At 48.8% G+C, this 63,887-nt stretch overlaps 1 protein-coding gene across 2 annotated transcripts; it reads left to right on the top strand.

Moving 5' to 3' along the window:
- Nucleotides 1–5,775: 5,775 nt before the first annotated feature.
- On the top strand, nt 5,776–59,057 carry PHF2 (PHD finger protein 2). Of its 2 annotated transcripts, XM_066558221.1 has the most exons (22): nt 5,776–6,281; nt 28,445–28,530; nt 34,599–34,713; nt 37,046–37,206; nt 37,715–37,856; nt 40,179–40,365; nt 40,940–41,102; nt 41,954–42,041; nt 42,568–42,674; nt 42,970–43,061; nt 43,465–43,554; nt 44,316–44,678; nt 45,468–45,587; nt 46,185–46,303; nt 46,633–46,811; nt 47,012–47,085; nt 48,170–48,327; nt 52,615–52,892; nt 53,864–53,959; nt 54,864–54,973; nt 56,127–56,388; nt 57,966–59,057. In XM_066558221.1, the coding sequence occupies exons 1-22, from the start codon at nt 6,184–6,186 to the stop codon at nt 58,052–58,054; spliced, it is 3,177 nt and encodes a 1,058-aa protein (XP_066414318.1). In that variant the 5' UTR covers nt 5,776–6,183; the 3' UTR covers nt 58,055–59,057. The 2 variants fall into 2 exon arrangements, with proteins under 2 accessions (XP_066414318.1, XP_066414319.1); XM_066558222.1 differs by lacking the exon at nt 56,127–56,388.
- Nucleotides 59,058–63,887: the final 4,830 nt, after the last annotated feature.

Genomic DNA, 63,887 nt, shown 5'->3' with positions numbered 1-63,887 from the left:
GGGGTGGCACTGGATGGGCATTAAGGTCCTTCCAACCCAAACCATTCTGGGATTCTGTGATTCGCTCGCTGCTTGGGGACACCACACCTGGTTGGAGTCATGCCCTGTCTTGCTGGTATGTGCAGCTCCTTTAGATGTCACCTTTAAATGTCAGATGGGTGAAGAGATGCAAATAAGGCAGAAATAATGGGGCAGTTGTTTAAAGAAAAAGAACTGCAGGTGCTCACAGAGATTGTTGGGGGTGGGCAGTGAGAGAGTGGTGGGCAATGCCTCTACAGAGCTGGGATCCAATGAGTCTGTTACACAAGATCCAACTGACAGAACACGAGGAGCTGCAGATTTACACCTTGGTGTAAACTGGGGGGCTTTCTCCCCTACCGTGCCTGTCTGCTCGCTGTGTTAGCTACAGCCTGGGGTGAGCAGTGGGCACAGCTCCCTCTGCCCTGCCCCGAAGCACAGCTATGCTTTTCCACAAGGGACAGCAATCAGTCTCTCCTTCCCGAGACAGATCCCCCTGCAGCAGCCAGAGGAGTTGTGTCCCTGCTCTCCCTGTTCAGTGCAGTGTGACTCCCCCCATGCCAGCGCTTCTCTGCTCTGACAGTATTCCCACTTCTGGTTCTCATGCAGCTGCAGGACAGCCCTTGTCCCATTGCCCAGCAGGTTTCCTTTTCAAGTCCAAACTGGGAGCTGGCATAGAATAACCAGCATCAGTAAACCCAAGGTGCGTGGCCGTGGTCCCGTGTGGCAGTGCCAGTCCCCAGTGTGGGTGCACTGGGAATGGGCTGGGACGGGTGGACTGCGAGAGCCCAGCAATGTTCTGTGACCCTGCACCCCTCGGGACGAGCACAGCGCTGCCTGCCTGCTGTCCCAAGCAGCTTCCTGTAGGACAGGCACATTTAGCACAGACACAGTCCTCTCAGAGAGAGCTAAACTGACTCCAGGATCGGTGATCCTATGGAATGACTGGCTACTGCCTGGGCTTGCTCCTGAAGAACATCTTTGACACCTGAATTTATGAATAGAATAGAATAGAATAGAATAGAATAGAATAGAATAGAATAGAATAGAATAGAATATGGGATATTTCAGTTGAAAGTGATCCACAAGGATCATTGAGTTGAACTGCATGATCCCTTCAAGGCTGACCAAAAATTTAAGCTCATTTTTAAGGACACGATCCAAATGCCCCTTGAACACTGACAATTTGGGGCACTGACCCCATTCTCCAGGACCATGATCTAGGGTCTGACCACCTTCTCGGTAAGGAAAGCCCCGGTGTGACCAATATCTCATTAGCCAGCTCCAACACAAAGAGTAAAACTGGGAGAATCCACTCTTTGGGTGGGACGTGGGGCCACTGTCCGTTCTGTGCCTTCAGCGACAGCATCGGGGCTCTTTCCTCACAACCTGTGTTAACGAGCAGCGATGCTCGGCGTGTGCCGCAGCCGGTCCCCGGCGGTGCGGGCTGTCCCCCGGCCTTCCCCATGTCCCAGGCAGGGCAGAGCTGGGCAGCGGCAGCGGGGAAGGTCTCGGGTCGGGGCATTCCTAGCGCAGCGCCCCGGCCCACTTTTGTTCTGGGCTCCCGCCTGCGAGGCGTGTCCGGGCCGCGGGGAGGGCAGCAGGGCGGCCCCGGGGCAGGAAGGCCTTGCCATCACCACCGCCATCGCCTCGGCCACCGCCACCGCCATGGCCATGCCACTGCGACCGCCATCGCCACCGCCATGGCCATGGCCATCGCCACCGCCACGGCCATCGCCACGGCCACCGCCACGGCCACCGCCACGGCCACCGCCACGGCCACGGCCACCGCCACCGCCATCGCCGCTCCGCCTCTTCCTGCCCGGGGCCGGCCGGCGGGGCGGGGCCGGGCCGGGGAGCGCCGCTGCCGCCCGGGCTGTTCCCGGTGCGAGCTTGAGCTGCCGGAGGGGTGGGGGGCGGGTTACAGGGGGCTGGGAGAAGCCCTGCCCGCGGCTGGGGCCGTTCTCCCTCTCAGTGAGCAGCTCTGGGGATCGCCGGACGGAGCCCCAGTGCCTGGTGCAGCCAGGAGGGGGAATGGGGAATGGGGAATGGGAACGGGGATGGGACGTGCAGCCATCGCTTCTGCGCTGAGACGAGATGAGGATGAGGCCATGGCACGTCTTTCAGTGCTGCCGGTGCCCAGGAGTACCGTGATCCAGCCCCGCAATGATCCAGCCCCACGGCAGATGGCAGTACCGGCGGCGGTGAGAGTCTGTGTGATCCTTTAGATCGCGCCCAAAGCCTGTAAAGTGAATCCAGCCCGGTCGCACTGACCCGCCAAGTACAGGCGGGTCCCACCCATTGGACAGAGATGGGATGAAGTGTAGGATCGCAGAAGATAAGGGACTAGTAATGTGTGTGTCTCAAGCACTGATAGCTGGAATAGCTGTGGAGCCAGCCAAGGATTGTTGGTAATAACACCCCATTGGAAAAGAACAAGATATGGCTGGAGAAGGGGTGATGCAGAGGGAAAGCAGCACTTTCCTGGAACAAACATGCTTGTTCCAGTCTCTGGAGATAAGCACAACACAGTCCACTGCAGGCACAGGACTGAGGCTGAGGAGTGAGCATTGGCTGTAGGAGGTGATCAAAACCACCCATGTCTCTCGAAGCCCTCTGAACCATTTCCAGAAAGATCTGAAAGAATGGACTGCATGGGATGGGATGGGATGGGATGGGATGGGATGGGATGGGATGGGATGGGATGGGATGGGATGGGATGGGATGGGATGGGATGGGATGGGATGGGATGGGAGAAGAGGACTCATCTAACAATTATTTATTCCTCTGTTATCTTACTCCAGTTTCTTGTTCTTGACAGCTCTCAGCAAATAGAAAAGGTTCTTAACACTTGAAAGTCTGTTTTACCTGGGAAATTCCTGGGTGCTTTGAATTTGGGAAACATGAACGTTCTGATGCCTCAGGAAGTGTCCTGATCCCTAGCGAGAGATGAAATAAGTGGGGATCAGCCTGAGGCAGTGATGGACTTGTGTGTCTCCCTCTTCTGTGGAGTTTTGGGCTAGAGAATGCTCATGGCCCTGCACAGCAACACTGTGAGGGTCACTGCCCTCTGTTTGGGCCTGTGCCACTTTTTTCCAATCAGTTTAAATATACATATTAAAACGCACTTCAAGATTTCAAACAGTCAACTCTGATCAAATGGTGTTTTGCTGAGGCACCTGGATACAGCTCCATGGCTCCCCCTCCCCTCCCAAGGGCAGCTAGGCACCTTCTGGATTCAAATGCTCATGATGAGCTCAGGACAGTGGGACAACCGCACCCATAAGTCTCTTAATTCACTAATCCCTGTTAAAACAATGAGTAAGATGCCTGAGCTGCCAGAACAGAGCTTCTGCATTTCCATGCAGTGTCAGCTCCAGCATCCTCCAGCACAATTACAGATGGCCCAACTGCCTGTGGCACTTGGCAGTATCCATAAAAACATGGACACTATAAAAACAGGAGTAAAACCACAGACACACCACTCTGCTGCTAGGTATGGCATCACCTGAGGGCCAGCAATGGACAATGGAGAGCTGGATATGATTCCAGCCCCTAGGAGCTCCTGGCTGCACTCAGGCATGGCCCTGCTGCCCTCTGTAGGGAGCACCAAACCCCCAGGGCATCCAGAGGTTTGGCTCACGCACTGCAGCAGCTGGGACATGATAACACTGGAATTCGGGTGGTGCCTTGGAAATAAAGCTGTTTGCATGGAGATGCTCATGGGACTAAGGAAAGGGGATGAGAAAAATTCCTCACAGCTGATATGGGCTGGGTAGGCAAAGCCCATAAACAACTGAGAGGGGGAACATGGGCACAGAAAGTGGTGTGGAGGAGCTGCTTCAGGGAGTAGTCCTTTTGCTTGGAAAAGGCCTCAAAGATCATGGATCTGCCCTCTGCTTCCATGCTCTGTAACATGACAACACTGGTTCCAGGAAGAGAGGGAGGCCCTTCAGGTTGCAGCTGCTGGTGTGTAGGGTGTGCAGAGGCACAAAGCCCATCCTGTACCAAAGGACATCCCAGTCTCTAGAGGCTCATTTACACCCTGAGCTGAGTGGTGCTGGGAGATGTCCTTGGCATCGAGGAACGCTGTAAAGGTGTCTGAAGCTCTGTGATGGCTCTCAAGCCGTTCAGCCCCGTCCTGCTGTACTTCCAGGACTTGATCTTCTACTTTCTACTACTCTTCTACTTCCTGGCTGAAGTTCTGAACCATTAAAGCCATGACCAATAGATTTAAACTTAAAAGAGGGGTGGTTTTAGGGGGCAGGTTCTTACATGGTGCATTGTGATAAAGGAAACAGGTCCCTTGGTACACTTTGAGAGACTCAAAAGCACCAAGTGACAGTTTAGGACGCACACCTGGGGCCTCCCACCATGTCACTGCACTTCCAGCTGTGTCAGAGGTCACCTGTGGCAGGGCTAAGTGTGTCAATCACACACAGCCCTGTGTGTGACAGTCCTGCCTGCAGCATATACATGCAGTGGGCAGGGGCAATGACCTGACAGCCCCTCTTCAGCCATTCAACAACAGCTGCCTCTCTGTAGACAAACTTGAAGCTGAAGTTTTTTGGCTTCATTAATCACTCTTTTCCTCCACAGGTGATTCTGAGGATTTTTGCAGAGACATGAAGAAAGTCTGAGAAATGTCAGTTTTAGTTTTTTGCTCAAAGACAAATCCCCTGCCACACCACCAAATGTAATGGATTCAAAATGCTGAATCCACCGTAAGAGAGTTAAAATCCCACCTTGGTTGGAAGGCCCTTTGTGAGCACTCTGTAGGAAGATCTTGCTCCTCAGGGAAAAGTGCCACTGGCCTTTGAACACTCTGGGAAGAGAAGTAATTCCAAAAGCCCCCAGCCTGTTTGTTTAACCCCTGTCAGAGCCTGGGCATGGCAGGGCAGCAAGGTTCTCCATCCTCAGCCCCAGCTCACACTCTTTGTGTGTTCCTCTTTGGCCTCTGCACGGGAGGAGGTCAGTGGGGCTGTGCAGTGTTGGGGTTCGTGGTCATTCAGGGCCTCAGTGTCCCCCCACAGCCCATATGCTGCTGTGATCTGGTTCTTGGTGGGCACAAAGTGTTCATTACCATCCCCTTGGAGTCACAGCAGCGAAAGGGCTGCTGTGAGCAGAGCTGGTGACTTTAGAAGCAGAAATTATACAAATAGAGAATCACAGGGTGCTTTGAGCTGGAGGTGACCTTTAAGATCATCTCGTTCCACACCCCAGTAAATGCCCCAGGTGGTTAAACCCCCACTAAGATCATGTTACTGAAGAGAAAGAAGCTCGTTCTTTTGGGTACTTTAGATGTGGACCAGCCGCGCTGTGTATCTGGCTGCCCCCCTCCGCACGCCCAGCCAGGCGTTGTTCCCGCGGGTCACACCGCACTTGCGGCCACTTCTCCGGGCTTCCTCGCCCTTGGGGCGGCCCGGAGCCCCCCGCTCCCGCCGACACCCCGCTCCTTGCTCGGGCTCTGCCCGCTGTCGCAGACAGACACCCCCGGCCGCCCCGAGCGGGGTCTCCCCCTTCGCACAGCCCCCGAGCGCTCCGCGCTCCCGGTGCCCCCGCACCGCCCCCCAGGCCCCCCCGGCGGGGCGGGCGGGGGCGCTCGGGCTGGGGGCAGCTCCCTCCCGGCAGGCGGGGGTTAACAAAAACACGCGTTTTCCGCCGAGCCCCCGCCGCGCCCCGGCCCCGACCGGGGAGCCCCGCTCCGCCGCGCTCCGCTCCGCCCGGCCCGGCCCCGCTCGGCCCCGCTCCCTCCGGGCTGACGCAAGGCCGGGCCCGCCGGGGAGGCCGCGCCGGGCTGTCACCAGGGGGCACCGCCGCGATCGCCGAGCACCGGGAATCACCATCCTGGAGGGACAACAACAACAACAACAACAGAGAGCCCCGGCCCGCGGCGCCGGCGGGCGGCGGGACCTGGCCATGGCCCCCGGCTCCGGGCAGAGCTTCCCTGTCCTCCGGCACCGCTCGCCCGCCCCTCTGGAGCCCTAAATCCACTATCGCGGTTTTATAGCGTTTTTTATTATTTTGTATTATTTCTGGTTTTCCGCTCTCCCCTTCCTCCCCCGTGCCACCCCCCTCGGCGCCTCGGCCCCGCCGCGCTCCGCTCCGCTCGGCCGGGCGGGCGGGCGGCCGCGAGCGGAGCGGATCGGCGCGGTCGGCGCGAACATGGCGACGGTGCCCGTCTATTGCATCTGCCGGCTGCCCTACGACGTGACCCGCTTCATGATCGAGTGCGACGCCTGCAAGGACTGGTTCCACGGCAGGTAACGCACCGCGCCCGGCACCCCGAGCCCGGCCCCGGCCCCGCCGCCCCCGGTGCTCCCGCCGCCGCGCTCCCTCCCGCAGGCCTTCCCGGAGCGGGGAAGGAGGAGCCGCGCTTCCCAGCGCCGCTCCCGCGCTCCCCGCGCGCTGGTTTTGTGTGTTTTGTGGGTTTGGGGCCGGATTCCCGACACAAAGCTGCTCCCCCCGCGGTGACACCGGAGCCCCGGGGTGGCGGGGGCCATTGTGCGCGCCCGGGGAGGGGATGGGGCCGCCCTGCGCCGCCCGCCCGCGGCTCCGCGCCGCGTCCCTCCCGGAGCCGGGCCCGGGGCGGGGAGCGAGGGGCCGCGGCGGCGGCGGCGGCTGCGGGGCTCGGCCGCGCTGTCAGCGGGCTCGGCCCCCGCGCCTCGGCCTCGGCAGGACTCGGGCACCTTGGCCGCGGCTCCCGCAGGGTGTTCCCCGGTGGCAGGGCGGCCACGGCCGGGGAGGGCCGGGGGCTGCGGGGAGCGCCCGCCCTGGCAGCCCCTCGGCGCCGGGGCCGGGCGGGGCGGTGGGAGCGGGCGGGGGAGTCCTCGCTGGCGCAGCGCCCGCCCCGCGGCCCCGCCGGGCAGCGCCCCCGCCCCCGGGGACCCCCGCGCACCCCCGGCCCTGCCCGAAACCGGGGCCTGCCGCGGGGGGAGGCCGCGGGCAGGGGAGCGGCGGGGAGGCCGGGCGGGGCGGAGGACTCGGCTTTTCGGCTCGTTTCTCCCCAAAGCGCCTCCCGGCGCGCAGACAATGGGCGGCCGCGGCGGAGTTGCGGCGGGCGGCGGAACTTCGGTGGCGCCTGGTGTGATGAGGGCGAGGGCGGCGACTGGGGACCGAGAGCCTCAAGAGCCACCGCACCGCCCGGGCAGCCGTGCCGGCGAAGGGGGTCACTGGGCGAGAGGGGGTACACGCGGGGACAGCCCCCCGACAGGACCCCTCGCTCCCTTCGGATGTGGAGGAGGAGGAGGATGGAGTGTCAGCGGCATCGCAGCAATTCCCCAGGAATGATTGAAGTGTAAAAAGTGCAATTAAAATCAGGTAAATCACCTGGATGAGCGCTTTTTACGACAGGGGTCCAGTCAGGTTAGGCTGTCGCTCTTTCATCGCAAGCAGCGCCCGGCAGAGTCTCCTCACAGCTGGCGGACGAGGCGGAGGCGAGAGGCTCTGCCTGGTGCGGCTCACGGATGCTCGAGCGGGCACTGGGGCATCCGCGGATCTTCCGTGCGCAGAATAAAGGACTCCAGACGCTTTGCTGTGACATTAGGAATGATGTTCTACCGTTTATTTTAGAAGCTGTGTAGAAACAGGAAGGGAAATACAGAAATAGACAGCCCTAGTGGCAGTGCTGGCGGAAGGGTGCTCCGCACGTGTGGTCCGGGACAGGAGCTCGCACGAATCGCGCTGGCCCGTGCCACTGAGGACTCGGGCACAGATGCTGAGGTGAGGCTGGAGAGAAGCCTCAAGCATGTGCACTTGAAACTTAGACACTTTAAAGACATGAAAATAGTAAGATTTTCAGGCAGAGTAACGGCAGAGTGAATTGCTGAAGAGTAAACAGCGACAGGAGGTAAGCTGCCTGCACAGGATGGTGAATTCCCATTGCAACTGACAAAGAGAGGTTGCTTGAGGCTGATCAACCAAATGATCATGTTGTGGGCAGCTCAGGGTCAACAGCAAGAGAAAAGGTGTTTAATTTTGTGGCATAAGGGACAGAAATGATTTGTAGTGCTGCTGGGGATGGGGTGTTGTACTCTTTTTCCTTAGTTTATAGTAGTGCCCAGAGATTGATTTTTAGAGATAAAAAATGAGGAGGAGTTCACTTCTCAAAGTGTCAAAGCCTGAGATAGTTGTATCAGAGAAGTTCATGGAGTATTAGGAGCAAGCAGCTTATCTATGACACTGTTTGCTTTACTTGGTAATATATAAGTAAATAAATAGGAAAAAAAATCAGGATTTAATTGTATGAAATCGTGTCTGTCCCGGACACTCAAAGCACTGATGTTAATGTTTATACAAAACTGCAACAAAAATATTCAATGTTATATAGTACTGCAACAAAAAATACAATGTTACATAGGTTCGGCAACCAAACATGAGCCAGTGTGCCCAGCTGCACAGTGCTCAGGAGGATTGCCTAATGTTTTAATCATACTTCTGTTTCTTTTTAACATGATGTACAGTGTGCAATTCAGAAAAAAAAATGTGTCATTTCTGGTTTGGTTTTGTCAAAGCAGATGAGGTGTTTTCATGTTTCCCTTCTGACAGGAGTTCCCAAATACCTAAAAGAAATATTTTTCATGGGTTATCCCTGCAGCAGTGGCAGTCTCCCTTTCATCTAAGGCTGGGTAATGTGTCTGTGGCAACTTCAGCAGTTCTGATGGCAAATTGATATTTTGAAAGTACCTAAAGTGTGTTAAGCTTATGCAATGTAGTTTAGAAGTTGGACACATGGCAATGGAGCCCTCTCCACTTCTGGGACAAATGCACTGGGGACTCTTGGACACTGCTGAAGTGTGCTGAGCCATGGAGCTGTTGGTGTGTTCACAGAACCCTGTGACTTCTTGTGAAACTGAGGTTTGATGATTCCCGTTCTCTCTGTTTGCCTGAGCTGCTCCAGACAAGCAGCTTCCAGCTGTCTGGAAAGGCCAGAGATGATCTTAGAGGCAAAGGACACTAATGCCAAAGCGGGCACAGGGCTGTTTGTCTCCTGTCCATGTGCAGGTGTTTTCTGGTGTAGCTGTTTGGACTGGTGAAGTCTCACACACCTCAGTGCTCTGCTCTGAGCACCCAGTCTGGTGCTCTGTGATTTCCTGGCCCCTCCATCGCCTGTGCTGGCTCCTCTCCCCTTGGGTCCCATCCTGAGGAGGAGTCCTGGTGTTGTTCTGCCTGGTAGCAGGTCTGCAGGCAGCAGGGACAGCCAGGGTGCCCGACTGGTTGGCATGGGAACTGGCTCTTTGAAGACCAGGAAAGGAGGAGGAAGAGGGAGTGGTCTTGATGAGTGAAGAAGCTGACACTCAGCAGTTGCCATGGGTCACTCTGCTGCCTCAAGGGTCGGCCTGGCTGGATGGAAGGATTGGTGCCAGCTGTGCCACGGGCTGTGGGCCAGGGTCCCTGGGCAGCTGCTCGGGCACAGGGGATGCAGGACAGGGTCGCTCAGCTGTGTGCTGTGAGGAGCTCTGCCTTCTCCTCAGCTTGCAGGTGATGCTGCTGGCTGTCCGTGCCCAGTGACCCTGTGCAGGGACACCCTCCATTCCCCCTCCCGGGGAGCAGCTTGCTGGGGCTGGGAAAAGCTGTACATGATGACAGGTCTCCAAGTGTCTCATCTGCAATGGAAACTTTGTTACAAGGTTACAGAACCTTGTATCCAAGACAAGGCAAGTCTTTTTGTACCGGTTTGTTCAACTAGAAATCTGTACGGGGTTACTCATTACAGCTGTAGGTTAGGGGAGGTAAATTATTCATTTTCTCTGCAGTATTTTGTTACCTGTTCTTATAACCCACACCTGGTGCTGTAGGATGGGATCGTGCTCACTAAATGAAATAACAAGTATTGATTTTATTACCCCGTGTATATTTAAACTTTGAACCTTCTTGCTCCAGGCCTAGCAGTGGTCAATAACTTAGTAAAAGGTTTAGTTACCAAAAAGCAGCTCGTGCAGTTATCAGAGCAGCCTAAAGTGATGGTGGGAGTTACTCAGGATGCCCTGGCACCCAGAGTAAACGTGGCTGGGTTAAGAAAAACACTTCTCTGCTACACTGCAAAGCTAAATTCTGTGTGTGGGCAGATTTTATGCTCATAACAGAGCATTCAGCATTTTCCCTTTCAAAAACAGGTCTGGTTTTACACGGCAGCATCTAATTCCACTCTTTTACCCAGGCTTATCACTAGCTATGGGCAAATTTGGAAATTTGGGTAAAATTTGAAGATGAGGATATCCTAAAACTAGAATGCTATTTGCTTTGGTTTTGTCACAGCAGAGGGAATCCCTGAGGTTAATCAAGCTGTGCCCAGAATGATTTCCTTTCATGTGCTGAGTTCAGATAGGACCAAAGTGTGTAAGTTTTTCAAATAACTAAAAATCTCAGCTTATTTCAATTTTTCCTGAAGAGTTAGTTGGCATGAATGACAGGCTCAGTTTTTCTGGGAGCCTGCCCACAACAGGTATCATGAACGAACCATGCTAATACCTATACTAGAATGCTTTTGAAAATCCGAGTCTAAGTAATACCAAGAGTGGACAGTAGTGTGGAAAGGCCTACATGAACCTCCTGGTACCTGAGAGCCAGTACAGATCAGAGAAGATTTTTGTATATAAAGATTCTTCTAATTCTAGAAGTTCTTACCCAGCTTTTACCTCTGAAAGGATAAAATGTTAGAAATATTAAACACAATTCATGTTTAATTTAAAAAAAAAGACAAAATACTGTGGTTTAATGAGTACTCTCCAGCAGCCCAAGCCTTCAGCTGCACTGTTTTGTGAGCAGCCCTGTGGGCACCTAGCTACCTGTTGAGCTCAGTATTAGTGGGATGGCAGCGTTATCAGCCATGTCACAACAGGGAAATGAGTTCTGCAAGCAAACGGGAACTTTTTCCTTAGTGCTGAATAGCTCCATAATAAAGGAAATGGGTAAAGATGTCTTGACAAAAATTATCAAAGGAATGTAACTTCATATGGGGAGATACTGGAGAAGAGAAAAAGTATTATACAATCACTATAAGGCTTTCCAAAACTCAGAGGCCACCATCTTTAATATTACCTTAATGTATTGCCTTCTTTCTGACCAATACAAATTTTGTAGTAGCACTGTAATATATTTACACTGAAAATAGAGTGTGTTCTCCTTGCCCAGATAGCCCTCTCTTGTATGGCAGTCTGTTGGTCTACAGTTCTGAAAATATTTTATTAAAACATGGTTTGTGGCTTTAGGGGTGTCTTATAAAGGTGCTCTGAAGCAGTGCTGGAGGTTTGTTTGGGCTACAGGTGAGCTGATGCTTTGGAATCACGTGGGTTTTTCATAGTGACCATGTCATGCATCTTATCAGTGACTGATAACTCTGTAATGTGGGTGTACATTATCAAATCTTACACTGGCTGATGGATACAAATAGTAAGTCCTTTCCAGGGTTTTACCTGAAAAAAATTGGCCTATTCACAGTCCATTTTACGACTTTATGCATGGCTATTTTTAGATGTTACTTGGCTGTTACATCCAAGTACCTCTGGTATACAATATAATGGCAATAATGTGTTTGGCCAATCTCACTAGGTCTCTCATGTAGATTTTTCCTGGGATGTTGGTCCCCCACCCTGTGTGAAGGCTGAGCATCTCCCCCCACCCCCAGAAGGGCACTCTCTGTGGGACAGGGGTGTCCTGGGGACCATGGTCTCCAGCAGTGTGGTGTGATCAGGCTGCAACATCTTGAGGCAAATGTGCCAGGGGAAGCTTCGATTGGATATTGGGGAAATTTCTGCATCAAAGGGGTTTTCATCCCTGGCACAGACTGTCCAGGGCAGTGGTGCAGTCACCATCCCTGGATGGATTTAAGAGAGGTGTAGACTGGGGACATGGTTAGTGCTGCACTTGGCTGTGCTGGGGGGATGGCTGGACCTGATGATTTTAGGGTCTTTTCCAACCCAAACAATTCCATGATTCCATGACCTCCTACTTTGTTCTGGTTCCGTGACCTTCTGCTTACTCTTCAGCCCTGGGACCCCAGCCCAGGACATCCAGGGATTAATATTTTCTCTCGGCCTTGGAGAGTGCAAGTCCCTCCTTGTTGCACTCTCCTAGGCCTTTGGAAGAGCTGTTGGAAGAGGCTGACAGCCTGTGCACGGCTCCCAGCCAGCAGCCCATGGAGGAGTTCCTTCTTTTCCTCTCAGGCACATCCCCAAAAACTGATGGCTGCTGCTTCTCCAGGTGAGGCCAGGGCTTAGTCCTGTTCTTACAGGCAGAGGAGGAGTGAGGGTGCTGAGTTTCCCTGGGTGTAATTGTGCCTAGCTTCCCAGCTAACCAGGGTAGACTTCTCCTGGGATATTCAGCAATTTTTAGTGCTTCATCCATTTGTTTTAGCAAGTAGTCAAGACAAGCAGAAAGTTAAGCAATAGTATATTTTGACAGGAAAAAATAAACCAGAATTGCAGAAACAAAGATATTTTTAAATTTCCTGTTTGCAATTGTCAACCCAGTAATATGGAACTATGTGAGAGCTGCCTTATTGTTTTTATTTAATTGCTCATGGATTTCATCGTGTTTTCCTCTTTTTGCAAAATACACAGTACATTTACTCTCAGAAACAGCATTTTGCCTCATCTGGCAGACTGGAAGGATGTAACAAGTAAAAAAAGAAGTGAAATATTTCTGCTAGATATCAGTAGCTGTGATTTTTTATTAAACCTCCATTTTTGCTGTTAACATCTCAATGGAAGGGAATGGAAATGTGAAAATTGACTGGAATGCTGTTCCTGTGCCATATGTGCTGTGTCCCTTGTGGCAGCAGCACACAGAACAGCCAAGGATCATTGTGCAGGAGCACAGTCCCCACAGCCAGGTTATAAGTGAGATTTAATGTCTTTATGGAGCATCTCAGCAAAGCCTCTCGGTTAGGGCAGGTGGGAGAAGCAAAAGGACTTGCAGTGCTGTTGCTGCTGGGCTTATGTGTTAACAGGGACAGTGTCTCCTGTATCACCATCCTATCCACTTGGGATTTCCTCTCCATTTGTGATCACTAAAAACCCTTAAATAGATTGCAGCAGTTACTAAGGAATGTGGAGGGTATCTGGTGTACTCTCCTCCTTTAGAGGAGCAGTTTATTGGCCAGGAGCAGGCAGGACCACTGGAACCCCTAGCTCCTTACAGGCCATGGGGACAGCATATGAACAGCATATATGAGCTCCTTCACACCCCAGAAATGTTTCCCAGGGAATTAAAGAAAGAAAAAAAGGAATTTTAAAAAAGCTGTCTTCCTGATACCTGAATGAGGACTCATTGAGTAAAGAATGGTAAACACATGGGGCTGCTAAGTGTTTTGTTCCATGGTCACTTCAGAAATCTGAGTCACAGAGGTGCCATCAGAAGCCACAAGAGAGCCCAGGTGCCGAGGCTGGGAGTGCAGGAGCCCCTTCTGACAGCCTCTTCTCTCTCATCCCTGCTCTTGCCTATGGAACACTGAGGTGCTACTCTGCAGCTGGTTGCTGATAAGGGATTCATCATTCCAAAGACTTGACTAATTCCTGCTCTGGCATTGTCTCTCAATGAAACTTCCACTGAAAGGTGAAAAGGTGGGTAGAGGGTTGGAAAAGGTGAGGATGCTATTTCCTTACAGGCGAATGTGGGGCTTGTTCTAAAAGAGGTGGATTTGCTCTTGTTGAGATGGCTGAGGAGGTCTTAAAACACTCAGATGTGTTCTGAGAAGATCCTATGAATTCACAGCTTTTACTGCCAAAGTGGTTCTTGGCAGTATTTGGAACTCTTATCCACCAACTCTTTTGCATCAGGACAAACACATTGGCCAAAGCTGTTCTTGAGGGAAAGGCAACACATCCACTTATGATTTGTCCCAATGTTTATTAGTTTATTAGTCTAAGAAATTTTTAGACTATTGCATGAGACTGTGACAAAGTTCATCCCAGTGGAATCACAAGGCGCCTGCGGTGGCTGCACAGCAGCTCCTGCTGAGGGATGCCTGCCCGCAGCTCTGTCCTTCCAGCACTCATGGGAAAGGCTCCACTCTCAGCCCAGGCAGCAGCACGCTGTTCCCCGAGCCCTCACTCCCAGCCTCCCCAGCACAGCCTCTCACCCTCTGCTCAGCTGGCACTGCTGCACCCCCACAGCCCCAGCTCCCGGTGCTGCAGAAGGAATGGGTGTCTGTCCATGGATGCAGCAATGTGCTTAGAAATCAAGCATTGCTGGAAGGTGTGGGAGTAAAACTGCAGGGGACTATGAGCAATACCAGGGGGGTGAAATGCAGCTGTGGGTGAGAAACTGTTACTATTCCTGATGCTGCTTGTAAATCACAGACTGGAGCACAGAGTCAGTGCGAGGCAGAGGCACAGTGTGTCAGGACGCTTTGCTCGAAATGGATGGAGAGGGCTCACAAGGACTCGGGTACATTATTTCCCTTCATTCTTTGGACACAGACTTGCACAGGACTGTTTGGAACTGAGCAAATGCTTTCAGAGACACCCCAGCCCCGCTCCTGGGCCCCGCCAGGCTTTGCAGGACCATTCTTCCACAGCACTGTCAGTGCCTGTGGCATTTTCCAGTTTTATCAAGTTTTACCCTCTTTTTGACATTGCACCAGATTGGCCAGAGAACAGGACAATTGTGCCCAAACACCTCCTGTAAAAGGCAGAGTGCTGAGGTTGGCTGCACAGTGGTGATTCCTGCTCAGCCCCACGGAGGAACACCTTAAATCTCAGGTACCTCGGAGGTTTGGGTGTAATCAGCTGTATGTGAGGTTTGGGTGTGATCAGCTGTGTGCTCCTCCTGCACTGCTCCTGCTCTCCATGAGCAGTTCACAGGGAATGTGGGGACATTCCTTTGCTTTGCAGGCAGGACACAGCCCACTGCCTCTGTGGGATGCTCTGGGTTACTGAAAAGTGGGAGTTCATGTTTCACATTCACTTGTGATGTTTGCAGACTGCATGGAGAGGGGAGCAGGTCAGGAAATGTGTGCTGTGAGTGACACCAGCAGGGAGGAGATGGTGTGAAGAGCAGTCCTGAACCCAGGGTGGTACTGGGCAGAGCCTTCTGCTCCCAGGTACCATCTGGGGCTGCCCTCAACTGGTGTTGGCTGCTACCTAAGTCCCATATACAGTTAAGTCCCTTTTTACCATACTGCTAAATTTTTCCATTTAAAAAATGTTGAACTGAAGTAGGTGCTGGAATTCAGTCCTACTTGAAAAATACCCAAAGGGCTGGAATGAGGTGGAGCTGGGGTTGTTCCCTCATGCTTCCAAAGCAAGGGGCTGTAGGGAATGATCTATACAACGTCACTTGCAGTCAGAACTGCTGTTGCCTGTAGTGTTCAACAATGAGCCAAGCCTTAATGTTTTTAAGTTCTCAGACCTAAGCTTTTTCCCAGGAGGATTTCTGCAGGGAGGGTGGGCACGTTTTGTTGTTTAGTTGGGGGTTTTTTGGTTGCTTGGGACTTTTTATTTAGAACAAGAAAAACTGTTGTTTTATGCTTTGGCGCAAGGAAGTTTTTCAGATACAAAGCACTCACAAATGTTCTTCAGAATAATTATTTCTGCTTTTTTGTGGTGTGAGAGTTGGTGAATGGTTTGAGGAAGGAAAACGTGTGTAAAGGAGGTGTTTCTGAAGAGCACTTACCTGGAATCTTACAGTGAGTGGGAGCAGAGCCTGTCTGGCTGCCTGCAGTCACAGCCTCAACCTGCTAGCTGCTGCTGCTGCCTTTTCATTGTTCCTTCTGAATTTTGTATTTCTTTGCATTCTTGGAACTCTGAAATCCCTTTCAGAGCAGAACTGATTGCTTTAACTGCAAACCATGCTGATGGGGAAGGTCAGTGGCACTGGCCTGCTGGCATTCCAGGTCCTGCTCATGCCACAGGGCTTCTGTGGGACAGAAATGTCACAGAAAATGTCACAATCATTTTTTTTAAGGAAGGATGTCTTGTGGAGTACTTTTAAGGAGTGTCTTATGGAGCACATCCTGCATGGGCTGGAAGGGTTCAGTCAGGTAAGGTTTTCCCTTTCAGAAGAGCAGGGCAGAACTCTAATTTTGTGTTGATAAGTCACAAGCAGTGAAAGAATATTAACACTTCATGTGGTGTTTGTAAAAAGGCAAGAAGAGTATCTGGAGAAAAAGAGGAAATTTATGACTTCCCACAGAATCCCAGAATAATTTGCACTGGGAGGGACCTTAAACCTCACCGTGTTCCCACCTCCTGCTGGGGTGCATTGATGTGCAGATGTCTGAATCAACTGAAGACAAGAGCACTTTACATCAGTAGAACAACGAGCAATCTCCACTGCTAACTCACTGCCAGTGGCACTGGGTGTCACTGGGTATTTATTTTGAGCTGTTACTGCTCCTCCACAGTTCAAAATCATGGGTGATAAAGAAATATGTTGGGGTTTCCCTGTCAGTTACCAGGTGGAGCAAATCCTTACAAGTCCATGGACAGAAGGACATAATTTCATACCAGCCCAGTGCCCAGTCTGAATGCCTTATCCAAGGATACTCATGTGATTTATGGCTGTTGCTACCATGGTTTTCTTTCTAACCATGCAGGTTCTCTTTGTTTCTCTCTATCAAGGATGTTATCCATCATTCCCACACACACATGCCATATGCTGTACCAAGCATGATGACCATCCCCACCATGGCTGTCTTCACCGTGGGGCAGTGCTGAGCACGCCGTGGGCTGGGGACCCTTTGTTGTCACCTGGATTAGTGATGGTGGAGGTGAGCCAGCTGGAGAATGGCATGGGAAGAGCACACAGAGCACAGCATGGATGTATGTGGAGATGTATAAAGCCAGTTTGCATCTTGAAATAGGAATAAAATGCGATAAAGCTGTAATTGGGTCATTTGAAATTTGATGTTAATCTTGTGGAAATGTATTTGAAGTGCTGAAATGAAATTAAGGTACAAGAGCGGGTTATGCATGTCAACAACAGGAACAGTCAAGAATGGTTTAAAGGTTCTGTTAATAATTTATCATTCTTTAATTGTGTGTTTGTTGGGTTTAATATAGTAAGTTCTTTGTAAATATGACAGTGAAAATCATTCCTGTTCCCTCTCCCTCCTTGTTGTACTATCTGCTCATTTTGGAGCTTCCCCTGTGAGCATTGCAGTTGGTTCAGAGTGTTTGCCATGCAAAACAAAGCATGAAAAGATAACATTGGGGTACTCTCAGGATTGCCATGTGTTTATATGTTTATATGTATCTATAAAGAATACATGAAAATGGTCCTGTGACTGAAAAGGACAGCCAACCATTGATCAGTATTTTTAGCAAGATCTGAGCATGCTTATGCAAATTACAGTGATAAGTTACCTCAGATTTAAAAGTAAGTTATATAAATGGTTATATAAATGGGTGTCACAATTAAAGCAAATCAAACACACACAGTACTCAGATTTGTATTAATGTGTATAAATACATACATGGATGTATAAATACACAGGTACAGGTAGTTGTTGCTGTACAAAGTCAATGATGTCTGTGGCTTTGTTGGTGTTTAGTTTATTTGCATTTGTCTGCCATTTAGTCAGACACTGCCCATGTCCAGCCTGCTCCTGCTGTACGTGTGGCTGTGGATGTGACATGCAGGGTGAGCAGATGCTCAGTGCAGTGAGGAATGAGAAGGAACATGAAAGCAAAGGAGTGGTGATGCTCAGAGTGTTGTGACTTTTGGAGGACAAGTCACAAAATCGGAAATTCCAGAGGGATCCATTGGTTGCCGGTGTGAGTTTGTAACAGGCCAGTGTTACAGGGGTTTGGTGGGTTGTGGGTCCTGCACAGCTGATGTTACAGCAGTGGTATTTATTTGCAGTAATGTCCCTGTTGGAGGGAGAAATGGAATGACAGGGTCAGGGCAAGACTGCAGTCAGTTTGTAAGGGTTTACAGGCCGATTTCCTGGAGTGTATGTGCTCATTTTTAAAGATAATTCCTAGAATTGCAGAGGGCAAAACATAAAGGATGTTTTACTGAGCAGTGCTTGGTAAACACAGGTTTGTACTGCAGCACAGCTGATCCTGGCTGCTGCTCCTCAGCTCCTCAGGGCTTAGGTTTAGCCCAACTTTTGGGATTCCTTCTGCTGTGGGGCTCTCCCAGAAAGGTGGCCTACCTGCTTGGCCACTTGTGGAGTGCTATTCCTGATAGAGATGCTTAAAATCTTCAGATCCTTGGGCCAGTAAAGAACGGCTGAAGTTAAATCCAGTCTCATTTGCAGTGCTGCTTGCTGCCACACTGGGCTGGTGGCTGTCAGGGCTCACTCTGCCATGGACGAGTCTGCCATGGAGTTGGCTCTGTTGGTCTGTTGGGTTTCGATACATCCTGGTTAGAGAGTTGGCAGCATCCACCCTCTTCATCCCTGTGGGTGTGTGATGTATTGTACTGAAACTTGAAACTGAGACCTCATTCTGTAGGGTCTCAAGGAACTGAGCAGTGAGCCCTGGCTGATTTGGGGGGTTCTGAATTCCACCTTTGAATAACAGATTTGTTGCTGGCATGCACAGGTTCTAGTTAGGCCACATAACAGTGTGATGCTGGAAAAGACTTGGGCTGTGCAATAGGTGCAGGTTGCTGCAATCTAGAAACTTCATTTATTTCTGTTTGGTTGATTTATTTTTTTCCAGGGTAGGTGATATTTCTTTTATACAATGTCACCGGTTGGTTTTTGCTGAGGAACAAAAGGCACATGCTAATAGTAGATATTTTTGTAGTAAATAAAGGTGCTTGGGAAGAAGGTGCCCTATGAGTGAAAACACATGAAGTCTGGATTCCAGCACTTCTCTGTGGAGGATGATTTGTGCTGGGTTTGTACAAGGCTGGTCTGACAGTGGGCTGTTCCAGGGGCTGCCTCCTGGAGCTCTCATGGAGCAGTGGTCAACAGCTGAGGTGACACATTGCGTGAGGAAGAAGTGCCGAGACACCAAGATCACAGAATTTTGTTGGTCATACAATAATCCAAGGATTATTTTCCCCGAGACAATTCTCTTTCCTATGCCCTTCTGCACTGGGCAGAATACAGCCTGTGGTTTCTAAAGTGCTCATGAAAATCAGTCCATTCCTGGGATCTTTTATTTCCTGCTGTTCTTGCCTCAGTGCGTGTGAGAGAATGCACTCCATCACTCCATCCCCCAATTATGTGCAGCAGATAAACGAGGATTTATTTGATCAACCCAGCACTAATTCTGTAGAGAAGTTTTGCAGTATGTTTGGAGATAGAAAAGGAGGTTTTTAGGGATCTGGAGAGTTGTCTGTGCAGACTGGGATGAGCTGGGAGCCGGAGGGAGGAAGGGTAAAGGGCAATTTTCTGCATGAGCCCACTTTCCGGTGTATGGCCACAAACCTGACACAGCATTTGCACCTAGGCAGAGCCCCAGGGCAGGACTCCTCTTGCAAGTGCTCTTTGCTCTGTAAAGCTCTCGGTGACCTCAGGAGCATAACTTTGGTGTCCACCCCATATGTGTGTAGATCTCAGCCATGGGGAAGCTCCATGTGAGAGGTTATCCTGCTGACAGAGGCTCTGGTTAGGAGTGTCCTGTGGGGATGACAGGTCTGAGGAGATGGAGCTTGTAAGGTGAGTGTCAGGCTAGTCCATGGAGCAAACTGGCAACAACCCCCAGTGCTATGGACTCCATCAGGGTGTGGAGCTGCTGCTTTCCTTAGGATGAAGCAGAAAGAGTTTGGGGATGTTGATTAGTGGTGGCACTGGCAATGCTGGGGAACGGTTGGACTCCATGTCCTTCAGATTCTTTTCCAATGTAAATGATTCTGTGATTCTGTCATTCTGCTGGGCCGAGAGTCCTGTGTGGGTCATGGGTGGAGGGGCTGCTCTATTGGTCACAGGGCTGAGTGCCTCAGACTGGGGAGATGAGCTGTGGGGAAGGGCCCCTGCACTGCACCTGGCCATGGCTGTGCAGGGGGAGCTGGGATGTGTGCTGCCTGCTCACTGGCTTTGTTTCTGAATTCTGTCGAGTGCAGTGTGTCTGCTCAGGTGCATCTGTTTGAAGCTGTGTGGCAGCAGAGCAGAGCTGGGTGGATGGTGTCATGCCGAGTGGGATGGGTGTTGCAGCTCTGCTGCCTCTGTGGTTCTGGCTGACACCTGCATGTCAGTTGAAGATGAAATAGAAACCATACACAGAGAACAGAAGGTGACTGGTGAAAGGAGTGGGAGAGAGGAAGAAAGCAGCAGAGACAAGACATGTGCAGACCAGTTCACTTTTCACACCTGCAGCCTGTTGGCTCAGCCCTTGGGGCGGGAGCTCCTGCAGCACCCTCAGGGGCCGGGCTGGGATGCTCTGGGGTGCTGTGAAGGGCCTGCACAGTGGTATTGTCTGCTTTGTCACCTCCCCTGCTCCCAGGCTGGGATGAGCCCTTTTTGCTCCCTGCAGTAGCAGTATGGCCACCCTTCCTGGTAAAAGTTTTGGATGTGGCCAGATTTCCTTTGTGGACCAGTGCCACTTCTTTCAGTGAAGTTACACAAGGAATAAATGAAACCTAACAGAATGATTTTGAGAGGAGAGATATTTTTGTTCTGTTTGTTTAATGGACTTCTTGACCTTTTGGGTCAAGAACTTGGGACCTTTAATTTGGGCTTGGCAATTTTTTCCTTCAGTTTTGTTTTATTCCTGCTTTTTACCACTCTCTTTCTCTGTTTCCTTCCCTCTTGGCTTATTCCCCATCTGCTTTTGGGAAACCCAGTGCTGAGAAGGAGAACAAACATCAGGGCAGCTGTAATCACACAGGGCTGAGCAGCTTCTCTGCTGAACAGGCTGAGCCCAGTTTTCAGCAGCAGCAGCACCTTGGCACAGTAGTGGGTCCACAGATGTCCTGTGCCCAGCTCAGGTCTTTCACGTGGCAGAGGATGGGGCTGGCACTGCCAGGTTATAGGGCAAGAGATATGTTACTGTGCAAAAAAGGGCATGAGACATTCTCCCCAGTCAGTGGTGGAGGTGTTCACCTCTTCAAGGTGTTGCCTCTGAGGTTATCGAGATGACAAGCATTGCAGTCAACTGGAATTGTGTGATTGATTGTTGGGGTCAGTCTCTAAGTCTTTAATTATTTTAAATTATATGACAGCAAGATTGAATAAAATTTTGAGTTGACATAAAATAATTAGGGGGAAAAGAGTCTCATCTAGCACTTTTCAGCCACGTGTGTTTCATGAGAGAGTCTTCTGCCAGCAGTAGGGATCAGGAGAGTGGGCTTCACTTCTGAAGCAGGGTGTTTTTCCTTGCTCTGTACATTCCCTCAGTGAGAAGAGGTTGTTGGAAAATGTAATTCATTCTAAACTAAGCAGTAATTCTCCTTCAAATTATATCTTAATAAAAAAGATAACATCTTAGGTAGTCTCTGATTTAGGCACACTGCATTTTAAATCTGTCCTAATTATAGTGCTCATCGCTTAACATTCCTTTAATGAAGATCCTCATTTATAAGGACAAGGTTGGCAAATAGGAATTAATGCCATTATAACCCGTGAGTCTCCCAAAGGAAACAAATCAAAAGCTCTGTGAAGGAAATGAAACCTTATTATTTATAGCAAGGCAAAGCACAGAGTCACCAGCTGTACCTTTGTGTATGTGGCTCAGGGGCCTGCAGCAGATGTGCTTTGGAAAGGACAGTGCCCTGCTGCCATGGGCATCTCTCCAGCTGGGACACAGCTTCCCTTGAGGAGCCCTCAGTCCAAGGCTCCTGTCTTGCAAGTGGACTTTGGTTTTGTTTTGGTCTCAGTTTCTGATTCAAGACAGACCTCCTCTCATCAGCCCCAGAAATAACCATAGTGGTTCACCAAGGCCCAGAAATAAGGATGGAAGGAGGACATCCCAGTTGTCTTGGTGGATCTGGAATGTTGCGGTGGATGCACATCTCTGCTGCTGTTGTTTCATCTCATGCTGATATCAGAACTGCTTGGTTTGAAGGAGCGTGGTCAGATTGTCTTCGTAGCTGTTGATTTCAACACACACAGGAGATGGATGGTTCCACTGGCTCCTTAAAAACCTTGGTCATCCTGAACAGTGTTTCACTGGTGGAATTCAAGTGATGGCAGTGAGAGTTATGTACCAGCCTAAGAGGCCTTAGAGCAGTGCAGACTTGCAGAGGCCCCTGCAACCCTCACAAATATCTCCTTACTTATTTGGAGGCTCTGAGTCTCTGTGACTCGAGGGAACAGCTGGAGCTGTGTCAGGGAGGGTTAGGGTGGATCTCAGGGCAAGGTTCTGCCCCCAGAGGGTGCTGGCACTGCCCAGGCTCCCCAGGGAATGGGCACAGACCCGAGGCTGCCAGAGCTCCAGGAGCCTTTGGACAGTGCTGCCAGGGATGGACAGGGTGGGATTGTTGGGGGGTCTGGGCAGGGCCAGGGGCTGGACTCCATAATCCTTATGGCTCCTTTGAGCTGAGGATATTCCATGATTTTATGAAGCCTCTGAAAGCTCTCTGTGTGGGCAGCACAGCTCAGCTCTTGCACAGAGCTGGGCATTTTCAAAGCACTGAATGAGTGTTTGTCCATTCTACAACAGCAGTCTTGGGGCCGTGGGACAGGTGTTGGTGGTGCTGCTGCCTGCAGGGGGGAAACTGAGTCAAAAAGCTGAGCTCATTTCCTGGGATGAAAAGCAGTCCAAGCAATCTGATAAGCAGTGAGGATTGTCCCTGTGCCTGCATTCAGGTGTTGCTGAAGCTGCTGGGCTCCTTGCAAGGGACTGCGCAGATGTTGTTCTGTTTGCAAGAGGAAGCCTTTTCCCTTTTCCCTTTTCCCATCCCTTTCTCTCCACATTTGTGTTTCTGTGAGTGAAGGAGAGGTGATGTGAAATCCTGTCTGTCCAGTACAGCTTGAGTTCTCTCTCATTTAGGCCTTAATTAGAAACGTCCATGCAGGGCACCCTCAGCCCTGTGCCCACACCAGCGCCTGGGTTCCTCCTGCTGTCCTTGGTCTTGGGTCTCCTGCTGGAGTAACACCAACTTGTGTCCCTGTTCTCCTGAATGACTTGTGAGCTCACTGCTTTGCTTTAACCCTAGCTGACAGCAGTCCTCAGCTCTCCAAAATCTCTATTTCGTGAAAACATGTGACTAGATGTGATTAGATGAGACAAATCCTTCTGCTTAGGAAAAGGCTTGTTTGTTTGCTCTGGAGACACTGGAGAGCACACAGGAGAGAGCTCTGGTCAGAGTTTACCCTGTAAAGCCACCAGGACAACCACCCAGAAGACACGAACTCATGGAACAACTCATTTCATTGCTCTCAAAACAGCCTCACTCTTTCCCCTTTTCTTCTTTTATTAACTTCTCTTGTGCTCACAGTGTCGGCTGTTGCATTTCTGGATGCTGGGATGGACACTTAACATTGGCCTGGCATCAAAACTCTCCACTGCTGGACAGTGCTGCTTTTTTACAGCACCTATGGCTTTGTCCAGGTGGCAGAGGCTCCTGGAACTGGACAGGTGTCTTCTGTACAAATTACAGAAGTAAGTGAAATTACACCTTGTTAAGGAGGAGTGTTATTGTGCACACTGTGACTGGTGACACACCCAGGAGTACCAGTTGTTAAGGGATAGGGATGAGCTCAGGGTAATCACTAATTGTGACCTGTAAAAATGCTGTGGTTCTTCTTCTGAGCTTCATAGACCTTTGATGATTTGTCCTCATGAGCTGGGGTGGAGCAGGGCCGGGAAGGGAAGGGAAGGGAAGGGAAGGGAAGGGAAGGGAAGGGAAGGGAAGGGAAGGGAAGGGAAGGGAAGGGAAGGGAAGGGAAGGGAAGGGAAGGGAAGGGATATTAGCCGATTTTTTTTCTTCAGCTCTATTTCTGTTTTCCTAGATTTGATTTTCTTCCCTATCTAAGAGTCTTTTTCTTGTTTATTTTATTTTTCATATTTTTCTATATTGTCTTCTGGTTGATAATGGAGGTGACATGGTTTTGATAGAACAGACACTATGTGGGTAATTTTTCTCCTGAAGCTACTTAAAATGTCACCTCCCTGCAGATGACAACTCAAGGTTGCCAGAAACATTCATGCTATAAAACCAGTTTAGTTTACTCACCTTTTATTAGTGTTGCTTGCATAATAAAAAAAATCATTGTTAACTTTATCAGAATATTGAAACTTGAACATCTCTTCACTGCGAACACAGAAGCAATTTCATTTTAAAGTGGCAAAGGGCAGAGTTTCTAATAAAAATGTAATTTGTAGCCTCTGACTGCAAAAGCTTCTAATGTGCTAATTCTCCTTTAAGTCTGTGTAACGTGGGTGAGATATCAGCTTAAACAGCTGCAATATCAAAGCCTTTACTTGTCATTATTATTTTTTTCCCTACAACAGTATCAGCGAAATTTAAATACATTTTAATATTATTTCCCTTTTATCTCATTATCAAATTAGTTTTACACTCCCTCAATATGAGTTAAATCACTTAACGACCATTTAAAAATCAACCATTCGGTTGGTTGAAATTGTTCCAACAAAATTCCTGGATGCAGGGCAATTAATCTCTTAGGCCATCTTTGCTGTGTTTGGGCAGAAAGGCTTTTTGAGCTGTGAGAGGTGGTGGTGGCTGCTGCTCCAGCATCCTGCATCTCTGCCCTGCACAGCAGGTGCATCCCCAGTTCCCGCTGGCAGGGCTGCAGCCCCTCAGGCATCAATGGCCATGGCACAGGAAGTGAGGGGCTTTGTGGGGTGTCTGGGAAGGGTTTTCTCTCACAAAAGAATTATCCAGCCCTGGCACAGCTGCCCAGGGCAGTGCTGGAGTCCCCATCCCTGGAGGGATTTAACAGCCCTGTGGATGTGGCCGCTGGGGACATGGGTCAGTGCTGGCCTTGGCAGTGCTGGGAAATGGTTGGACTTAAAGGTCTTTGAGGGCTTTTGCAACCTAAACAATTCTATGGCTCTGTGATTCTGTCCCTCACCAAGCAAAATTTTTTTCCTTCTAACTCAACAGTGCTACTAAGAGCTTTTCTCAGTTCTTCTCTGACAATGGTAATGCACCCAGGTCCTACACTGACACTGTGGGATCCTGCTCCTGAGCTCACTGCCCAGATCCCACACACGCTGCCCAGATCCCAAACACACAGCCCAGATCCCACACACGCTGCCCAGATCCCAGGGACATCACCTGTAATCAAGCACTGGCTGTGATCCCATACCAGCTGCCTTTAGACTCATCATTTTCAAATGCTTGGTTTGAGTCTTTTTGATGTTTCTCTTGAGCAAATGGGGCTGAGAAAAAAGTCTGGAGGGACCAAAGCGAGTGTTCTCATGGGAAAAACCAATAGCTGCAAACCACAGAGTGCCATTTGTGCTGCTCTTCAGGGGCCAAGGGGGAGAACACTGTTCAGTCACTGTAGGTGACTTGGTTTTCTTCAGCTGGAGAAATGCTTTGATTCTAGATTATTGGTGATTAGCACCCTGAGAAAAAAACAGTAAATTGGGTAGGAGATGCTTCAGAACCAGGCTCTGCTTCTACCACAGCTGGCAGTCCCCTTCTGCCTTTTATTCCCAGGTGGAAATGCACAGACCAACCCAAGAGTCAGTCACGGCCCCCTGCTACCCAAATCTTGCTCTGTAAACCCAGCACAGGCAGCAAGGAAACAAGGAAACCAACAAGGAAAACCTTGTTGCTCTGCTGGCAGGAATGGTTGCCTGGGGCTGTCTGGCAGTCTGGCTTTAACTTTTGGTGGGAATTTGGTTTCCTGCGCCTCTATCCATGTGGAAGCCACCAACAGTCCTGCTGGTGGCAGTGCCTGGAGAGCCCAGCTCTGCTGGGTGAGAGGAGCAGCACAGCCTGGAGTGGGTTGGTATTTTGGTTCCTGATGTCCTGAGGCAGTTCAGCTGGGAGATCCCTTGGACAGTTCCCAGTTTCCCACACAGAGAGGGCAGCAGCTTCTCCCTGGGAGCAGCTGTAAGTGGCCAAACCTTATTCCAAAGCCATGCTGTAGTCGGAAAAGTTGACTGTGTCTTGCAGGGGCCCGCTGGAGTTTGAGGTCAGTTATTTTTACTTCTCTGCGTTGTTCTCTCAGATGTTTCACTCTCTCAGAACAATGACTCCCACCACATTGCAGCCATTGCCCTGTGCCATAGCTGCTCAAACCTCCTCCCATCCCATGCCGTGCCAAGGATCTCATCTCCTTACTTTAGCTAAATATAGCATTTTCAAGCTCTTGTAGAGAGCCTAATCCATACCTTTACTGAGCTTAGCCAGCTGAATCCAGTGGCATAAGCAGCTGACACTGCTTTGTAGGTAGAGGAATCCTCTACATTCTCTTACACTTGCCCTAATCTACCAAGGTTTGTTTAATTTTTCTGCTGATAATCTGGTATTTTTCTACTATTTTTTCTGGTATTTTCTACCAATCTGATTTTTTTCTCTATATATGTACAGGATTCTGAGGACTGGATAGTTGTGATGGTGATTTTTTCTGTTGGCAAACTTCAGTTTTCTGTGCTGGCTTCCCTGGGACACACAATAATTTTGTATTTTTTCAAGTAACTGTTTAATGAAAAAAATTCCAAAATAATGTTTTCTGTTCCCAGTCTGGCTTCACAGAGATGAGAGTGTCTCTGGCTTTGGTTGCAGAGCTTCTGTCACCCTGGGCTCTTTATTTTGAAGGGAGCTGGCTCCCACATTGAAAGTTGCAACTGCGGCACCATATCTACCAAGGTTTCTGGCAGGATCTTATTTTGACACAACAGTTACAATGGTAATAAAAAGGATGTGCTGCTGTATCTTAGCTAGTTTGGCCTTTCCCAGCATGGTTGCAGCCTTGGTTTTGTTGCTGCTGTTCTCCAGCAGCAGGTGTGTCTGTGGTTTGTGATGGTGACGTGCGCCACCGTGGGCCTCGGGGTCAGCAGGGGGTTCAAAACCACCTCTGGCAATGGGGCTCACAGTGCATTTGAGCAGCTGCTCCCCTGCCCCAGGTGCACTTGTGTTGGCTCTTGGACACCTGTACACCCTGCCAAGGGCACCCAGAACCCTCAGGGAGTGGGTCCAGGGACTCTCATGGGAGGGGTGGGCACAGGACTGTGTGTTATCCTCCTTTATCAGCACCCAGGTCATGGCTTTCCTGCTTCTGGACCAGCACCAGGTGCTGCTGATGTGTCCACCCTGTGTGAATTTCTCCCATTGCTGAATGATTTTTGGACACGCTGGTGTCCTGCAGAGCTTGAACAGAGCGAGAATGATCTGAGAGGTTCTGGGAGGTCTTGGTGGAACTGGCTCACTCTGCTGCCTGGCCTTTGGGATGGAGCAGCCATCCTCTGCTCTGCTTCCTCCGTGCCGACACAAGAACCATAAACTCTGAATTCCTGCTCTTGTCAGTGCTCAGCCCTGCTGGGGAATGCCAGGAGACAGAATGTGGCCTTGTGCATGGAGGTGGCACTGTGTGACCCCTGCCCATGCCTTTTCCTTGGCAGAAAAGCAGTGTTGTTGTTCTCTGTGAGCTGAGGAGCACTGAGAGGTGCTCTCTGCTGATTCAGAGCACTGGCAGCTGTTCCCTGCTCTCTGCAGAGCACTGGGGAGGCATTTCAGGAGATGAAGTAGAGAAAGCCCAGGAGAGCTCTCGGCACAGTGTGATCCAGCCTTCCTTGTGCTGGAGCTTAAGGTCCCTCTGATGCCTCTGGTGGGTGATCTTAGGCTAGCTAAGCTCCCATGGAGCCAAGGCACCAGGGATGGATCCCACAGCACCCCACTGAACCCTTTTCCCTGTGTGGTGCCTTGCAGCCTGGGCTGCTCCTGACACAGGCAGCAGGAGCAGAGTCCCCTTTGCCCTTCCTCCATGGCCAGGACAGTGCCATGCTGCACTTGGATTCTTTGGCTGCCTGTTTGGCACTTGGACTGTGCAGCAGCTTCTTGTCTTGGGTGCTTCGATGCTTAGCTGTGTGCCTGGCTCCTCCCCAGCCTGTGCTCCCACAGGATTGTCCATGGGTGTGCCCAGGGCTGCTGCTGGTGTGTCCCATCCAAACCCACCTCGGGGGCATCCTGGCACAGCCAGGAGTGCTGAGCTGGGTGTCTGCTCCACCTCCTCATCTTCCTACATTGCAGCAGAGGTGGGACCTGTGGAAGTTGTGCACATGGTATCCCTTCCCAAGATCCCTCTGGTACTTCACAGCTGCCCACACATATTTTGTGAAGGTGTGTTTTGTTAATTGGGTTTATGTGGGATGGTACTGGGAGAACTGTGTAGGTGCAAAATAGTCTCCTTGGGAAAAAAAAAATCTGTGGGTCTGTCTGTCACATTTTCATGAGTTCCACAGTGGGCTACTGGGTGGGCTTCTGGCTGGCAGCTTTTGGAAGCCCTCAGGATATAGGCTACAAAAAGCCAGTCTGTACCAGTGTACAGGGCCCCAAAGCTGGTACAGCTTGTCAGTGCAGCTGCATGGCAAACACATGGGGCTATATTCATTAATGGTATGCTTGAGCATAGTCGGGCTAATGTCAGATTTACCTTCTTGTGTTCCAGCTGTGTTGGGGTGGAAGAAGAAGAGGCACCAGACATTGACATCTATCATTGTCCAAATTGTGAGAAAACCCACGGAAAGTCGACCTGTAAGTACCCCTGTGCAGCCAGTCCCTGACATGCAGCAGGGTGGGGATGTTTGAACAACAGGAGCTTTTTGTTTTGGTCATTACAAAAGGCACACCTCGGTATCATGTGCTGTAAATATTGGAATTCAAACCAGAAGGTGAAGAAAGATGTTAGTGGGAGGAAGCTGCAGGTTGGATCACGGAGCTTTTGCTGCAGCCTTAGGCACGTGTGTGAGCTCATGCAGGCACTTACCTGGAAAACTGCAGTCCCCAGCCCCACAGAAAACCTGAGTGTCCTTCCTTGGTTGAACTGTGCCCACACTCAGTAATGTGGGCTAGAAAAACCCTGTGGAAGCAGCTAAGTGCTAATACAGGGAGTTTTGGAACCTACATGGAGTTTTCTGTCTGCAGATGAGAAGAGTAAGAAGCAGTTTGTTGTGCTTGGCCTGGATATAGAATTGCAGCAATTTCAGTGTCAGTCAAAATTGTAGGATACACTGAGGGTGCCAATTCTTGCATTTCTTTCATAGGAAAAGGATTCTCCTGAGCAAAAGTGACAGTTGATCTCAGTGGGTGTTTTGTCTGGGAAGGAATCGTGGGATGTGTTTGCTTTGGTCAGATTAATTCACAAATTCTTTCTATTATACAATAGAGAAAAAAAAAAAAGAAACCAATCCCTGTGAAAGATGAAATGCTTTGCTTGAAAACCAGTTATTATAAATAAGCAACAGTGCCAGGGAGGATCCTGCTGCTCTGCAACCTGAGGGCATCCTGCAGAGGAAGAGCACCGTGCTCATCTGCTGGAGCTGAGGGAATCCTGATGACCTTTTATTTAGTGTGAAATAAGGGATGACTGGAAAGTGACTCCTGTTGTGTTAAAATTCAGATTTTTTAACCCAAGCAATTATTTCTGTATTGCCTTAATTGTTAAAGTTTAAGAAATTTCTAGTGGGAATGGGGTGGAGTCTGAAGTGTTTGCTTTGTGGGCAAAAAATAGAATTGTATTTCCACTGGGATTTTTTAAAAATCAAATGTGAACTGGAAACCTGAATGACCTGAAGGTGCTCCTGTCTCCCAGAGGGTCCAACTGAGAAGCTGGCAAAATCCCCGTTGGGGGGCTGGTTCTGAAGGACTTAACAAAATCAGGATGTCCCTACAAAATGTTGTGGTTTGAAAGGATCAGCCTTTCTAGTGTTTTGTTTTCCTGGTTACACAAATAACCACAAATCATTTTGAAGTGAATGATTTGGGATTGGAGGGGGGGTGATTGCAGGCACTCCCAGACTGTTCCTAACCCAGGAGGGAAGAGGCAGCACAGGACCTCCACCCTCTAAGTCTGTCAGTGCACAACACTGAGATGGGTCTGATACTTTGATTTCTTTCACTTAAAAAAAAAAAAAATTATGAAAGGCACCTGCTTTCCAGGGCAAGGGGAAAAACCCAGTCAGAAGCAGCAAAAGCCTATAATCAGGAATTGAATATCAGTTCTATAAAAACTAGGGTGCGTCATCCTGGAATTCAAGACATGGCAGTTTTGATAAAAAGATTGCAAGTTTAATATACCAGTTATGATGAGGAGAGTTGAATTGACAACAACATTCTGATGCTTTTTAAAAGGTTTCTGTCTATCCAGTTATTTTTATCCAAATAAAAATCCACTGATGTGTCCCAGAGCATTCAACCCAGCAGAAAGTGCTGCTGGAGCAGAGTTCCAGCCCTTGCCATGGGCTCAGACACCTCCCACTGTCCCAGGCTGCTCCAAGCCCTGTCCAGCCTGGCCTTGGGCATTGCCAGGGATCCAGGGGCAGCCGCAGCTGCTCTGGCCACCCTGTGCCAGAGCCTGCCCACCCTCACAGGGAACAATTTCTTCTCCATATCTCATCCATCCCTGCCCTCTGGCAGTGGAAGTCATTCTCTGTGTCCTGTCCCTCCATCCCTTGTCCCCAGTCCCTCTCCAGCTCTCCTGGAGCCCCTTCAGTTCCTGCAAGGGGCTCTGAGCTCTCCCTGGATCCTTTTCCTCTCCACATGAGCACCCCCAGCTCTCCCAGCCTGGCAGAGGGACTCCCCAGAGCAGAGGGGCTCCAGCCCTGGAGCAGCTCCAGAGCCTCCTCTGGATCTCTCCAGCAGCTCCATGTCCTTCTGATGTTTCAGCCTGCAGATCTGGGGCAGCTCTGCAGCTGGGGTTTCAGAAGGTGTCCCTTGACCCTCTTCCCTCTGGGGATGCAGCATGGTGGGAATACAGGCCACATCCATTCTGTAGGACAGCATGGACACTTCCTTTTCTCTCTTTGAATACAGCATAGGCAGTTTAATGACATGCAACACCAATCATCAAAGAAGTGAAGTGCAAGAATTTTATTTAAATATAAATCATTGCTATCCTTACCTTGAGTTTTGGTGACAAGGTCACAAGCTGCATAGTAATTTTATCTGCTAACGTGTAGAGTCGTGGATTCTGTGGAAAAAGGAGGCTGTTCTACTCTAGCCCATCCTTGCAGGGTACACCAGGCCAGGGGAGTTAGAAGCTGGAAGAAGTGAAGGAGGGAGCGGCTTGGCTGGTGAATTCCATCTGCTGGAATTTGCATGGAGGATATCCTGCTGCAGGGCTTGGGCACTGCTGGGAGATCTCTTCCTTTGCTTATTAACTGCTCCAGAATCTGTTCAGACCCGTTATCCAGCACTATCAGCTCTGTAAAGGAGTAGGAGTTGTTCCAGCAGCAGTAGTTCATGGTAGGATTTAATTATTGTGAGATTAGCAAAGGGAAGCACAGACACCAATTGTCTGTTATGCAACTTGTCTGGATTTAAAAATATACATGTATTTCTGGAGCTTGCCTTCTACCAGATATGTTTTCCAGATGTCAAATTTAAAAATCATTTTCCTCTCCTTACATTTTTCCACATTACCACTGTGGCCAGTGGCTGCTCTCACAAGATTGCTTCCTGTCACATGGCATTTTAAGCCATTCCTGCTGAATGAAATGTGTAGGGACTTCTCTTTGGGAAAAATCATCCATATTCATCCAACATTTTCTGACATCATTTCAAGAAAATGTAAGGGCTTCATTTGGGCAGGCTTGGCTCATTTTCATAGCACTATTTGAAATGCTGGGTTTGATTGCTGCCTCATTTGCCACAGTGAAAATCAGGAGAAATCCTTTGGAATCAGTGGAGTTACAGAGCTGCAAGTGAGCCAAAGGCTGTGGCTGGCTTTAAGTACTTACAACCTTTGGTGTTGATCAGTAGAGAGCTCACAGGGTGCTCCTGGGTATCCCTGCTCTAGGGAAGCACCCTGGTCATGGCTAGAACAAGATGGGCTTTAAAGTCAAACAGTCATTTAGGCTGGAAGAAACTCCAAGATCACTTAGTCCAACCTGTGACTGATCACCAGCTTGTTAAGACCAGAGCACTGAGTGCCATGTCCTGCAGTTCCATGAGCACTTCCAGGGATGGGGACTCCACCCCTCCCTGGGCAGCCCCATCCCATGCTTGACCACCCTTTCATTCTTCCCAAGAATTCAAGTTGATGATCCCTTCTACACAAATAGCTTTGAAATAATGTATGTATACCTGTGAATTACTCATTTTGAGATAGAGTTTTTGTAAAAATTTATTCCCTTGTTTCCAGTGTTGGACTTCCAAGGTTAAATCTGGACCAGAAAGATCTGAAGAAAAAGAAATCTGTGATACATTACAAAAAGTAGCTTTTCTGGCCCAAGCTGGGACCTGTTGCACATGAGAATGAGCCTTTAGTCCTTACTGTGGTGTTCATGGCAAAGACAAAATATCGAAAGTGTGGCTGAAAATGGCCAAGGGTCAAGTGTTCGAAGCAGTGTAATGGACTCCAGCTGCTGTCCAGGAGACAGCCCCTCCTGGGGAATGCTCTGGGGAGAGAATCCAGGCTGCCTCTGCAGGAGGGCTGGATGGGAGAGCTGGATGGGGAGAGGTGCATGGGGAGAGGGATGGGGAGAGGTGGATGGGAGAGCTGGATGGGAGAGCTGGATGGGGAGAGGTGCATGGGGAGAGGGATGGGGAGAGGTGCATGGGAGAGGTGGATGGGAAGAGGTGGATGGGAAGAGGTGGATGGGAGAGCTAGATGGGAGAGCTGGATGGGGAGAGGAGGATGGCAGAGCTGGATGGGGAGAGGAGGATGGGGAGAGGTGGATGGGAGAGCTGGATGGGAGAGCTGGATGGGGAGAGGTGCATGGGGAGAGGGATGGGGAGAGGTGGATGGGAGAGGTGGATAGGAACAGGTGGATGGGAGAGCTGGATGGGAAGAGGTGGATGGGAAGAGGTGGATGGGAGAGCTGGATGGGAGAGGTGGATGGGAGAGCTGGGTGGCAGAGCTGGATGGGAGAGGTGGATGGCAGAGCTGGATGGGAGAGGTGGATGGCAGAGCTGGATGGCAGAGCTGGATGGGGAGAGGTGGATGGGGAGGTTCATGGGAAAGTTGGGCACCTGCCAGCTCTTGGTGCCGAGGCAAAGAGCTCCCCAGAGGTTGTGGGAGCGTTGCAGTGGATTTGTTAATTCAGCACTGATCTGTCGCCTTCATTTCCCGACGCTCTGTGCTATCTGGTGTGTAATAAAGGAACGTGCTTAAGCTCTTTAATTTTCCTGTGGCAAGTGACACCTCTTTCCCTGGGACTTGTACTCAGAGTGCAATCAGCACACTCATGGTGTGGATTTGGATGTGCTGAGAGGGGGAGGGGGCAGAGGTTGGGAAGGGAGGGAGAGGAGGAAGGTTTGTCATTCAAGCCAGGCTTGTTTCCTTTGTTACCAGGAGCATTGAATTAATACACTAAGCCTGAGAGTCATTAAGATAAAGAACTAGCAGCTTTAATGAATATCTCCAGCTAGGCTGGAGCCTGCATGGAACTAATAAACCCAACATGCTTTGTGCAAAACCTGGGATGGACTCCCTGGGAGATGTCTTTCCTTGAGTTGTTCCAGGGCTGTGGTTGGGAAAGCAAAATTTGCTCTTTCCAAATTTCATGTATTATATCTCTAGCCTTCAGATTCCTTTCTTAATGGAAAAGTGTATGGATCTGTGTCTGTGCAAAGAGTGAGGAGTGGGTGCCATCTGTGAGGTGCCTGCTGCCTTCCCTCACTGTTTTAATAAGAGGTCTGGACTTGGGGTGAAATACTGAGTTTCTTGATGTAAAACAAGGGTGGGAAATGAAAGTATGTGACATATGAAAATTTTATTAACAGAGGCTTTAAATGATACAAATGAGGAAAAACCCGGTTTCCTACCAAAGTGAGTTTCTCTGCACTCACTGTGGAAGCAGGAACAGCTGAGGGAGATAGTGCTGACTCAGGGAAAAAGCAGGACCAGTTTTTCTTGCTTTGTGTTATCTGGCTGTCAGAGGCAGGGCAAAACCACACTGAAACCTCACTGGCTCACGTGTGCTCATTCCTGCTGGCCCTTTATCCCTCCCTTAAGGACTGTCCTGTGTGTCCATCCCTCACTGGGAGCACCGTCAAGGGGCCTCAATCAGCTGCAGCTCTGAGCCATAATAAATTCCCTTCCCTGCACTTCTAGCAACTACTTAATTTTCCTTTTCCTTTTCCTTTTCCTTTTCCTTTTCCTTCCCTGTCCATGCTCTGTGCAGGGCACACTAAAATCCCATCAAACTTGGTGTCAAATGCAGCACTACTGGACAGAGCTTTATTCTGAGGTGATTCCTGACAAATGCAGTAATCCCACAGAATGGTAATTCCCACAGATCCATCCTGCAGGTTGTGCCGAGGGGCTTTCGGGGAGTTTCCTGGTGAGGATGGGGGGCAGTGTGAGAGCCCAGGGTGTCCAGAGCCAGTGCTTGTGTGAGGCTGCAGGCACTGCAGCTCAGCAATTACCCAGCTGCTGCCCTCTGCTCCAAAATGCTCACTGCTCACTCTGTAATGGATCTTCAGCTGCACCACAATTGTCTAATGGGGCACTGAGAGCAATATTAAAATCTGCAGGGCAGCGTGGCAGGGGTTCCCTCCACTCTGCTCAGGAGAGAAATTAAATGAAGATTCATCCTTCCTGCCAATGTCTTAATAATTACCTTCAACTTAACATAGCTGTCCAATTCATTCTTTTTCAGTGAAAAAGAAAAGAAATTGGCATAAGCATGATACCGGCCAGACAACGGAGGTGAAGCCTGTGCAGAATGGGAGCCAAGTGTTTATCAAAGAGCTGCGGAGTCGGACATTTCCCAGGTGGGTTTCGCTGTGGACGGGGTACAGAGGCAGTGCTGGGGTCCTGGGAGGCTGGGGATGGTCTGTGCTGGAAGCATTGAAGAGTATTGGTGATTAAATCAGCACTGTTTGATTGCAGATGTCCCAGGCTCTTCCCTTTTTCACATTTGTGCAGCTGTATTCAGATCTCCTCTCAGCTGAGCCCAGTGCCTGTGGATTTCCATAGATGCTGGGATTTGGGAAGGCAAGGATTATGGAATCAGAGAATAGTTTGGGTGGGAAGGGACCTTAAAGCCCATCCAGTGCCACCCCTGCCATGGCAGGGACACCTTCCACTGTCCCAGGCTGCTCCAAGCCCTGTCCAGCCTGGCCTTGGGCACTGCCAGCGATCCAGGGGCTGCTCTGGGCACCCTGTGCCAGGGCCTGCCCACCCTCACAGAGAACAATTCCTTCCAAACATCCAATCTAAATCTCTCCTAGTTTAAAACTCTTCTATCTTGTCCTATCACTGTCTGCCTCTGAAGAAACTCACTCTTGCTGTTCTTTATAAGCCCCCTTTAGGCACTAAAAGTGGATCTGGGATCTCCCCAGAACCTTCTCTTCTCCAGGCTGAACCAGAGTGTGTTTGGCCCCTAGAACATCCATTTGCATAAGAAACTAACCCACTTATTGCATAGAATTCTCCAGTTCTTAAAATTCTAACGACTTTGCTGAAGCCTGTGCCCATCTTGGACAGAACAATGACATACTCAGTCACGGGGTGACAAAGGCTCTCTCACTGGGGTAATGAATGGTGCTAATTGTTAGGTGACATGTCCCACATGTTATTAGGCTGCTCCACAGCCATTTGCAAGAGTGATCATTTTCTTTTGGCTCTTTAATGTAGGCTGTAACCAAATAAATCCTTAATTATTAATAACTAATTATTTTAGAAGAATCCTTGGAGACTGGCAAAGTAAACACAGAACTTCTTCCTTTTTATGGAGAATTTAATTTCACACTTTATTTAAGATACTACTCTTAGGCTGCTTAAAGAAAAAACTGAAAACAGTCCTGTAAAGTATTTTGCAGCTTATACAGAGTGTTTTGTGTTTTGCTGAGCTCAGGATCCAGTATTTTTACTTGCCTGGCTATTTCCATTGGGGCCTGCAAGGTTTTTTATCTTTGCTGTTTGTTTTTTTGTTGTTTTTTTTTTTTTTTTTGTAATTTGTAATTTGACAGGTTGCATAGCTCATTTTAAGAAAGATTTATGGCCCAGGCAGACTGATTTCAGTAACCTCGGGTGGCCTCTGAGACTGCAGTCACACAAACAGTATCTCTGAGTCACTCCAACATTGTTATAAATAATACAGCCCCCCATTTTTTCTCTTTGTTACTCATTAATGTATGCATAAGAAAATCCTGCTGCCAAATGAAATCTCCTGAGACAGGAAGGTCTGTAGAACAAAGAAATGCCTGCAAGATCCAGGACTGAGACACAAAGTCTTGTGGAGGAACTTTCTCCCACAAAGCAAATGAATGGGATGTGCAGATGGGACAGACCAGGCCCCAGCACCTGGAGGCTGCTGGAGGGGACATGGGGTCACACCAGGAGCATCACTGGTGACTCCAAGCATGAGGCAGGGAATGACAACCCCCAGTGAGTGCTTGAGAGGGTCTCAGGTCAAAAGGAACACTGAAGGGAGCAAAAAGGCAAAAAATATTATTCATGTAATTCTGTTCTAAAATATTTAATACCAAAATAGTGCTGGAGTAGCAAGAGTAGCAGTGAAAACAATTAAATTGATTATTCTCTGTGGGGGTGGAGAGGCCCTGTCACAGGGTGCCCAGAGCAGCTGTGGCTGCCCCTGGATGCCTGGAAGTGTCCAAGGCCAGGCTGGACAGGGCTTGGAGCAGCCTGGGGTAGTGGAAAGTATCCCTGCCACTTCAAAATCATCTGCAGAATACTTCCTGAGCACATCATTCAACTGCTTTAAAATTATTTGCAAAGCATTTCTAGGGACATTTATTTGAGATTGGGTAACATTTTTAACCTCATCTTCTTTAGAGTGAAACATTTAACATTAATTCTTTAACATTGATCACTGGTAGCTCGACTGATGCTACAGATGAGGAAAATGGTCTTTTGCCATAAGCTGTTATTTTAGGACTTCCCAGTAGCTGGAGCATGAGGCTCGAGTGATTGCATGATTTTTTGTGCCCTTTCTGCTTTGCAATAAATGGGGTTTTGGCTTATGTACCTAATTTGCCCATAATTCCTTTTCCACAGTGTCTTCCTTTCAGCAGTGAAATGCAAAACATTCCAAACTCGGCATGGAGCTCCTCACCACTGAATCTGTGTTTGCTTTTGCAGTGCTGAAGACATAGTGGTGAAAGTGCCAGGCAGCCAGCTGACAGCAGAGTATTTGGAAGAGAAGGGCTTTGCTGAGCCCATCCTGGTCCCCAAGAAGGATGGGCTGGGCCTGGCTGTGCCTGCCCCCACCTTCTACGTCAGCGACGTCGAGAACTATGTTGGTGGGTACCTGGCATTGCAGTGCTTGGAGCTCAGCTGCTCTATAGAAATAATTAGTTGTATGGAAAATTGTAAAATGTATTCTAAAATATTGTCTGTGCTATGAGCTGTGCTGGTCTCAGTGCAGCTTTTTAGGTAGTGGGAGGTTGTAGTTAGCAATTAAGTCATTCTTGTTTTGTGTGGCAGCTTGGCAGTCAGGCTGAGCCAGCCTGCACTGCTCTCCACAGCTCTGCATAAGCAGTAACAGCCAAAGTAGCATCCAGGAATGGTTTTCCCAGGTTCAGGACTACAAAAGCACCATTTGATAGGTATTTATGTATATGCAGGTCTTTTGTGCATGTGTGTCTGTGTGGGTGCAAACAAAAGCAACAGGGAGGATCCAAGGGCTGAAAAGGTCAGAAAATCAGAAGATTGAGATGTTTCTGGACAGGTTAACTCACCCCCAAGCATAGAAAAGGGGGCAAGACAGGGTGTCCATCAACCTGTCCTCTCCACTGAATTCATGTGCAGGGCCAGAGCGGAGCGTTGATGTCACTGATGTCACCAAGCAGAAAGATTGCAAGATGAAGCTCAAGGAATTTGTGGATTATTACTACAGCACAAACAGGAAAAGGGTCTTAAATGTCACAAACCTGGAGTTCTCTGACACCAGGTAAGGGTCCAGCCTGCTGCACAGTAATTACTACAGATTTATTTCGCTTTATAATTTTTATTTAATCTATTATTTTGTATATAACATATTTCTATATAATAACATAGCTGAACACTATACTACCCTATGTGTTTATTTATGAATTATATTATAAATTGCTCACATAGAATTATATATATAAATTATAATTTAAAATTACTGAATCTCACATTGTGTCTGGGATATGTGGCTGGGTTCAGCCTCTGCCTTCCCCAGTGCTTTTCCTCCTTAGGGAAAGTTGTTTAACAGCTTCTGGTTGTTCTGACTTTAGGTGTAGGGTAACATGTCACTGGGTGTCCTTTGAGGAGAATAACTTTGGAATTTTGTTATAATTCTGTAATCCTACAGCATGTGTTCTAGTTATGCTTTCAGTGCTTTTGCCAGCTAGCCTGTGATCTGTCTGACAGCAGCTCAGGGTCAGGGTGGTGCTGGAGGTGATTGTGCAGATCAGAGGGATCAGATATTGGGAAGAAATTCCTCCCTGTGTGGGTGGGCAGGTCCTGGCACAGGGTGCCCAGAACAGCTGTGGCTGCCCCTGGATGCCTGGAAGCGTCCAAGGCCAGGTTGGACGCTGGGGTTTGGAGCAGCCTGGGACAGTGGAAGGTGTCCCTGCCCAGGACAAGGTGGAAATAAGCTGGTCTTTAAGGTCCCTTCCAGCCCAAAGCACCCGTGATTCCATGATTAGCTGATGCCAATGCTGAGGGCACTGCCTGGTGCTCTCTGTAGCTGTGCTGCCATAGCTGAGCAGTGCTTTCCTTCCAGCAGTGGGCAGGGCCATCTCTGAGATACTCAACCCCAAAAGCTGTGCAGGTTATTTTCACAGGCCCTGGATCCTTTGGGGTAGCTGGTGCTTCCAGAAGGGAAGCACCAGGAAAAGGAAAAGATCCTTTTACACACAAACACACTACACAGATGATAATGAATGTCAGCAGAAAAACAAAGAATGGTTGTTTTTGGGAGCATCCTGCTTCAGCACGAAGGCTGGAAAAGAAGGCTGGTGTAAAATGACAAGCTCACTTTTCCCAGGCTGGGATTTAGTGGCTCACCCCCATCACTGCAGAGAGCAGCTCTGCTCACTGCAAGTTTGAGACCACCAGCATTCTCAGCAGAGATTTTTTCAGCTTTCTGCCATTTTCCCCAAATAATGGGATGTCTTTTTTCCTGAAGCACTGCTGCAGCTGTCGTTCATACTCCGCTAATCGAGACATAAGTAGCAAATATTTTATTTCTTAGCATAGACAGTGACAGTTTAATTGAATGCACAGCTCCATCTTCCCTGCCATGGAAATGGAGTTATTGTCATTAGGGCTTGACACTGAGCACAATGACATGTGGGAGCATTTAATATTGGCTTGAAGTGCAGATACTTTTACTGACGTGGTATTTTAGAGTGTCTAGCAGTGAATCTTCACCTCCTGCACTATCAGCCCAAATTTTGGACTATTTGAATCAAAAATTTAGCACATTCTAGGATGAAACATTTAATATCTGGTTGTCATGCCACTGCATTGTCTTAGCTGTGATTCTAGTATATGTTATGTATTTGACAAAAACATAATATATGAATGACAAAAATAAATAAATAAATAGGAACATATGTTCAGTATGAATGAAGATAACATTTTGTATAAATTTAGATACATATCCAGTAAGAGTATGTTCTTAATGTACATAAATAGATTCATTCATATAAATTATAGAAATATGTATTATATATCTTATATTTAAATATATTCACGTTGTCAACCCAAGTTAGACTTTTTCTTTCTTCTGAGCTTTTGATATAATGTACTCCATCTAAATAAGATTGCTGATTTTCAGCATCAGATCAAGAGTTACTTATCAACAAGCATTAATGTTGTTGTTATTTGGAATATTAATATTAAGCTTGACTTGCTAATTTTTCTGGTTTACCAGGGGAGTTCTGTCCAAGTGCACACATTTCACTTTCTGTTCTGGAGGGGGCTGGGAAGGTGACTGTGATCATAGCAGTGTTGGTCCCTGAGCCTGCGTAGCAGGGGCTGGAAAACTACAACCATCCATCACATATTTGATCATAGATGATACTGCTGAAAGAAGGCAAAGGATTGTTGTAAAGTCATCACACTTAAAAAACCTTAAATCTCTGTCTGTAAACAGTTTTCCCTAATTTTCTGAATGATGAGCAGTTCCACTGCCACAAGAGGAGCTGCTCCAGGTTTTGTCACACTTGCTTCTTGCTGTACCAGGGTCCTGGTGCTCTGTTTTAAAAGCTGCCTGTCTGTTCTCCACTCTGTCTGTAAGGATGTCCAGCTTTGTAGAGCCTCCTGATATCGTTAAGAAGCTGTCCTGGGTGGAAAATTACTGGCCTGACGATGCTCTGCTGGCTAAACCCAAAGTGACCAAGTACTGCCTGATCTGCGTGAAGGACAGCTACACTGACTTCCACATAGACTCTGGGGGGGCTTCTGCCTGGTACCACGTGCTGAAGGTGAGGGAGCCTGGCTTTCAGGTGTAGCTAATAACAAACTCCATTTTATCCACAAAGGCCATCATAGAATTCTCTCCAAAATTCAGTTCTCAGGTTTTTTCATCATTGTCCTGTTGCATCTGAGCCTTAACTGCTCTAAGTGAGTGCCCTCCCTGAGGTGCCAGGGTCTCCTGAGTGAGAAAGCACTTGGAGCATGGAAGTCCTCTGTGTATTTTCTCTCTATTAGGATTTTAATATTTGTTTAGTGCCTTCTGCACATATATCACCCTAGGCCTTAAAGATACCACGTCATATTTTTGCAGTGTGATGGAACCTGGCACTGTAAACCTTTTGTACCATCACTCCTGCAAATCTGAGCAGATGTAGTCAGATGTGATTTCATTATTTCAGCCCTTCTGTAAAAAGCTGACTAATTAGTTTTATTTACTGCCAAAATACACATACATGTATATTTAGACAACTATTTGTGTGTGTGTGTGTGTGTGTGTGTGTGTGTGTGTGTGTGTGTGTGTTTACGCCAGTGCAGTGTTGTTTGATTTGGCTGCTCATTGCTAATTTTATATTTCTAATTCAGGGAGAAAAGATCTTTTATCTCATCAAACCAGCCTCTGCAAATATTTCTCTGTATGAACGCTGGCAGTCAGCAGCAAATCACAGTGAGATGTTTTTTGCAGACCAAGTAGATAAATGTTACAAATGCACTGTTAAACAAGGCCAGACACTCTTCATCCCATCAGGTGAGCAGCTGGGGGAGGAGGGCTTTCCTCATCCTTTAGAGTAGCACATCCAAAATGCCAGAGGGGTGGGATTTGACAACTCTCTCTGACAAAGTACAGAGTCTAATTCTCAGTAGAGATATTATTTCATGTGCTTACAAACAAAACAAATCAGAACTTTTACTGCTTTCTGTTAACATTTTAGCAGCCTTCTAAGAGTTAAACTTGTAGGGAGAGTGTTCCACTTGTGGTCTAGCTGGGTTGTAGTAACTCGTGAGTTCTCTTTCTGTATCCACCATGGCATTGGTACTTTCTGACATCTAACGGATTATTTACATGGAGTGAATTTGACCATGCATTCTGACCATGACACCCCCAAATCCTTGTCACAGACATTAGTCCCCTGTGACACTAAGGAACTGCAGGTCAGTGTGTGTGAGTAGATTCTTGCACCAAATGTTTACGCACTTGAATTTTACCTTGGGTGTAAGAAGTGGAAAGTAGGTGTTTCTCTTATGACCATCTGTGGAGCAGATGGTGGAACAAACACAGAGCAATTTACTGAGATTCACAAACTTGAGTAGATTTTTGTATGAAAAGACATGTTTGGAAAACACCTGATTCTGACACTGTGATAAAGCACGTCAGGGGCTGTTTCAGGTCTTTGTGGAGACAGGAAAGCAGTTGCCATTGTGTAGCAAAACAAAGAAGGGACCAGAGGCAGCTCTGTTCAAAGTGTGTGTGGTTCTGGGGCTGGGCTGTGTGGGTACCTGTGGAGCAAGGTGTCAGTGAAGTGTAGACATCATTTGGGATTGAAGTCTGTGCTAATGGCCTTTGAGTTCTTGTCTTGAGGACTCTTCTCTGTCTTTTAGGCTGGATTTATGCAACTCTAACACCAGTAGACTGCCTGGCCTTTGCAGGACATTTTCTACACAGTCTAAGCGTGGAAATGCAGATGAGGTAATCTGTCTTTAAAATCTCATATTATGTAGAGCTAATTTTTTAATAAATCAGTAATAATGAATCACTGACAGTAATGCTGGTGTACCCACCTTTGTCCCCTCTGACCGTGTTCCCTCATGCTGACTTATCCTGAGCTGTCCTTGCACCTGTTGACAAGGCATGGGAGGGTGCCTGAGGGGCCTGATTGATGTGGCCCCATCCTGAAGGCAGGTTACACACTGCCTGGAGTTTTACCCTGGCACCTGCCACTTGCTGCTGGATCAGCCCCCACCTGTTCAGCTGGGCTCTTTGCCCAGTGTAAGACAATGCAATGAGTTCTTTACTGATTCTGGGCAAATAATGCAATAAAACCATCATACATCTATATCTCAGTATTTTACCAGTGCTGTCATGTTTTGCTTTTGGCCTGAGGCCAGCCTGTGTGGCAGCAGAACAAAGAGGGAACCCACTGCAAAGTGACCCTGGCACTTCTGTGACACATCATGCTCTGCCATGCTCGGTTTCCTGTGCCTTTGTCTTGCAGGGCCTATGAAGTGGAAAGGCGATTGAAAATTGTCAGTCTGACCCAGTTCCCCAACTTTGAAACAGCCTGTTGGTACATGGGGAAGCATCTGCTAGAGAAATTCAAAGGTAAAACTGCATTTCCTTGCTTGCCCTGATGGCTCAGCTTTGGGATCTGGGGACAGTTCCCCTGAATTTCAGTAGCCATAACTGACAGGAGCACAGGGTGGGAAGGCTCAGCTGAATTTGGGACACAGTAAAAGCACTGCTTATTACCATCAGGTTGTAGTAGGGATTCATTTGTGGGATCAACTCTCAAAGAGTTAACTTCAGCTTTCCCAGTTACAATTTTCAAATTAAATGCTTTCTATAAACAACTGTAGCTGTCAGTGGTTGAATGACACTGTTTTTTTTCTTTGCTTAGGTTTGCATAAAGCTGGACAACAACCTCCTGCTCATCTCCTTCAGGGAGCAAAGATTCTCAATGGTGCTTTCAGGTCGTGGACTAAAAAACAGGTAGGAGAGGAAGCCTGGATTAATATTATGTGTTTGTCAGTTGATGGAGCAGAGAGGAAATTCTGGAAAAAATAACATCTCCATTGCAAAACATCCAATTCTAAGATGCCAAAGAGAAGGAGTTGGGAGAACAGGGAGTGAGCAAAGTGATGTTGCAGTTGTGAAAATGAAATAATATCTGAAAAAAGATGATTGACTTTGTTGTTCTCTCAGGACAACTTGTTACAATAACATCCAGAATAGGAAAAAACCCATTTTTTTTCTCATTTGAATGTCTAATGCAGTCAAAACTGATTTAAATACATAGGAAAAAATATGGACAAGTCACTTCAAGAAGGTTTTTTTTTTTTATTTTTAAAGAAAACATGCACAGAAACAGCAATTTGACTTTGTTGTGTTTCAGGCTTTAGCAGAGCATGAAGATGAACTACCAGAAAACTTCAAACCAGCACAACTCATCAAGGACCTTGCCAAAGAAATAAGATTAAGTGAGGTTTGTGCTGTTTTTATAATATTTACTGTATTGGGGGTCCAGGCTATAAAATGCATGGAGGTATCACCCATTGAGTGTGATACCAAATCCTGCTGGGTGGAGATGTGTGACAGCAAAAGGTGACCACAGCTGGCGCAGCTCCTTCAGGAAGACATTGTGCTGCATTCCACCCTGTTCCTAACCACACCCAGAGACCTCAACACTTAAAACTATCATGTCCTTTGATCCTCTTTGATGTAGTATTTAAGTTTTCCGATTGTCAGAACAGCAAGTTAAGCAGAAAATAATTTATTTTTAATTAGTCTGTGTTAATTTTAATTGGGCTGCTATTTTACTGCTAATTTTTCCTGAGGGCATGAAATGTGATTCTGCTATATTTATCACATCAGAATTAAATGGAAAGGGTTTTTGCTCGAGCCAATCAGCATTTTAAGCAGAAGGCTGTTCATTTTATCCATCCTGTGTGGACAGGCCACGTGAGGGTACAACCCAGTGAGGTGGTAAGCCAAGCCTCTGGAGCTACTGCAGGCCAGGCTTGAGGATGTGGGGGTGGGAACTGGGGGTGGGGATTGGTGAGCAGAGCGTTATTGTGGCCTTGATGGGATCTTCATTCCTCAGTTAGACTGACCTGTGCTGCAGATCCCCTCCACCACATCTTTGGGCATCTTTGGGGTTGTTTCGCCATCTAACAGAGGGTGCAGGTGAATATCAAAAGCAGGACAGGTGTGCTTGAACACCTTATGCTTTGTGCCAAACCACAGAACGCTTCAAAGGCCAGCAAAGCAGACACGAGTGCCAACCCCCCAGCTGAGGAGATCTGTCCTGTGGAGAAGGAGGAGGCTCCGTCGCCCGTCCAAGTCACCCCTCCGCCCCCACCTCTAGAAAAGCTTCCTAAGAAAAAGACTCCCAAAACTGTGAAAACCCCCAAACAACTGAAGCCATCCAAACCCCCGAAGCCTCCCAAACCCCCCAAACCTCCCAAAACACCGAAAGTGAAGGGAGAAGGCAAAAAGAAAGGAAAGAAGGCGAAGGAGAGCCCACCACCAGCCATCCCCAACCTCGACCTGTTGGAGGCACACACGAAGGAGGCTCTGACCAAGATTGAGACGCCAAAGAAGGGGAAGGTGGGTCGTGTTTTAACCTCTCCCTCTTCTCCCACACTCAGAGAGACAAAATCACTCTGTAAGTCTCATGCAAAAGATAGTATGCACCCACATTGTGAAACCCTGGCTCTGCAGAAGCAAAGGAAAGGTTTGTAACTGCTGGCTCATTGCCCTTCTCTTCCTCAGCTGGTGGGTTTGATTTGACTCTTTGCTGGTTGTTCATTGATGTGGAGCCTCCCAGAAACCCACTGATATCAAAAGGTGTCAGTGATGAAAGAACTTGTTTCTAAAGTATCTCATTTGCTTGAAATGTTACTCTAGAATGGGTGACTGAAAACAGAACAGTAGTTTTCTTCCACTTTTGCCCATGTAGGACAAGTTTCTTTTTGATGTCCTTTAATTCTCATGCCCTGTAATTCAGCATGAATTTTGCTACTGATTTCAGTAGGGGCCAGATCTCAAGGCTCTGACAGAGGAATTGTTGTATGCTGTTTGTGAAGAAATATCCATGTTTATAAAGAAAAATCTTTCCTAAAATGTTTCTGAAGTTCTAAGAGTTTGTGTGCAGTTTGTGAAACCTGTCATGGTGTGACAGACAAGGAGAGGAGAGTATTGGTGTATCAAGAAGTGCAGCTGCTATTCTGCACACTCTGAAGGAGCAATATTTAATTGAACCACAATTTGGGATTCAAAAAGAATAAATGGGAGTTTTCAAAAATATGTCATGTTAGTACCCAGATAAAGCCCATGTTTCTGACATGACAGCACTCCATCCTCATTGAGAGAACTTTTTCTTGACTTTTTTCCCAGGCTGCAAAGAATGTTTTAAGTGTTCCCAACAAGGAATCTGCGAGCAAGCAGAATGAGGTGGAGAAATTTGAAGTTCGAGAGCAAAATAAAAGCAAAACAGAAGCCAAATGGAAATACAAGGTAATGTCTCCTGTTAAATTCTGCCACATGATGATAAGACAAGGGTCGGGAAATGCTTGTGCCTCTGCCTAAGTGGAGAGAATGAGGCACCAATTTTTAGTTCCCAAAGAAAAGAAAATTAAGCAGAAATAATCAATTAATCCCAATTAAAGAAGAGAGGGTAGATGGATTCTTCAAAAGCACATGCTGAATTGTCCATTTGTCCATAATGACACCAGACTGTTAAGAGTGAGATGGTTCAGTGTGATCCTTGTTCTGACATAGTCCTACTAGTTTAAGTTTGAAATCAATAACTAATGAGATATCAATAACTAACTAATGGCTAATAATCAATAACTAGTTTTAATGGCATAAAATTAGAGTTAATGAAATCTGAATTATGCCCTATGGATTAAAAGCTTGCCTTTTTTGAGGGCTAACGCAGGGTGAGTGAAATTCACTCATGGAATAGAACACTTTGTCTGCAGGGAAAATTCCATAGGGTTTTTAATAAAGGAAAATTTAACAGGCTTGGATTCTGAGGGTACCTGGGATGCTGAAATATAAAGGACTCATTTAACTGATTTATTTATTTTGTTTTGGTCTTTTGCCTTTCAGAACAGTAAACCTGATTCACTTCTAAAAATGGAAGAGGAACACAAATCGGAAAAGACGCCTTTGTTAGGAAATAAAGACAACAAATTCACATTTTCTTTCTCTAATAAGAAGTTGCTTGGGTAAGTAAAAATATGAGAACACACATCAACTGAAAAAGGAAATTGAAAGTTCATAGTTTATATTTTTTATACAAGATGATGAAAACCTGCCTTTCTGGACAATGCAGAAAATACCCTCTCATTAAAACTTCTAGTGCTCTAGTCAGAGTCCTATTTTGAGATATAAATAGTACGTTCAGAGATGTGTTTGTAAAATTATTCTAGTTGATTTGGCACCCCTGAAGGAATTCAGTTTGACTGAGATTTCTGCATAGAGATACTCATTGTCTGTCAAGTCACAAGCTGTTTTCTACTCAGAGTGTTACTGATTTGTAAATATTTTTTTTCAGTTCAAAGGGAGTCAAAACTCATCTGAATACCAGCGTGTTTGGGTCACTGCAGAATTTTAAAGAGGACAAAGCCAAACCTGTACGGGATGAATATGAATATGTGTCAGATGATGGTGAACTAAAAATTGATGAGTTTCCAATCAGAAGAAAGAAAAACACCGCAAAAAGAGAGCTGCCCTGTAAGGATATTTCCTGGTTTATCTGCTCAACAAAGTCTTAAGTGGTGATTGTCCAAAACAATCAATACCATCTTTAAAATCTATGTGATTTAGAATAAAGAAAGCCATGTCTTACCTATCAGTCAAATGTGAGTGGAATAGTAGGGCTGGTTTTTGAAGGGAAAAAACCCATGACTTTTTGTTTCTTTTTATTTATTCAGTTTTATCAGATAAAAAGGAAGCCCTGCATCACACTCCTGTTAAGAAGCCAAAGGTGGAGTCGGTACCATACAAGGTATGAGGTTATTGTACCTTCACAAGGAGACACTCCTAGAACATGAGGTTCTTTAAGGTCCTTTCCAACCCAGACCATTCTGTGATTTTCTTCCTGTGATGTAGCAACTCAAGTGTTTGTTTTGTGCCACTTGGCAGAGCCTCTGTGCCCGTTATGGGCTGACTCTAGAGCACTGCTAACGCAGGTGAGCCCGGCCCAGCCCCTGCAGGGTCAGTGAGCCTGGGTGGAGCTCACCTGCAGGATGGGACAGCCCAGGTGTGAGTGTGCCCTGTGTCTGAAGCTCAGTGCTGGAAATCAAAGTACATTGAAATTAAACGTTTTGCCCAACTGTGGTTAATACAAATTCATATTATAATACCAGAATAAGTCAGAAAAAGCAAAATAGTTTGTTAAGACAGAACCAAAGATGACCAAAGTGTTTGGCCTTCAGTACTAAGGAGTTCTTTTCACCCTGGTTTGTGTCTGGGACATTTAGGAGGAAGTACAGACCTCTGTCTGAGTCAGTACCTGAAGTCTGGGGCTGGGGCTGTGTCCCTGTGCAGGAGCCTAAGGAGGGAGTACCTGGAGACAAGACTGGCACCCACAGCAATAAGGGCTGCTGCTGTAGCAGCCTGAAAGCAGGGCATGAAGAGGGGGAGAACTTGTTTTCTTAGGCACTCAACTACAGTGCCTAGAAATCTCAGCCGCAGAGAGAGGGCCAGATGTAGGCAGCTCCTTTCCAGAGCCTAACATGACACTGTTCTACATGTCTGTCCTATTCCTCTGCCTGGGGAATCCTCCCACTCTGCTGCTGTGGGGATGGAAACACCACTGGTAAAGGGAATACAGCCCATGAAGAGGATCAGATCTCAGAGCTTTGAATGGGAAAAGAAAAACCTACCATGCCTTCAGGCTACAAGGAAATGGATTTTTACCATGTACTTGGTTTTGTTCTTTTTTTGTTTTGTTTTGTTTAAAGAAAGCAAATTCCAAAGGCTAGGCCTGTGTCTTTGGAGGAGCAGCAGGCTGCAGAAATCACTGTGCTGTTCTTGGGGACCAGCTCAGTGAGTTTCCACCTTTTTTAGCCCTTTCCTTGTTTTTGCAGAGCGAGGACTCATCAGATGAAGATTTGCTTCACATTGACACAGAAGCAAAGCCAGGACGCAATTCCAAAGTAAAGAAAGAGAGTGGAAGTTCAGCAGGAATTCTTGATCTTTTGCAGGCAAGCAAGGAAGTTGGGGGTTTAGAGTATAACACCAACAGGTATGCACCAGGGGATGCTTTTCCCTCTTACCTGTGAACAAAATTGCCCTTTTGTGGTTGTGTGGTGTGAGTCAGAATGAATTTTGCAGCTTGGTAACTGCTTTTTCTCCAGTAAGCAAACTTTTCCTTTATCCTGTGATCTGGAGGGAGAGGGAGGAAAGATTTTGGTGGTATAATTTGAACAGAGAATTTCACATCTGTAGATGCTGTAGATCAGTTTTAGCAATAATGCTGTATTCGATGAATAATTCAAAAGAAGGAAAGAGTTCAGTGACTGCAGCTTGAGGGTGGGAATTAAGGTTTTTAATGTAGTGAGATTGTACTAAAGTTATCTAAATGGCTGGCATTTCTCCCATAAGGAACTCTAAGGTGCCATAAATGCCAGGTGTTTGAAAGAAGGATATAGGAAACTGTCTGCTCTCCCTAACCTCCCTCTCTCCCTCCCTCGCTTATCATTCTTCTTCCCACCAAAAAATAAGGCTTGGGGAAAAAAAGCACACTCTTTTGTGGGCACTTCTGTACCTGAAATGGAAATGTCTGCCTGGGCTTAGTGGTGTCTTATGTGGAATGTGGAAAGTGACACTGGATGTTTTGGGCTATGGCCAGTAAGGTACAGCACCAGATCCTTCAGTGATCCAAACAATGAGTTGTGGAAAAAAATAAGCACATTAACACTTGCCTGCCTGACCATCCCTGTGAATTCCTTTTCCATTCTGCAATATGGTCCATAATGGGATGAGTGTTTATGTTGATGTTACAGTTACATTTTAGCAGGTGATTAGACACATCAAAAAGTAATTAGGTGTGTCTGGCACTGTCATAAAGTTGGCGGGGTAATAAAACTCCCATACTGCAAGTTTGCTATAAAAAAAGGAAAATTATCAACTATTATAAGAACTCAAAGAAATCTTCCTTGGCCCTGTGTACACTGCTGGCCATTCTGTGGATAACACAGCTCACTGCATGCTTTAAAATGGTTCTTGACAATTGTCTGCCTTGCTCAGGGTGTGTTTTGCTGTCTGCAAGGGGTTAAACCAGAACAGAGGTTAAACTCAGGCCTTTGCTTTCCCCCCTCAGCCTGGGTGCTGTAGCCAGGGTGTTTGGAGGCTCTGTGGTTTCTGAAATCAAAGTCCCACCCCAGACTCGGCTGAGTTACTGCTCTGTGTGGGGGGGTTCAGTAGGATTGTGTCATATCAATGCTGGCTCTGGGATAAATACTGGCTTTTGGCAGTGTGTGCTGCATCTTGATTGGAAAAAGCCCCTAGTAAATGTAATTGCTGTGTTTCATTTCATAATTAGGCTTGGCTTTTCCAATGGCCATAACGTGGTCTTTTTGAAAATGAAGCGGAAGAAATGTGATGTGCAAACACACTGTGTCACAGCATGAGGCCAGCATGGTCATGTCTGACTCTCAGGAACAATTCCCACCTTTCTCTGCTTGCAGGGCAGATGAAGGGTAGGGAATGTGTGTATTTATAGATCTGTATGTGTGCATTGTGGATGCTGTGGAGCAACCCTATGTCACTGTGGGATCTCCTCCCACACAAGCAGCCAGTGCCTGCATCCTTGTCAGACCAGTGCTGGATTCCCAGGCACTGGGAAGCAGGTCAGGGCTTTTTGTGATAGTGGCCTTATCTGAACCATGGCAAGCCTTATTCTGTAAAATACTGAGCTGTCACTAGCAGCTGGCTACCCCAGAGGCCCTGATGGCATTACCTGGAGTGCTCTAGAGAGCTGCAGCTCAACTGTGTGTGTCAGCAAGACAGGGAGAGGGAAGGACAGAGCTCCTGCAGAAGGGCTGCTGTGAGTGTGGGAACAGGCTGAAAGAACTGAAAGGGAATAGGCAAAAAGCTTGGAGGGTTGGTCATCACCTTATCTTGAAAGGAGAAAAATTACTTGTGTCCAGGTCTGACTCAAAAATGGAAGAAAACACTGGGTTTGTGCTTGAAATTGTTGGAATGACTTCCCCACAGCCACTGCTCAATCAGTAATACTCTTCTGAAATATTATAAATTCAGTTTCTAAATATGAGGATACAAGTAGGAGACTCAGTAATTGCTGATGGAAGGAAGGAGATGATCTGCCTAGAGAGGGTGAGAGAGATGGCAGTGGTAGAGCTGGTGGTGAAGAGCAAGGCACTGGCTCCCTACACAATGTCCTGCATGATGGAGGGTGCTGGTATCATTCCTGTGCCCTGCTCACTGAGGAGGTAAAACCTGAGTCCATCAGTGCTTGTTCCTGTCCCCAGCACAGCTGTTTGCCTGCTCCACCTGCTCTGAGACATGCCAGGGACAGAATGGCAAACCTGGCTACCACAGTCTCCCTGAGCCTCCTTTTCTCAGACTGAGCCCCTTTCCCATCTCCCTCAGCCACTCCTGGTGCTCCAGCCCCTTTCTCCAGGTCTGCTCCCTTGTCTGGACACGCTCCAGCCCCTCAATGTCCTTCTTGTCATGAGGAGCCCAAAAGTGGCCCCAGGATTCCAGGTGGGGCCGCAGCAGTGCCAGCACAGGGGACAGGCACTGCCCTGGGGCTGCTGCCACACCAGGGCTGCCACAGGCAAGATGAAGGCACAAAGTGCTGCCAGTGTGTCTGTCAGAGTGTCCTCCTCCCTGAGCACCCACAACAACAGCTGTCAGGCCCAGGACAGGATGACAAGGCTGCTGGGCTGGAGGCAGGTCTGCGCTATCCCCCAGTGCCATCTCCTGTGTGTTTGGAGATGGCTGTGGCCATACAGCGGGGACAGAAGCACTCTGTTCCTGCTCCAATGCTCTTTTAAAATGTTTTTTTAAGCCATAATTGTAACTCACTGATAGTTTACTTTCATAAATGTGGTTTTTAAAAAATCATTGCTGAAGCTACAGAAAGGGGATATGGCTCTTCCAGAGCTTCAAAATTGCTTCCTGCGTCTTCTTGAATTTTTTTGGATTAGAAAGCTGAAATACTCCTGATGGAAGCACACCAGAGCACATGCCCTAATGAGAAACACTCTGCCCCATGTGCAGCTCTGAGACATTTCCCCCTCTTCAGGTTGATGTTTGAGTCTCAGAACCACTGTTTTTGATCATATCCCACCCTTTATTTCTTCAAGTTTGTGTTGCTTAAGGCAGTTCCTCTCTGATTTGCCCATTTAGTGGTCAGTATTTGATGGTCTGTTTGCAGTGTTTTGAGAGTCCAGTGTTTGGAAAAACAGTTTAGGAAAAAAGGCTGGAAGAAAATATGATCCTTGTAGATGGTGCAAAATATTTCTTTGCCAGGGAGAAGGCAGAGGAGAAGGCATGATATCGGAGGGATTTAAATGGCTCTTTCCTAAATAAGTTTTTTGATTTTCTTCTGTTTGTTGAGTTGTGAATTAGTCTTAACTCATTTTCAGGATTATGACTAAATGCCATTAGTGCCCAGAAACTTCCCTTATGGTTTTGTACATTACTCTATTCAGAGCCCAGATTAAGCTCAAGTAGGAGAAAGTGCTGTTAATTTTCCTGTATGTTTGTGGCTTCTATTGCACAACAAATGTATAACTGTACAAATATTATTGCCACAACAAGGCTTTTTTTGCATTTCACTACTTGCCAAACTCCAAACTTCTGTAAATACTGGATGATGTGTTCTGCCAGTCTCAGAATTAATTTCCAGCAGCTCCTGGAGTGGTGACAGCCCATGATGTGAACTGGGACCAAAATCTTCCAGGCAGTTTTGAGTAGAGCCCCCCATTGCATCCCCTACCAGTGCTGATGCATAAGCTCTCCTTTTACAGAAGCTGATAATGTAGATTATATATAATACTATTAAAATATGATGATGATGAGGAGGATGATTTGGTAGTACAGAAAAATAATATTATTAAAGATAGATAGGTGAGATAGATAGATAGATAGATAGATAGATAGATAGATAGATAGATAGATAGATAGATAGATAGTTTTAAAGATGATGATGAGGAGGAGGAGAAGGAGGAGGATGATGGTGATAGTTGGTATAGAGACATTGCTCTGTCAGGGATTCTGCTGTGGGCTTTGGGAAGTTTCCTGAGCTCTGCCCAGAGTGCTGACAGCCCCAGGGACCTGCCCACATCTTCCTGGCTCCTGGCCATCACCCCCACATCTGAGGTGCTCTTTGTGCTATTCCTGTCCCATACAATTTCCCACTGGCCCTGGTGGTACGTGCAGCTACTCAAAGGAATCAGGGGGTCTCTCCTAGCACAACTGCCTGGCAGGAGCAAGCTGCCTGTGAGGGGTTGGTGTTTCTGGAATCACTGAGTGCTCTGGCATCTCTCCCTGTGCCCCACAGCCAGCCACCTGCCTCCCCCAGCACGCAGGAAGCCATCCAGGGCATGCTCTCTATGGCAAACCTCCAGGCCTCAGAGTCCTGCCTGCAGACGTCGTGGGGCACCAATCAGGCGAAGAACAACTCCTTCTCCACACAAAACTTGAAGAAAACTGGTGGTGGTGGCAGCAAAACTGCTGGGAAACGGCTGCTGAAGAAAAGCACAAAGAACAGCATCGACATTGAGGATTACGATGAGGACCAGGACCACTTGGATGCCTGTTTTAAGGACTCAGATTATGGTGAGTAGGAGGGGAGCAGAGTGAGGCTGTGCCTGGGACACACCTGTGCCTCTTGGTGAATGTCCCTTTGCTCCTGGGTGCTTCCTCCTGCTCTGCCACCCTGGGATCAGCTGCACGTGGAACAGGGACCTGCACACCAAAGGGAGCAAACACATGAGACAGCAGACTGGCTGCAGAGCCCAGGGTCACACAGCCATCCAGGAAGGCTGGATTTGAGGCATGGCACAATGAGAAACTCTCAAGAAACATGGAGAGCCCCAAAACTGCAGCAGTCAACCCAGAAACGGGGGACTGTCCCAGAAATGTGGGTCAAGTACTGCAACTTGTGACAGAAATGTCCTTGTCTGCACAGTAGCAATTAAACCTCCAGCTATGAGGAGTGAGAAGTTGAATTTGTACATGGAAAAGGGATCTAATGCTGTTTTGAGTTTTGGCAGAGAAGGCAAGCATCTGCAGCAGAAATGGACACAAAGTTTACAGCAGTTACATCAGTTCTGCCATAATTATTGTGGAATCATAGAGTGGTTTAGGTTCAAAGGGACCTTCAAAGGCTGTCTAGTTCCACCCTCTGCTGTGGGCAGGGATACTTTCCACTAGATCAGGTTGCTCCAAGCCCTGGCCAGCCTGGCCTTGGACACTTGCAGTGATGGAGCAGCCATAGCTTCACTGGGCAACCAAGTTGGACTTGATGATTCTTGTGGCTCCCTTGCAGCTCAGGATATTCTGTGATTATAGAGGAATATAGAGAGCCAGTCACAGTTTAATGACAGCAGCTCCCAATAGTAATGTGTGGATGAGAGCACAGGAAAGTCCCCAGAGTGTCACAGCTGTGACAGAAGTGCTCAATGACACTTGTGGAGATCATCCAGCTGTGATGCCTGTGGTCACTGCACCTGGACAGAGCAAGGGTCCTCTGTGCAGGGTAGAGCTGTTTCCTAAACTGAAACTCTTGCCTTTGTTTCCTACTGTAGTTTACCCTTCTCTCGAATCAGATGAAGATAATCCAGTATTCAAGTCCCGATCAAAGAAAAGGAAAAGTTCAGATGATGCCCCTTACAGTCCCACGGGTAAGTTGGTGTGGTCTGTGCTGCCCAGGCTAAGTCATGCAAATCTCTAAATTTTTCAAAGAGTGTGGAAACTGTAACACACAATTAGTGATTTCTTTATCATGTGAAGTTTAACCCCTTCCAGGGCAGTGGGAGGTGATCCAGGCACTGGGATTCCTGCCAAGCAGTTTTAGCCTTCCTCTTGCAATCAGCTGGCAGGAGAAAGTAATTCCTTGGTTGGTTTAATTTTTCCTCACACTCTTAGTGATAGATCATTTGGTTGCCACCTTAGCAGTGGTGTAACAGTGAATCAAGCCCTGGACAGCTGAGTTGCTGTGGATTTCAGGTGTTGACTGTGGCAATAGTCAGGAATAGTCTTCTCCAGGAGAGAGAGCAGGAATAGTCTCCTCCAGGTTCAGCCGAAGCTCATGTTCTGGAAGGATTTGGTCTGCCCTGGGTTTGTTGGAGCTCACCAGGGGCAGTGACAGGCAAGAGGGCCCCTAGAGCCCTTTGACCCCTGTGGCCCATGAGCAGGGCATCCTCTGTGTGTGCTGTGTGTGACAAGCAGCCCATGCGTGCTCTCATCAGCTTGTGGCCCTGCATGTCCTCCTGCAGCTGCAGGTGAGCATTGTTGCTTTGGAGATAACACTCATAATCCAGGATGTGGACACAAACCTGCGTGGCTTTGGCTTCAGGTGGCTGTGGAGCTGCTCAGCTGTGTGACATCTCTATCAGCAGCTTCTTCCCATGCCACCGTGCCCGGAGGCCGTTGGCTCTCGTGCCTTCACTCGTACCTGGGGAAGGGAAGGGCAGAGGCTGTCCCCATCTCTCCTGGCTGAGCAGGGTAGAGCTCACTGCCCTGTGGTGGCTGTGCTGCTCCCTCGGGCACATTCCTGCCCCTCACCTGCCTCTGCTCTCCCTGCAGCACGAGTTGGCCCCTCGGTGCCCCGGCAGGACAGACCGGTGCGAGAAGGCACGAGAGTTGCCTCCATCGAAACGGGACTCGCCGCCGCCGCCGCCAAGCTGTCACAGCAGGTGAGAGGTTGCCTGGAGAGTAGGAGCTGTCAGGAAAGCAGAGCCCTGTCCCCAGCAGCAGAGCTGTGCCCAAGCCTAGTGCTGTGCCAGCCCTGCGTACTGTTTGGTCCTGCCAGTGACACGAGGCTCTGCAGTCTCAGGGAAATAAACGCGATCCAAGCCCAGCGGTGTCACAACATACCTGAGCATGTCACAGGGTAGCAAGGGACAGAGAAAAGCACAGGGAAGGATGAAGGGGTGAGAATGGCTACTGGGGTAAAACAGGAGAAAGCTGCCTCAAAGGAGTGTGTTTGATGTGTACTTGAGAGCCTGACTGGTGTGATTGCCTGTCTGTGCAGATTGGCTGCTGGGAAGTGTCAGGGTTTGTTTCCAAAGGATTGGTGAACTGTGAGCAAAGGGTGAGTTTAGGAAAGGAACTGGAGCAATTTGGATGTTTGGTAAGTGTCTGGTCTCTGAAGGGGTCAGAGAAGCCCTGTAAAGGTGACGTGGTGCGATGCTAAGGTGACAAGGTCTGCTGGAGCGAGGTTGGGTGAGGCACCTCAGCAAGCTGGCGGAGATGCAGGTTGTGGTGGCCTTGGGCTTCTGCGATGTGGACTATTGAGTGGAAGAGCTTTAAGGATGGTGGCAGGGTTCCAAGAAGAAGGAACTGAAAATAGACAAGGGACACAGAACAGTAGCAGACCTCTGCCATCCCAGTGTGCATGTCCAGGTGCAGTTACAGGTCAGGAGATGATGTGTGTGTCCTAGCAGGAAGCAGAGGCTGAATCAGTGGGATGTTTAATATCCTTCATGCTGTTGTGCAAGGGTGTGAAGATCCCCGAAGATAGGAGGTGCCAGTTTTTGTGGAAGATGGAAAGCTTTGCCCATGCTGACCACGCTGCTGTGCCAGGGCGGTGTCGGTGCGGCCCCGCTGGCTCCCGCTCGCCGCAGTGTAAGGACGAGGAGGCCCCACACAGAGCGAGGATGTAGAGGCACGAGAGGCAAACGTGTGTGTGCAGCTGTGAGCCAGACGTGTGGAGCAGCCCCTGAGCACTTGTCCATGGCCAACTCCTGGCGTGTCGTTGTATCAGGACCCTAAGCAACGCCGCTGGCCCTTGCCCTAGCTAAAGGTCTTCTGGGGATTAATCTGAGCTTCATCTTTGTCATTTTAAAGGAGGAACAAAAAGGCAAGAAGAAAAAAAATACCAAAAAGAAGCTGTCAGCCCCCAACGCAAGCAAAGCAGCTCAGGAAGGCAGCTCCCCCGAGCCGAAGCTGGAGTCACAGGCCAGCAGCCTCACAGATCACGAGTACACCGCAGGGGCCAGCACCTTTGGGGTCGCCCAGCCTAACAGGGGATCGCAGCCGATGGCACCCGGTGTTTTCCTCACACAGAGGAGACCCTCATCATCCTCGCAGAACAATGCCTCCGCCAAAGGTACCAGGAAACGCCTGGGTTGTGGTGCAGGAGTGGGGAAGGGTGAAGGGCCATGGAACCCGAGCCTTCCACAGGGCCTCCACTGCAGTGTGTGGTGTGGGCATGCACAGGTGCAGGTGTGTGGATCCAAGTCAGATCTGGTCAGGGATAGGACTCGTGGCCTTGCCTGTCCTGGCACTGCAGGGCCAGGCAGGTGTTTCTGTGCTGAGCTCTTGGCTGCAGGGTGTGAGGTGTCCCTGGCAGGAGCGCTGCCCAACCTGGCCCCAGCTCAGGAGGAGCACCTGCAGGGTCACATCCCAGACAGCCTGGCCAGGGGAGCCATTGCCAGGGGAGGATGCATCCATGAAGGCTGTTCTGCCCCGGGCTGGGGCAGGCACTGTGGTGTTGGTGGTGGCTGTACACCACCTCTGTGCTGACTGTAGCTGAGGACAGTGCTTGCAGGACACGTAGAGCAGGACACACTGCAGATCTCTCAGTGGAGGGTTGCCGCAAGGAAGCAGAGGAATATCAAACCTTGGGAGTAACACAACTACAACCAAAGGCAGGAGAGAGGAAGAGGTTGCTTGCTGTCTGTCATAGGGAAAGCGTGAGAAAGCTGAGGTTCTAACAGAGTCTAGGCTGGGACCTCCTGCTCTCCATTTGAACTTGGCTCAGGAAGTATAACTGAGGCAGGTGTGTGGGACAGGCACTGCTTAGCATGAAAACTGTGTGTGATCCCACTGGGAAAGGCCCCAATGACAAGTGAGGCAATGTGGCAGATGTTTCCTGAATTCCATGTATTCAAGTGGAGCAGATTAGAGGTAGTACACAGTACCCTGGTAGCTTGGATGGCCATAGGGCAGGATGTGTGTAACCTGTGGTAGGGGCTGGGGTCCTACCAGGAGCTGGTGGTACCTATGGCTCTCTGCAGGGCTGGAGTGGAAACAATATGTTTGCCTGGAATTGTGCTTTTGTGGTGTAATGGTGGGAAACAGGTTCAAGGCAGAGAGATACCCAGGAGCCTGGAGCTGCGAAGAGCTATAGGGCATGTGTCTGTGTGTCTGTGTGTCTGTGTGTGTGTGCAGCCTCTCCCTGAGGAGCAGAATGGCATCTGCGGGGCTGGGTTTGACTGTCACCCTGTGGGCAAACAGGTGACCATGAGCAGTGAGCCAGGGCAGGTGAGGGTGCAGGGCAACAGGGCTGGCACTGCAGGGGCAGGAGGGTGCCCAGCAGAGTTGTGGGGGCAGGAGGGTGCCCGGCAGAGCTGCAGGGACAGGAGGGTGCCCGGCAGAGCTGCAGGGACAGGAGGGTGCCCGGCAGAGCTGTGCCTCCCCGGAGCAGGTGTGGATGTGTCCATGGGAATGGGTGTGCACTGTGCCCTGGCTGAGCAGGGCTGGCTCTCCAGGGGCTGTGCTCCCAGCCAAGCCCTGTCCTGTGGCCAGCAGCGCCATTCCTGAGGGGTGCTGGTGGGTGTCCTTGAAGGTGCTGGGCAGGGCTGGTGGCAGGGCCATGGAGGCAGGAGGCAGCTGGAGGGTCTGTGCCTGTGGGGTGGTGTGGGGTGGGTATGGGTCCTCACCCCACCCCTGCTGTCCTTCCAGGGAAGCGTACGAAGAAGGGGATGGCCACGGCCAAGCAGCGGCTCGGCAAGATCCTGAAGATCCACCGGAACGGGAAGCTGCTGCTCTAGTGGCCCCGGGGACACTGCCACCCACTTCTGGGCCACCACCACAATAATCCCTTTAACTTTCAGCGGTCGAACTGTACAGAATCCTGCTATAAATATTTTTTAATATAGATGTCCTTTCTCAGAGTGCTGAGAGCGACTAGCCGCAAAAAGTTAATACTAATCTCGGCCACGGAGGAGCGCGCCGGGCCCCGCTCTGGCACCGGCTCCGGCCTCGGGCCCCTCGTCCCGCCCGGCGCGCGGGCAGGGCAGGGCAGGGCGGCCGCAGCCGCTGAGTGCCAAGAGCGGGAAGGGCCACGAGGCCACGTGGCGGGAGGGGACCGCGGGACTCGAGGCGTGGGGCGGCCAGGTGGTGGGTGCGTTTCTCAGGCACTGCCGCCGCCCCCGCAGCCACATGCCAGGCCCCTTTTCCTAGAATGTAGCTTGTACATAGCTTTTGGAATAACCACCGCCGGGTTTTTATACGGGGAGGGTCTCTCCGGGCGCTGCCCGCCGGTACCAGCTCTTTGCGTAACTTCTTGTATGAGGAGGGAGACAGTTATTTTACTAGCACCTTGTGGAGTGTTTCCGTGTTTTGTGACGACGTAATTTATTAATGTTTGTAGCTTTTTATATTTGTACATTTCTTATGGGCTTTGTTTATATACACACATTACTGGGGCGCGGCGCCTGCGGGGAACCAGAGCCACCTGCTGCTGTGTGCCAGGGCCACCGGGGCCACCACCAGGGCCTACAGGGCCGCGCCGGCCCGGGCGTCGCGCCGGCTTTTTTTATTATGATTATGATTATTATTATTAGTATTATTATTTTTTCGCGACATGTACATTTCTAACAAAGTTTATCGTGGCTATCTATCTATGACGGTGTTTTATTTACCGATTCATATCAAATGCTCTTGTATCGACTTCACAAAATCTTAAGTAAATCTAGAGCAAAGTTTAAAAAAAGAAGAAAAAAAAGGAAAAAAAAGAAAGCAAAGTAAAACTATTTCAGGTTTTGTACACAATTGCCTGGGCCTGGACTTTTTGTGGGGTTGGTGAAGGAGGGGTGGGGAGGCAGGCAGGAGTCCCTGAGGGTGGGTGAAGGAGTGAGCAAGGACCCACTGCTGGCACAGACAGGGGGTGGCTCTGCTGCCACTGCCCCATCTGTCACTCAACCCATACTTTCTTGCTACATTACCACGAGAAGCCCCAGTCAATTGGGCATAGTCTTGAGTGTCCCGGTATGACGCCTATCTCATGGTCCACTCAAAGGTGTCCACCCACTGCCCAGCTCATCATCCACCTCCCATGGACAAACACATGCCTGTTTCCCTCTGCTTCCTCCCTCTTGGGGGTCACCAGGTGCTCCAGCCTTTCGCTTTCTTTGTGCTCACTGAAACATGCAGCATCTCACCATTTATTCCTGACCCCTTGGGACATGTACAGCCTGCGTTTTTCTCTTTGCTGATGCAAGGCCATTCCCACCTCCCACTCTGCTCCCTGCTCTTGGACACCTTGTGCTGGCAGCGGCCCGAGCCACATGCAGCCTGCACAGTTACCTGTTCCCTTTGATGGCCGCAGCAGCCCCCAGGGGCAGCTCCTGGCGCAGCCCCCTGCTCCGGACCGGCCGAGCGCTCATCCCCGGCTCCGCGGCTTTGGGGCAATCCTCGCAGGCCGCCCTGGCAGGGACATTTCGGGCGGCCTGCGGTGGCTGGTGGCGATATCGAGCTATCGCCAGCTGGGGGAGTTCACAGTTCAGAAACAGCCGCAGCCGGGAAAATGGGACCCGTCGGAAAGGAACCTCGCGAGCACCTCCCGCGGCTCGGGGACACGCGAGCAGCCCTGGCTCATCATAAAATATCCCGAGCTGGAAGGGACCCGCAAGGACCACCAGCTGAGGATGCGCTGGACGAAAGAGAGCAGCCAGCCAGGGCACCCACCCAGCGAGCATCGCCGGCTCTGCCCCAGCCCCGCAGAGCCCGGCCGGGAGGAGCCGCGCCTGGAAAACCAGCGCAGAGCTCCCATCCAGGGACAAGGATGTCCTGTGTCCTGTGCCGCTGTGCCAGCCGTCCTGGGCAGGAGCCCGGGGCTGCCACAAGGTCCTGAGTGCCGGCGTGGGACAATCGGCTCACCTGCAGTGAGAGGCACCTGTGAATTCACAATCGTGCTGCTCGATGTACAAAGGATGGCCCGGCCAGGGAGGTGTTTTCTGTGCACACGTGCAGAGAGGCTGTTGGCTGCTCCTGGTAAAAACCGCAGCTCGCAACATTCATGTTTCTGTTGTTTCTGTCTTTATATTGACAAGAATCACTCCAACCCTGACATTTGGCACAAGCATACCCGAGTCTCACAGACCTCACATTCATCCTTCCCCCGGCCGGGACAGGCTCTGCCCGGGCTCTGGGCTGCTTCCAGCAGGGGCCCGATGCCATCCCGCGCTGCAGGCGCCGTTCTTTCCATTCCATCTGCCACGGACCTCAGTGCCCGCCCCACAGCACTCACGGCATTTGTGTAAACTGTTTGGAAGTTTTTCTCTGCATATCACAAGAGAAAGCCTGCTTCTCTTCTTCTCTTGAAAGCATAATAATTATAACGAATTAGAATTTCTTCTGTTTCCAGCCTGCAGGGAAGACACACTTTGAGATTCATTTTCAGGTCATTCTCCTGTCAAACTCCACATACTTCTGTGCCCCAGCTCACTTGCTAAACATTGAGCTCCAGGGTGCACTCCTCCTCGGGGAGAGGCACGGACCAGCCTGGGGCTGTCCACCTCCTGGCTCACTCCCTGGTTCACTGAGCTTGCTCCTGGCTCACTCCTCCCATCACACACTGCAGGTGTTTGCAGACTGTGTGTGACCACGTGTCTTCCTCTCACCTTAAACTCAATCAAATAATCAGCAGTCACTTAGGAGTCAATTAGGTGACATATCTTGAAAGTCTTTGTGTTTACCCTACTTCTTCATTTTTGAGCTCTGTTTAGCAGCCCAAGGGAAACCCTTTCTTCTTGAAGTCACCAGGGCACCCTAGGTTCATCTTTGGGCTGAAGAAGAGTTCACACTCATTTCTCACCACTGGCTGGGCAGTGGGCACCGTGGGCCAGACCCCTGCTATGGCCACAGCTCTTTTGCTTCGTGGTCTCTCAAAACCCACTGTCCCTTCACAACGACCCTGCCCTCCTGCTGTCTGTGGGGAGCATGTGGCTGTGCGGTAGAAATTCCCCTCCACTGGCCATTCTTTTCCCTTTCTTTGCTGAGCTCAGCAGTTCCAGCCCACAGCCACTTCATTTGCTGCCATATTTAGTGTTTGGTTTGGAGAACAAATCTTCCACACAATGTGGCATGTCAGATATCTGAATCCTGAGGATACATAAAAGGAAGAGGGGGTGAAGGTTTTCTAGAAGCACTTATGTATGAATTTATGGGAGCAGACCTTAAAATAGGACCTAGAACAAGTTATAGAATTAAAACTGTGCACTAATGCTGTAGGGTTTACATGTCCCTTACCCAGGGTTAAAGACTGCAGCAGCTCTTTTCAACGTACTTTCCTTATTCAAGATCACCAGCCTCAGTACTTTGCCTCAAAATGTGCAAACCTTTAACTTCCCCCAAGGGATAACTCACTCTGAGAATGAAATATTAATTAGGGCCTCGTCATCCGCCATCACTGTGTGGCCTCTCAGAAGCCTGGGGAAGCCAGACATGCTCCAGCCCCAAAGTGCTCCCTTTGTGTAGGGCTTTTGTTCCCCACATTCCACCCGTGGGGCCCTGTCACAGTGGATAAGAGCTCCCCAGGCCTGAAAGGGAACTGTCAGGCTGAGTGTAGCTGGCTGCTGACAGGGAGTATCACCATTAACCAGCTTGTTATCTTGAGTGGGGTTTGCACAAATCACTCCCTGCCTGGCTTTTGGTATCAGTGGTGATGACAGCTCTTTGACAGATGCTGGTGAGGAGTGAATAAAGATGCTGTGGCTAAAGACCATCTGCAGGGATTAAACCTTCATCACATTCGATGACTTTTCTGCTCTTGAGACAAAGGGAACCTTTCTTTTTCCCCAGTCCCACACCTTAGTTTCTCCAAGAGGCTGTTTCCCTGCCAGACACTTCCATTGCAGCTTCTCTATCATGGAGATGTTTGGAAACCACCTTAAACTGACTATTTGCACATTTAATCCATGATTCTCTCTAATGCTTTCCTAAATCTCCAGCAACAACCCTCGTTGGACTCGTCCAGGACTGCTTCAGGTAGATGCTGATGGCTCTTAGGGCCACCAGCTTCAAACACCAGCCACAAAGGTCGAAAGAGAAAGTGGTGTGTGACCTTCAGAGTCATGTCTTTCCATCTGAGCCATGTGCAGAGGGGGAGAACTAAATCACCAAGAATGTTGTGATTCTCCATCTTCTGAGCAGTGACACAAATGGGATTTGAGTAACACAAGAACCGTGGAATCATAGAATATCCCGAGCTGGAAGGGACCCACAAGGACCATTGAATCCAACTCCTGGCCCTGCACAGACACCCCAACAATCCCACCCTCTGTCTGAGAGTGTTGTACTAACACTTCTTAAATAAGATTTGCTGTTTAAAACAAGGAGAATATTAAGTCTTGAGTTTGTTTGTCTGATGTTTAAAACTGAACAGGGAATTAAATAGACCCAAGCAAAGCAATTAACTGCAGTGAAGAAACTGCTGTTTGTTTTCAGTATGTTTGTGCTGTGTGCAGTAGCATATGAGGAGGAAACAACATCAGATGGGGATGTTTATCTCATGCAGTGACTCAGTTCTCATGCCTGATGCTTCTCAAAGCATCACATCTTGCTGCCCTTGTTGCAGTCCTGTTTCCATTGAGCTGATGCTCACTAATGCTTTGCGCTCTTATTCTTTCCAGAGCCCTGCTGGGTGTGTTCCAGGTAGGACTCCCTGGATTCCTACAGACCTCACACTGACCTGCTTGCAATAGAAAAGTTTTTATTGTCTCCCTGTGAGGGTGGTGAGGCCGTGGCACAGGTTGCCCAGAGAAGCTGCAGCTGCCCCATCCCTGGAAGTGTCCAAGACCAGGCTGGACTTCTTCATTGTGTAGTCAGTAATAAAAGGGGCCTGACTATGTTAGCTGTCTTGTCAGTAGTAATTTATTTTTATGCAGAAATCGAGGAGATTTCTGTCTGAAAACTGTTTCCCTCTGGCCCCAATGGTCAGTAACTGCCTGGCTGGACAAGGATCTTCCCACACACCTGTCCTGGGAAGTCACGGGAATCCCATGCACAGAATGGATTTGCACAGGCATAAATAAACAGACAATTCTGGGCTGCAGGTCTCCAACCCAGCCACATTGTGCTGGATGAGATAAACCTTGGCCCAGGTCCCTTTCCCAAGGCAGACCCTGGCCCAGGCACTGAGGTGAGCTCAGGAGGTGAGCAGGGGCAGGAATTATGTGTTTTCCATTCAGTAATTCCAAGAGGGAGAAGTGTTGTTGGTGCTGCTGGTGAAGGACTTGCTCTTTCTTGGAGCATTGTTCTTGCCAGCATCCCATGAGCTAATTCCATGTACCCAAGGCAGGCTGGCAGGACAGAGTGGAATTCCTTCTAGAAAAGTGTGCTTAGCTTTCCTGTGAGCCAGTTTGTGATTGATGGATCCCTGGACGGTCAGTTTGGCTGCAGCCCTTCTGCACAGCTCCATGGGGGAATTCTTGAGCTTGGCTCTACCTATGGATTCACAAGACATATTACACTTCTTCCTAGGCATTATTTTCCAGAATGATTTGGTTGAGAAATCTAGAACAGTTGGAGGGTTTATCTGGAAATGCATCACTTTGCCCTTAGGTATATTCATTTACTATACAGATATGTATTTATTTATAT

The sequence above is a fragment of the Molothrus aeneus genome, chromosome 12 (genome assembly GCF_037042795.1).
Source record: "Molothrus aeneus isolate 106 chromosome 12, BPBGC_Maene_1.0, whole genome shotgun sequence".
Lineage (NCBI taxonomy): Eukaryota > Metazoa > Chordata > Aves > Passeriformes > Icteridae > Molothrus > Molothrus aeneus.
The sequence above is the reverse complement of the archived record's forward strand: the minus strand, read 5'-3'. Positions and strand labels throughout refer to the sequence as shown.

Bases quoted from the DNA above. Each gene is read 5' to 3' on its own strand.
- PHF2 (XM_066558221.1), top strand. From the start codon at position 6,184: ATGGCGACGGTGCCCGTCTATTGCATCTGCCGGCTGCCCTACGACGTG. The intron at 28,531-34,598 runs GTAAGTACCCCT...ATTCTTTTTCAG, and splicing joins AACCCACGGAAAGTCGACCT to TGAAAAAGAAAAGAAATTGG. The intron at 43,062-43,464 runs GTAGGAGAGGAA...GTTGTGTTTCAG, and splicing joins GGTCGTGGACTAAAAAACAG to GCTTTAGCAGAGCATGAAGA.